The sequence below is a fragment of the Leiobunum rupestre genome, chromosome 1 (genome assembly GCF_980474605.1).
Source record: "Leiobunum rupestre chromosome 1, qqLeiRupe1.1.hap1, whole genome shotgun sequence".
Classification (NCBI taxonomy): domain Eukaryota; kingdom Metazoa; phylum Arthropoda; class Arachnida; order Opiliones; family Sclerosomatidae; genus Leiobunum; species Leiobunum rupestre.
Genome location: NC_143384.1, coordinates 73,531,663 through 73,603,751, shown reverse-complemented (window position 1 = coordinate 73,603,751; position 72,089 = coordinate 73,531,663). Strand labels below are relative to the sequence as shown.

Sequence of the window (72,089 nt, the reverse complement as noted above, 5' to 3'; positions counted from 1 at the left end):
AAACAAAAAGACGCGAAACTCGGACAAAATAGGTCTTCATCCTTTACAATGCAGTCCATAGGTGGTTCCTTTTAACTTGATATTAAGTAATCTTTTCCAACCATGCTCAGATGGGATAAAATCATAAATACAATAAATTGATTACGGAAAATATTTGTTAATGGAGAAGATGCCTTCCATGGGGTAACGCCATTAGAGGGCGATATTTAAATTCCCCAAGTCTCGCCAGATGGCGCCAACAGTTCGTAACGTAAAGATCGTAAAACCGTGGAAAATTTATTAAATTTTTTGTGTGTTTATTTTTGTGCCGAATTTTTCTCTATTTGTTAACACAAAATGTCTCCTGAAATAGTGTTAGAAGTAGTTTTTTTTGGGTTATAATTTGTAAATCAGTATTTATTCCGTTCCCACCAAAAGGATTAAAATGACACCATCTAGTACAACTAAAAGTATTAATATCGAACTTCTAATGGCTTCTCTGTGAAGGTTTTTTGCCTAAAAGCAATTTTTAAATGAGTCTATTTCAAAAATCTTTCTTAAGGCCAATCTTTTAGCTTGCATTGTAATTAGCCTTTTCAATTTAGATAGAGCCACGTAGCGGGCAAACCGTGAAGTTAATAAACTGCTGGATATTCGTCTGCTAAGCCGATGATAAAATACAAATCGTCTGATTAGCAGGCGAAAATTGTTTTAACTTCCATTGGCGGTTGTACTCTAATTTCTTCCAAGTAATGTTTTTCTCTATTCGACTGATGTAAAAGTGAAAGTCAGTTTAAGCTAGTGCTCGGCATTCGAATAATTTTTATCCATGAATAAAATAAGCTCGGCGATATTTAAATAATATTTATTTAAATAACCAATAGTTGAATAAAAATTGTAAAATGTTTAAATAATCGAAAGTGAATAAGCCTATTATTTAAATAAAACAAACAATTATTGAAATAAATACAACTTTTATTCAAATAAATACAACTTTTATTCAAATAAATTCTTGGTTGCGTAAAAAACATAATTAAATAAGTTAAAATGATATTCTTTTTACCAACGTTTTTTAAATAAATCGGAAAATTTGTGGATAATGAATAAATAAACGATTCCGAACACTAGGTTAAGCAACTTATCGTAAACGTGAACGGGAAACTTGTACGAGTGTAGATCTAGCTTTATTGTATACAATCTAATCTCCTACAAGTTTTCCCGTACACGTTTTCGAGAGGGCTGCTTAACCAGTCTATTTAAACCTTTTCGTGTCTACATAACGCGTATAATCTTCCCCTTCCATAAAAACTTGGTTAACGGCAATAGTTAGTGTAGGGAGCTGTTGGCTCGCGTGGCACGAAGGGCTTGCCACCACCCTCCTACGCATTGTAACCCGGCCACCTGAATTAAAGGCTTTAAAAGTCGCTTGATGACTTAGGCCTAAGATGCTGCCTTGGGTATTAGCCTAGCTGATTATTATTATTATTTATTATTTACGGGACCAAATCATAAGCCAAAACCCCCATTCTTCAATTTGCATCGCCCACCATTTTCCCCAACCTTTTATTTTTCTAAATTACTCATTATTTAACTTCATCCGCACAAACCGAGCGAGATTATAAATTTCAATAAAGCTATATTGCGCTGACTAAAATTTCGACATAAAAAATTCCTTCTCAATTTAGAGCTTTTACCATTGGCTTAAATACATATGTTAGTAGCCAATAGTGTGACTCCCAAAATTTCTAGGATGAATAAAAAGGTTAAAATCTAACGTAGTCCACCTTTTTACTGGTTCGTGGTGAAACAAACCGTTAGTGAAGAATTTTGAATTGAATAAAAGTACAATGGCATACTTATGAGTTACATATGCTTCTGGTTTTACCCACATTTGCACATAATCATCCTTTTTTTAATAACAAAATCGAGTTTAAAACAACAACCAGCTTTTCAAGTTTACAAATTTTAGCCTCTAACAATTCGCTGAAGACAATTTTATCATTTTTCTTATAAAGCTCGTACTCCGTTAGGCAACATAAAATAAGTTTTTTTTATCAAAACATGATTTCAACATTTCTATAGGTGAAAAATCTTTTTATTGATAAGTGAAATATAGAGATATACTAATTAAAATTTCTATAAAATAAACAAGTTTCCCGGTGGAATATAGCCAAAACCGTTTGTTTGTAAATTTAAAATCGGGATGAAAATTTAAAATTAGCTTTTCAATTTCGATTAAAAAGCTCTGTTTTACGTCACAGTCACCTGGGGAGCATTCGCACAAAAGGCAGTCGGAGCATTTTTGCTAATATAGGATTAGTAATTGACTAAGGGCGCTCAAGGCCGTTTTCCACAGGATATTAGATTATCGTGGGGAAAAACATGGTTCCGTAGAGGTTTTAGATTTATTTGAATGTTTTGGGTTTTTTCAAATGTTTTTGGTTTGCTCAAATTCTAATTTAGGAAATACATTCGAAACGAGGGGTAAGACTCTCTGCGAACTCGGTGTACACTGCCGTACCTTTGACAGTGCTAAATGGAACTCGCGAACTCTTGAAAATATGTACCTCTAACAGTGCTAAATGTACGAACTCGGTGTACAGATTATCTGAGACTGTCTTACCCCTCGATTCGAAATACAGGGTGTCAACTAAAATATGGACCAGGGTGAATATCTCCAAAACAGTTTTAGGTACGAATTGGAAATTTTTAGGTCGCATAGTATGCTACATTATCGAAATTTGCTAGACAATCACATCATGGTAGGAGATTTTAATATTCGGAAAATTGTATGATCTTGAACCATGTCTTCAAGGTCATATTAAAATTATCTCGAGAACCATTAGGTTTAGAGTAAAATTCCAATTAGAAAGTAGTTCAAGTTTTTAATACATAAAATGTGACGAAGAACAACTTTCTAATTGGAATTTTTGCTCTAAGCCTATTGGCTCTCGCGATAATTTGACCTTGTAGACATGGTTCAAGGTCATACAATTTTCCGAATATTAAAATCTCCCACCATGATGAGATAGTCTAGCAAATTTTGATAATGTAGAACGACTTGTTTTGGAGTTATTAGCGCTTTCTTGCAATTTTCCCAAATTACGACCTTTGTGATTTTGGTAATTTGTTTCTCGACTTCCTATTGGTCGAATCCAATCGGGATTACGCTATTGAGACTTAAAACGTGACGGGGAACACTTTTCTAATTGGAATCAACTTTCTAACACTAACGGTTCTCGAGATAGTTTTTGGATGACCTTGAAGACATGGTTCAAGGTCATCGACATTTTCAAAGTAGGTTTGCCCCTACACTTTCTACGCGACCTAAAAATTTCAAATTCGTACCTAAAACTGTTTAGCGTGAGGGGGTTAGGGCCTCAACGTGTCCGTCGATCGTCTCGACATAGTCATTCTCCCTGAGAATAAATAAATACATTCTTGGTTGAATCAAGAATGTATTTATTTATACTCAGGAAGAATGAATATGTCGAGACTATCGACGGACACGTTGAGGCCCTAATCCCGTCACGCTAAGGGGGGGGGGGGGGAAGGAGGCGGTCTTATTTTTTGCGTCCTCGCAGCAGCGTTAATCGCGTCGAAAAACGTAATTTTCAAGAACCAATGAGATTGCAGTATTATTTGATTTTATTAAAGCGGAGGAGCATACCGGGGGCCCCAACGAGTGGAATTGGAGAAACGCTAAAAATAATCTCGACGTATTCATTCTCCCTGTGTATAAATAAATACATTCTTGGTTGAATGTTAATTGATCGCTGTTAAAAATGCCTGGAGTTTTCCACTCGAACGGGATGAAACGGTTATGTAAAATCGGTAGCTTAAGCACACTTCCTTATTCGGTTGGTTTTTTTAAACGAATAGGAACAGTTTTCCAAAAGTCTAATAAATCGGTGTAATATTTGGGGATATTGTCGTATATCAGATCGATATTTATAACATCAAAAATACCCGGTAATTTATCGCACCCTATCGCAGCCGCAGCGCGAAATATTTTAATTTTAATATTTCAGTTTATTAAAAAGTTATTCGAAACTCATCACATTTCAACTTCTTTTTTATTCAACTGAAAATATGAGATTAAATTTGGACGCTAAGCCTCGGCCATAAGACGTTGAACGTGTTCAATTCGAAAGGCTAGGACTTTAATAGCCCAGTTGCAAATATAGACAGTTATTTGTAAATCTCAACTAATCGGACCTAATACACTAAGATGGAGGAGCCGCTTGAAACGACATCTATCGTTCAATCTAAGTACTACAATAGAAGCGTCGCTTGATTGGAATGGTCGAGTTTTCACAAACAATTCTGTCAACCTTTAAATTAAATCATTGGAATGGTAAATATATCCATTATTTAATTCATCGTTGTAGCAACATTTTCGAAGTTTAAAAAAATATTTCATTTTGACAAAAAATTGACATCGGTAAAAGTTTTAAGAAATTTCCCATTAAACTGAACATTTCAATGTTAATGAAATTGTTTCAATCAAAACCAGGAATCCCAAGACAATTTATTAAAACACCAATGTTGCGATAAATAACCGCACGTTATTCTTAAACTCAAATTGGCATAGATTTTAAATTTGGGTTATTTCTAGGAACCCCGCCATTTTAAAGGTCATGAACTTTAAACTATTTATCCAATTAGCATTCGTCGACGACTTTTTCTCATGATTATATATACTAAACGTTTAAAGCCAATGTGACGTGAAGTAGCTTTTTTTTCAATAGATGTCGCTAGCATCGAAATAAAAAAGGCGGTACTTATAGGTACCCCTCGCGTTGATTGGATCGTTTGTAAATTGGTCCATAACATAAATTACAACAATTATAAATAAAATTTTTACATGGGATATATAATTTAGGTTAAAACCCACTAAATAGAGTATAATTTGTCTAACTATAATACTCTACAATGGCTCTCTGACCACGTTATCATTTGGCTATTTTCAATTTTAGCTTCCTTTGCCATTAATAGATGGCACCACGCTCTCCAGTAAAGTCTCGTTTTTCGAAGAATCGCATAGATTCATGGCCATCTCTAATAACAGGGGCCTTTTCATAATACAGGTGGCAATGATAGAGCCGACACTTGCTTTAAGTCAATTAACTGTTAGCTAAGATTTAGGGCGATAAGCGTCAAAGAAAATTATTTAAAACAAATACCTCTACTCAGTGCCGTTTTAAGACCTTCGTAGGCCCTAGTTCTAAGAATATTTTTTATACTCATAAACTTTCGTAGGTAGAGCCTAGCGCCGCCGATCCAACGCCGCGTGTCCCCGATATTTTTCCTGCGCCGAACCGCCGCCGCCGAGTCATTAAATTCACCATGGGCCAAATAATGATAAATCCAGGACATGACTCTGGTACCTTCACGCGTACTAAATCGGCCGTCCACTAAAAGACACAGGCGGCCATTTTAGTAGGGGGGAAAAGGAGGAAAAAAAAAATTGGGGGCAAAATCAAGCAAGTTTCCGGTTTCCCGAACGCCATCTAGTGATGACTGAGTCGGAATTCGAAAATAAGTGGCGGTTGTAATTCGAAAATCCTGCCATATTTGGCCCCTCATTTTTTGATAAATTTTAACGATTCTAGGAAAGTATATGTTTAATATTAAATATTATATTATATTATATTATATTTGTATATTATACTAATTATGAACTTAGTACGTATAAAAATAAGTACTTACTTTAATAACCACACTATATATGATAACTGTGAATAAATATTCCAGGATATTTACTACGACGACCACGTGTATTATTTTTGAAAACTGTCCCTAAAACATTTGCCCCCAAAATGACGTAGTTCCGCGATCGCGCGTTTTTCCCAATAGGGGGCAATAGTGATCGGGTGTTAGCGCTGTTGGACGGGTTTTTCGCTTAGAGTCATGTCCTGGATTTATCATTATTTGGCCCATGTTTTCACTAAGGCAAAAACGCCACGACGGTGAACGTCGACGCGAAAAATTACCGTTAGGCTTAATACAATATTTTTACGTTGACGTTCACCGCTGTGGCGTTTTTCCCCTAGCCGCCGATAAATTTTGATCCCACCGCCGCGTGTTTTTCTACTTAACTTTATTTTTTTCGTTTCAAAAAATATTAAAGCCGCTGAAGATTTTTGAAATATCGGCGCGCCGCCGCCGGGTCATTTTCGTCAAACGCCGCCGCCGACCCAAATCAAATTGGCAATATGCTCTATTCGTAGGCACCTTCTAACCTTCGTAGACCCCTTCAAACCCTCGTAGACCCCTTCAAACCATCGTAGACCCCTTCAAACCATCCTAGACTCCTTCAAACCTTCGTAGACCCCTTCAAACCTTCGTAGACCTCTTCAAACCTTCGTAGACCCCTTCAAACCTTCGTAGACCCCTTCAAACCTTCGTAGACTCCTTCGAACCTTCGTAGACCCCTTCAAACCTTCGTAGACTTCTTCGAACCTTCGTAGACTCCTTCGAACCTTCGTAGACTCCTTCGAACCTTCGTAGACTCCTTCGAACCTTCGTAGACTCCTTCGAACCTTCGTAGACCCCTTCAAACCTTCGTAGACTCCTTCGAACCTTCGTAGACTCCTTCGAACCTTCGTAGACCCCTTCAAACCTTCGTAGATTCCTTCGAACCTTCGTAGACTCCTTCGAACCTTCGTAGACCCCTTCGAACCTTCGTAGACCCCTTCAAACCTTCGTAGACCTCTTTAAATGATTCTGGACGGAATGTGAGCTTATAAATGTATAACTGAGGATTTAATTGTAGTCAAGAGATTCGTGACAACTTTAACACAATAAAAGGCTTAACACTGATAAAAACGATACGCTGATTTTGAACATAACTCAACGCTTAATTCGAACATTGACGAGAAAAGCACAATGTTTATGATTTAATATTAATTTTATAATGATATAATATTAGTTTAATAATGATTTAATATTAGTTTAATAATGATTTAATATTAGTTTAATAATGATTTAATATTAGTTTAATAATGATTTAATATTAGTTTAATAATGATTTAATATTAGTTTAATAATGATTTAATATTAGTTTAATAATGATTTAATATTAGTTTAATAATGATTTAATATTAGTTTAATAATGATTTAATATTAGTTTAATAATGATTTAATATTAGTTTAATAATGATTTAATATGAATGTAATATGAATGTAATACGAATGTAATATTAATATAATATTAATTAAATATAGTGTTGTAAATTTTCCGCATTTTATTTTTCCGGAAAATTAACAACACTTTATTTAATCGGAAAAATAAAGATTTTAAACATAAATTACTTTTTAAGGGTTTTTAATGTTTTTAACTTTTTATCGATTTGTCTATTATCAGTAAACATACTCCAAAACATTAATAGTGTGACATTGTTAATTAGTTTAAACTAGTCTAGAGGTTTAGTTTTACTTTTAGATTCGAAAAAATGAGAAGAAAATGCCGCTTTATTTAAATTTGCAAACGATATATTAGACTAATCATGGAATTAAAACCTTTTTTGTTTTTTTCGGAAAAATACCGAAAATTTTCTGGAAAAAAGCCTCGGTCATTTTCTAATTAAATATCAACTTAAAATCCATTTCATTCTTAATATTAATTTAATATTAATTAAATATCAACTTAAAATCAATTTCATTCTTAGTTTTAACTGAACATTAGTTTTATTCTTAGTTTTAACTGAACATTAGTTTTATTCTTAGTTTTATTTGAACATTAATTTAATTTGAAAATTATTATCCAGATAACGATATAGGGCTACATATTCCTAGAACAGACAGCGACGAAGCCATCTATATATTCTCCCTCTATACTCTGGTAGTCAGTTTGTAGATGTCCAAGGGTGGTTCTAGATTTGACAATTGTGTCAACCGAAACGGAATTTATGAAATTTGCCTCTTTATCAGAATATAATATCTGCGCCATCTATGGTGCGCTGGACTAAAAGCAAAAACCAAAGTGTAATATCTAAAGTGGATCATTCTCTCTAAGTAAACAAATCTTAGTCTGTGTTTCATGACGTCAGAACTTGTATAGAGAGCAAACTCGAGAGATAAAAATTTTGAAAATATTTCGGCGGAGGCGCCACCGAGTGGTCAAGACGGCAACTAAAGGGGTGTTTATTGAACAAAACTCTACCCTTGGCTCTGAAACTGACCTTGAACCAGGGTTGTCGATTTTTTTTATTTTTCATTAATTTTTAGGTTTTTGTCACTTTTTAAAAGCAATATTGATATAATTATTATTTTTGTATAAATTATATTCAATAGTAGACAGTTTTATCATGTCAAAAATATTTATTCGAAGAAATAAGTATGTTTGTAAAGTAAAACTAAACAGTGTAAGAAATAAGGCACTATCACAGGCCAATCGCCAGTTTAAAAATTAGCTGGGACAGTTTAAAAATTAATTGCCTGGGGTGTTAGTGGCCCTGGTGACCACTTAATTAATTCAAAGTTTTTCCCTTTAAGATTTATAGTTTTGAAATACCCATAATAACTAACCCACTAAGCACATATTGTCAAGACTCAAGAGTAGATAATTTGACCATAAATGATGAAAGCCTGATTTTGAAGGTTAAAAATGGTAAGTGGCCAGTTTTTTTAATTAAACTACCTAGGCTTTACTGGCCACAGGTCCAGTTTAAAACAATTCCTTATTTCTCAGCCTGGGAGAGTCCATTATTTTCAAAGAACCAAAAATGAGGTGAGGAAGGGATCGTGATAGTGATAGGTAATAGTGTAATATTATGACAAAATTGGTCTAAAATATAATAATTCAATAGTAAATCTCTCATTTATGGAAATTTAATACCTTTTAAACAATCTTTTATAGAGTAGTGTCAGTGCTACATCACGCAACGTCACCCATGCTTTTTCCTATAGAGAAAAAAACGCGCCTAAAATGGCGGCCATGGCCAAAGCTACGAGGTGATACTACTCTATAGAAACAGATTTAAATCAACGATTTTTAAAAAAAAATCATTTGATTAAAATCGCGATTTAAATCGCTGATTTAAATCAACTTGATTTAAATCAAACAACCCTGCCTTGAACCAATATGGTATAGGTTTGGGGGGGGGGGGGAATTGAGGAGCCAAACCCCAAAATTTCTCTCTCTCTCGGCCCTCGGGACACGTTTCAGACGTGAAACGTACCATAAGAGATGTATGAAACGTTAGATTCGGCAGTATCAATTCCGAGTGAAGTTGAGTTGATACACAGTATAGGGCGGTTGTAAAGGGCTGCCAGACCGACCGGGACAAAGACTCTAGTCATAGGTAGCATAGCGTTTTGTCTACTTAGAGAGAATGATCCACTTATGGTAATATGTAACTACAAAGCAGTGGTCATTAGCCTAATATCCGCTCACGCTCACGCATTTTTGAGCGGTAAAATAAGCGCTCCTCTCTTTTCGTTCTTTTTTGAGCGGTAAAATAGGCGCTCCTCTCTTTTCGTTCTTTTTGAGCGGTAAAATAGGCGCTCCTATCTTTTCGTTCTTTTTGAGCGGTAAAATAGGCACTCCTATCTTTTTCGCTCATTTTGAGTGGTAAAATAGGCGCTCCTATCTTTTCGTTCTTTTTGAGCGGTAAAATAGGCACTCCTATCTTTTTCGCTCTTTTTGAGCGGTAAAATAGGCGCTCCTCTCTTTTCGTTCTTTTTTGAGCGGTAAAATAGGCGCTCCTATCTTTTTCGCTCTTTTTGAGCGGTAAAATAGGCGCTCCTATCTTTTTCGCTCTTTTTGAGCGGTAAAATAGGCGCTCCTCTCTTTTCGTTCTTTTTTGAGCGGTAAAATAGGCGCTCCTATCTTTTTCGCTCTTTTTGAGCGGTAAAATAAGCGCTCCTCTCTTTTCGCTCTTTTTAGAGCGGTAAAATAAGCGCTCCTCTCTTTTCGCTCTTTTTAGAGCGGTAAAATAAGCGCTCCTCTCTTTTCGCTCTTTTTAGAGCGGTAAAATAAGCGCTCCTCTCTTTTCGCTCTTTTTAGAGCGGTAAAATAAGCGCTCCTCTCTTTTCGCTCTTTTTAGAGCGGTAAAATAAGCGCTCCTCTCTTTTCGCTCTTTTTAGAGCGGTAAAATAAGCGCTCCTCTCTTTTCGCTCTTTTTAGAGCGGTAAAATAAGCGCTCCTATCTTTTTCGCTCTTTTTGAGTGGTAAAATAAGCGCTCCTCTCTTTTCGTTCTTTTTTGAGCGGTAAAATAGGCGCTCCTCTCTTTTCGTTCTTTTTTGAGCGGTAAAATAGGCGCTCCTATCTTTTTCGCTCTTTTTGAGCGGTAAAATAGGCGCTCCTCTCTTTTCTTTTTTGAGCGGTAAAATAGGCGCTCCTATCTTTTCGTTCTTTTTTGAGCGGTAAAATAGGCGCTCCTCTCTTTTCTTTTTTGAGTGGTAAAATAGGCGCTCCTCTCTTTTCTTTTTTGAGTGGTAAAATAGGCGCTCCTCTCTTTTCGTTCTTTTTTGAGCGGTAAAATAGGCGCTCCTATCTTTTTCGCTCTTTTTGAGCGGTAAAATAGGCGCTCCTATCTTTTTCGCTCTTTTTGAGCGGTAAAATAGGCGCTCCTCTCTTTTCATTTTTGAGCGGTAAAATAGGCGCTCCTATCTTTTCATTTTTGAGCGGTAAAATAGGCGCTCCTATCTTTTCATTTTTGAGCGGTAAAATAGGCGCTCCTATCTTTTCGTTCTTTTTTGAGCGGTAAAATAGGCGCTCCTCTCTTTTCTTTTTTGAGCGGTAAAATAGGCGCTCCTATCTTTTCGTTCTTTTTTGAGCGGTAAAATAGGCGCTCCTATCTTTTTCGCTCTTTTTGAGCGGTAAAATAGGCGCTCCTATCTTTTCGTTCTTTTTTGAGCGGTAAAATAGGCGCTCCTACCTTTTTCGCTCTTTTTGAGCGGTAAAATAGGCGCTCCTATCTTTTCGTTCTTTTTTGAGCGGTAAAATAGGCGCTCCTATCTTTTTCGCTCTTTTTGAACGGTAAAATAGGCGCTCCTATCTTTTTCGCTCTTTTTGAGCGGTAAAATAGGCGCTCCTCTCTTTTCGTTCTTTTTTGAGCGGTAAAATAAGTACTCCTATCTTTTTCGCTCTTTTTTGAGCGGTAAAATAGGCGCTACTATCTTTTTCGCTGTTTTTGAGCGGTAAAATAGTTTTTGGAATGGAAATAATTCAAAGTTGCATTTCGACGATGAAACAGGTTTTAGAATGGAAATAATTCAAACTTGCATCTCGACGATGAAACAGGTTTTAGAATGGAAATAATTCAAAGTTGCATTTCGACGATGAAACAGGTTTTAAAATGGAAATAATTCAAACTTGCATCTCGACGATGAAACAGGTTTTAGAATGGAAATAATTCAAACTTGCATCTCGACGATGAAACAGGTTTTAGAATGGAAATAATTCAAACTTGCATCTCGACGATGAAACAGGTTTTAGAATGGAAATAATTCAAACTTGCATTTCGACGATGAAACAGGTTTTAAAATGGAAATAATTCAAACTTGCATCTCGACGATGAAACAGGTTTTAGAATGGAAATAATTCAAACTTGCATCTCGACGATGAAACAGGTTTTAGAATGGAAATAATTCAAACTTGCATCTCGACGATGAAACAGGTTTTAGAATGGAAATAATTCAAACTTGCATCTCGACGATGAAACAGGTTTTAGAATGGAAATAATTCAAACTTGCATCTCGACGATGAAACAGGTTTTAGAATGGAAATAATTCAAACTTGCATCTCGACGATGAAACAGGTTTTAGAATGGAAATAATTCAAAGTTGCATTTCGACGATGAAACAGGTTTTAAAATGGAAATAATTCAAACTTGCATCTCGACGATGAAACAGGTTTTAGAATGGAAATAATTCAAACTTGCATCTCGACGATGAAACAGGTTTTAGAATGGAAATAATTCAAACTTGCATCTCGACGATGAAACAGGTTTTAGAATGGAAATAATTCAAACTTGCATTTCGACGATGAAACAGGTTTTAAAATGGAAATAATTCAAACTTGCATCTCGACGATGAAACAGGTTTTAGAATGGAAATAATTCAAACTTGCATCTCGACGATGAAACAGGTTTTAGAAGGGAAATAATTCAAACTTGCATCTCGACGATGGAACAGGTTTTAGAATGGAAATAATTCAAACTTGCATCTCGACGATGAAACAGGTTTTAGAATGGAAATAATTCAAACTTGCATCTCGACGATGAAACAGGTTTTAGAATGGAAATAATTCAAAGTTGCATTTCGACGATGAAACAGGTTTTAAAATGGAAATAATTCAAACTTGCATCTCGACGATGAAACAGGTTTTAGAATGGAAATAATTCAAACTTGCATCTCGACGATGAAACAGGTTTTAGAATGGAAATAATTCAAACTTGCATTTCGACGATGAAACAGGTTTTAAAATGGAAATAATTCAAACTTGCATCTCGACGATGAAACAGGTTTTAGAATGGAAATAATTCAAACTTGCATCTCGACGATGAAACAGGTTTTAGAATGGAAATAATTCAAACTTGCATTTCGACGATGAAACAGGTTTTAAAATGGAAATAATTCAAACTTGCATCTCGACGATGAAACAGGTTTTAGAATGGAAATAATTCAAATTTGCATCTCGACGATGAAACAGGTTTTAGAATGGAAATAATTCAAACTTGCATCTCGACGATGAAACAGGTTTTAGAATGGAAATAATTCAAACTTGCATCTCGACGATGAAACAGGTTTTAGAATGGAAATAATTCAAACTTGCATCTCGACGATGAAACAGGTTTTAAAATGGAAATAATTCAAAGTTGCATTTCAACCATTAATGGGCTGATTTCGGGAGAGTTCATCCGGCCACTCTCGAAATAGGGTTAAAACATATTTCCTGCTTCCCTCTATTGACAGCGCCGGGCAGCTCATAACTCTAACTTGGCGGTTTTCACCGGGGACAATTTTGACAGCAATTAGAATAGCGGATTTAATACTTGGAGGTCGGCGAACGAGTGGACCAGATGAGCGAATTCTAACTCTTTAAACGGGCTTTAAAATGAAAATAATTAAAAGTTGAATCCCCGCTATAGACCGATTTGACAAGGGAGAAGTTCATTTCACAGAGTATAACCAGGGTTGGACATAAGGCACAAGTAGAGCATAGCGCCGAACCAATTTTCAACGGCGGCGGCGGGAACGATAATTAGTTCGGCGGTGGCGTCGCGCGCCGCTTTTCAGAAAATAATCGGCGGCGTTGAAAAAAATCGGCGGCGGCGGCACCTAAGGAGAAAAACTGACCCCCCCTCAGAAATAGCGCCAGCCTTTTAATAGACCGCTAGAACTTCAACTGTTAAACACATTTTAAAAAATACATGTTTAATAGAATATATTTTATTAAAATAGGAACCACTTGTTTCCAAAACGAGAAAGAGGTAACTTTGGTTACATACTATCATACATGTATGTAACTTATTTAATCATAAGTGTGTCAGAAATTTTTCACAATGAGACCTTGTTGCAAGGATATGACGTAAATAACGTCACTTCCCAGTCGATGACTGTTTCATCGTCATCAAAAGTAGTTCTGGTGGGGAGGGAAGGAAGTTAAAACCTGTTTTACGCGACGTTAGTGCTGTATTTTCTTTGGTGGCTCTGCAACAAGGTCTCATTTAAATTTTTAATACAGAGATGTTAAACAGAGGCACACTTATGAGTAACTGTGTTACATATGATACTATTAAACTAAAACATTTACGCTAGTAATAACAATACTGTACTTATTTACTACCTTTTCACTAGAATTATTATCTATAAACTCTTTTTAGAAACGTTTACTGGGCGCCGCCATTATCGTACAGACAACCAACGAGCCAGCCCTCTACCGCAGAAATTTCATCCCTCCAAAACCGGTTTTTTCGTCACCCTCCCCCTAGACTGTAAGGTCATGGCGGTCGATTGGGAAGGCGCGTTTAAGTCTATTATCACAAATTATTTTATCTTTGTATCAAAGGAATTTTAAATATATAATAGACTAGTTATTGCTGAATGCAGCTGATACGTTTCAGTACTTATTACAAAATACGAGGCGGGGCAACTCCAAAGCCGTTTTCGTTTATCTCTCTCCGATCCCAGCTGCCTGCTGCAGGAAATCTTGGTACAAGGTTCGTCGAGAAAAATACACCATTGGGCGCGCGGTGCAGTGGTGCCAGATCTTTTGGAAATTATTAATTATTTCCAATTTTATAACGCGAGTACGGTGCACCCAACAGCCTAGAAATCGTAGCACTACTAAAAGAAAAATCTATGTAGTTCTAATTTAGATCTCAAAACGCAATTATTATACTTTAATAATGAAAATTAATTCGGCGGCGAAATAAAAATGTTTCGGCGGTGGCGTTTCGGCGTTATCTAAATATTCGGCGTTAGCGGCGTTCAATCGGCGGCGCTATCCTCTAGGCACAAGTCACGGCTAACGGAGAGGGTCCAGGCAAACTGGTCGCCTCGGCGGATTGGGTAGCCTGCTGTGGGGCCAGGCCCGTAGCCAGAGGGGGGCTGCAATTCAACTCCGACGCCCCCTTTTGGGACAATTCGCCCCTCCTAAAATATGGTTTGCCCGCTCTATATCGATGTCCTGCCTACGGCCCTGTGTGGGGCGGCGGTCCTCCATATGCGGGCACGGCGGTCCTCCATATGCGGGCACGGCGGTCCTCCATATGTGGGCACGGCGGTCCTGTTTCCCGGCCTTTTGGGGCCCACCGGGATATCCGGTGCCAGCTGTGCCGGGTTACTTGGACTGCTGTGTGCTCGTCGTTCCCCTTTAGGAGCTCTCTCCAAAGGGTTTGGCTCCTTACCTACGTAGGTAGGGTGTCGGCTGGTGTTGCTATGGCATCCATTCTAAATCCCACTGCTGTGTGCGAAGTTAGGATTGGTCCACCCATTGCTGCACCTTCTGCTGGGTTGAGTGGCTCGCGTCAAAGGTGCGACCATCAGTAGTAGGGTACTACTACCCATGCTGGATTTGTCACCTGTCCGTGCTAGGGGGACGCTGGCGTAGGGCACTATGATGATAGGCCTCCGGTGGTATGGTCTCTGTTACTAGGTACACCGGGCTATAAATTCTGACACACTACTAAAATTAATCGAAATCTGGGCCTCACAAGTCAATTTGACTAGTGAAAAATTACCTAAATATTCATAAATAATTTCGAATATGACGTATCATAAATTCACCATTCATCAATACCATTTTATTTAAAAAAAATCACATCATATAAATTAAGTGATAATAAACCCCTATTTTAATTCTGACGGATAAAGCAACCCCCATTTTTACCCCCACTAGTTAGTGACTACCAAGAATGTATTGAAGTTACTAAGAATATTTCAGCATAGCATTAACCCCTGGTACCATCCTCACAGATTTTGTGGAGAAAGTTCGTATGAATTTAAGGCGCATTAAAAATCATACCATAGAGCAAACTTGAATGGGAAAGCGGACGAATTTAAGCTACAAAGGCTAAGACGATGGGAATCAGAATCCTGTCATCCAATATTCTTCGTAACTTCAATACATTCTTGTGACTACTAAAATAAATTAAGGTAGGAGGCTCACTGGTCACGCTGGCTACTAAATTAAACATCCTTATGTCCAACCCTGAATATAACCCCATTAGACGCCGATTTTTAAATACTCGAATTCTTAACAGATGGCGCCAGCAGATTGAAACAAAAAATCTTGATTTTTTTCTGCTGAATTAAACTTTTGTTTATATTTTTACGTAAAACAGCGTTTAAAAATATTAACGTTTTTTTAATAAATCGTTCAGTATATGTTCCCAGTAATTAACGCCATCTTGTGTAAATAAAAGCAGTAGAATCGAATCTCTATAAATTTTAGCTTCGTTCTAAATGTCGAGGGGGAAATAACTTGCTGAAAATGTGTACACCAGTTTACACATTTCAAGAGATTACTAAAAAAATTACAGATTACCAAAAGTTACGCGGGATTACTTATTTCGAGTAATCCAAATAATATTATTAGAGATTATTATGAGATTACGCGAGTTTACTGGAGATTACTAGAGATTACGCGAGTTTACTGGAGATTACTAGAGATTACGCGAGTTTACTGGAGATTACTAGAGATTACGCGAGTTTACTGGAGATTACTAGAGATTACGCGAGTTTACTGGAGATTACTAGAGATTACGCGAGTTTACTGGAGATTACTAGAGATTACGCGAGTTTACTGGAGATTACTAGAGATTACGCGAGTTTACTGGAGATTACTAGAGATTACGCGAGTTTACTGGAGATTACTAGAGATTACGCGAGTTTACTGGAGATTACTAGAGATTACGCGAGTTTACTGGAGATTACTAGAGATTACGCGAGTTTACTGGAGATTACTAGAGATTACGCGAGTTTACTGGAGATTACTAGAGATTACGCGAGTTTACTGGAGATTACGCGAGTTTACTGGAGATTACTAGAGATTACGCGAGTTTACTGGAGATTACTAGAGATTACGCGAGTTTACTGGAGATTACTAGTTATTACGCGAGTTCACTGGAGATTACTGATATTACGCGAGATTACACTAAATGGTGGAACGATGAAAATGGTCTTAATTTTTAAAGAAATAGGTTTGATTCTATAATTATAGCATTGCAGAATGTGGTTGAAAACGGATAACCCGAGGAAGCCGTCGAGTGTCGCGTGTATGTTTCCCAATTAAATTGCTTCAGCAACTTGACTTAAATTGTGGTTATAGATGAAATGTTAGGTGATCCCAATTTATCTTAAGTCGTATTAGCGGAAACCGTTGCTATTTGTCTGAACGGTTTGACTTAATTTCGAGTGAAGCTGAAAGTTAGAAGAATCCTGCCAACTAGGAGCAACACACAAACACCCCACACAAGGAGAACGCAACACGTCAAAAGTCGTGGATTTTCTTGTGTACATTTTTCATTGGCTAGACGCTTTAGCGCCTGCTGCCGTCGGAAGGGGAAAATTTGTAAATTGTCTTCCCCTCCGCCCGTAAAACGTTCAGCGTAAAGGCTCGTGACGCTCGTCCAATGAAATTCGTACACAACCCTTCGTTAGCGTGTTTAAAGGCTAGCTGCGTTCTCCTTGTGTTTGTTGCTCCTAGCTGCCATGTTCATAATAATTTAAAAATAATTATATTATTTAAATAATTGATTTATTAATGAAATAAAATATTTTGACTAGTTAAATATCAACGAAAATTACTTTATGGGGGCCTTTGTCTATTTTCGCGCTATTTCAAGCGGAACTCTTTTAATTGTTTAGTGATTAAAATAATTTTGACAATTTTAAATTTAAAAGTAATTAAGTTATTACGTTTTACTTCGGACCCCCGGAGCTAAACAAGTTGGGCCAGCGCCCAAACTACCCATTAGTTAGGACCTTATATCTCGTTAACTATTAATATTATAATTATCAAAATTATTTTAAGCACTAGAGGAATGTTCAGCCTAATAAGAAAAATATAATTCAATTATGTAATTGTTAACACAGAAACGTTCAGCTTGAACGAAAAAGAGGCTTTTACCGTATTCTTCCCCCTTAAGCACGCAGTGTCTGCTGGCGAAAAATTCTGTCGGGCTTCTGAAGCTGACGTCAAAGGTCACCAAGGTCAGGCTGATGTATGACGTCAAAGTATCATCCTTTTCTGCTTTTGGTTTGTATTTCAAATAGACGTCATTGCCTAATTAACGCGCTAAAGCACTTATCAGATTTCGTATAAAATATTCATTACATTATTCATTATTGGTGGGTCCAAGTATCAGATATTGTATGCATTATAATTTGCATATGTAGTAACAATTTTTACGTACAACAAACAGGCAAACATTAAAAAAGAGTAAAATTTATACATTAATTAATAGTAAATTTCGGAGCATAAAAAATAATTGGCAATTGAAACTATTAATTATAGTAAATTTCGGATCATAATAAAAAGATGGGCAATTGAAACTATTAATAACAGTAGATATTTACACATTCTTGCTAATAATGATGGTCTTAAAAGAAAATTAAAATACTTCCTTGATAATAGCTTGTAAAAAGTGTAAGGATGACTCGGCTACGAGCGCTTTATAAGTAGAAATATAGAAATGTTTGATTTTTATTTAGAATTTAAGTTGATGTCATTGACTAACGAAAGCACCGTATCACCTTTCAGGTTTCGTGTAACATAGACATCACCGTACTCATTATTGATCCGTACCAGTATCAGAAATGGTATGTATTTGCGCAAATTTAAAAAAAAATTACATTTAAAAGGACTTAAAAGAGTAAATTTTTGTAAGTCGCATTTATAATTTTTTTGATTAATTTTCGAATGATAATAAAAATATTTGGAATAAGTAAAACTACACTAGTAGTTTAAAGTGAATATAACCTCAACGTATTCTTTATGTAAAAGCCTAACAATTTAAGAAATAATTCACTAACGAGCGCCATTAATATTTAAAGCTGGATCGGCCAATATTGGAGATTCTATTTCCTTTAAAAGTTGTTTCTGTTATTTTAAAAGTATACTTAGTTTTCTACAAATAAAAAGATAATTAAATTGGCTTAATTTTAAAGGAAATTTAATAATTTTAAGGAAGATAAAACACGCGAAAAGGTAGAAAAGTATCCCCTTAACAAATTTAAAGAAATTAAAAAACTTGGATATTTTATTTATTTTTAATTCGTTTGGGTATTTGTTACGTAATTGACGGCTTTTAAAATTAATTTTGCGCGTGAAAATACCTCTACATGTTATGGTCAAAAAAGCACGCAAAGAAGGCTGTGTGCCCAAGACATGTACCGGTAGTGTCGCGCGCTCAAACGTCATTTCAAAATCCGTCAATTGGCGAGGGCAGTTTTCATGTTTTCAATTGTTAGGCTTAGTAAGTTTAATTGGAGTGAAATAAAACTAATCCGTTCAGTTCTATATTTTAATAACGGTTTTCTTTTTACAATTTCAAAACGCGCCAAAATATAAAAAAAAGCAGCGCGCGCTGTCTCGTGCGGCGTATTAAATCAAAAGCTGTGAAGTCTCCTAATGTGGTGCAGCGCCCCCTTTTGTCTAAAAACATTTCAAGAACCTCATTACAAAGAATATATACAGGGTCTTTTTTTTTGCTCGGAAAAGTGTTTTTTTTCAAAAACTATTTATAGTACCGATTTCAAATTTGGAAGGTCAATTCTCTATACCGGGGGACATCAGTTTGAGAAATTTGAGCGTTTTCGGTAATGTTTTTCAACAATTTTGAAAAATTATTTTTCGACCACTAGGTGCGAGATAAAAAATTTCTATTATAAAGTTGTAGGCCGTCATCGAAAACCCTTAAAAATTGTTCACTCGACGAAAAACAACTTATTTATCAGTGAAAATTCGAGCTTGAAAAATTTACAAGTTGGTCAAGCCAAATTACGATTGTTTGAAACGATAATTGAAAAGGGAACAAGTCTAATACAAACGTAGTAGAGTTTTCACACTTGAAAAAATGTACACGTTTGGTTTTTAAATGCAGATATTTTATTCACATAAATTTTTACAAAACATTTTCAATAATATCACCATTGGCTGCAACACAGGTTTGTGCGCGGACAATTAAGTTCTCTAACGCTTTCTCTACCATTTCTGGTGTGACGTCTCGGCAAGCACTGATTATTCGTCTAATGAGTTCCTCCCTAGTTTCAATGGGCGTGGCGTATACCTTTGCTTTAACGAATCCCCAGAGAAAATAATCCAGCGGTGTTAGGTCAGGTGACCTTGCTGGCCAATGCACTGGACCATTTCTCCCTATCCACCTTTCAGGAAACTCGTTGTTGAGGTGCTCAGTTACTTGCCGGGAAAAATGCGGAGGGGCGCCATCTTGCTGAAACCACAACTGACGTCTTTCAGCCAATGGAAGGTCGTCGATTGCGTCACTCAGTTCGTTCTGTAGAAAATGTAAATACCTTTGGCCGTTGAGGTTCGTCGGCAGGAAAAAGGGACCAATCAAACGGTTTCCAACAAAGTCCAACCCAAACATTGACCCGTTCAAATTGAACCTGATGATGATATTCAAAACCCCAATGTGGGTTGATGTCAGACCAAAGATGGCTGTTTTGATGATTAAAGGGCCCATCTCTAGAAAATGACGCTTCGTCGGAGAACAAAACATGGCGCAAAAATTGTCTATCTTCTTGGACAGCATTTAGTAACCAGTTGCTAAATTCATAACGTCTTTGATGGTCTCCGTCAATTAGTCCTTGGTGGAGCGTAGCTCTGTATGGGTAATAGCGATTCTTACGAAGAATTTTCCACACACGATTTGCAGAACAACCCAAATCAGCAGCGGCGTTAGCGCAACTGTGACGAGGATATGCCACAAAGTACGCGAGTACATTGTTCTCGAAGTCTAAATCCGGTTGACCCAATCCGCGAAACCTAGGTTGCAAGTGACCAAATTGATTGAAATCGTGAATTGCTCGTCTTACTGTATTTACAGATGGTGCTCCATTTGGATGTCTTTCTGCGAAGATTTCAGTCACTCTTCTAAGGTTTTGCGCTGCTTCTCCATAGTAAATGGCAACTATCTCGGTACGCTCAGCTACTGAATAACGAGGCATTGTTCGAAATATTATCAAACACTGATAATAATCTCCCAAAGTTTTCCTTTAAATACCCAATGCATGTTTAGGATTGACCTATAGCCTCGTGTTTTTTAAATCCGGTCGTTTTTTTAACCAAAGTTTCAACTGGATTAGGTAATTCGGTTTCAATTATCGTTTCAAACAATCGTAATTTGGCTTCACCAACTTGTAAATTTTTCAAGCTCGAATTTTCACTGATAAATATTTTGTTTTTCGTCGAGTGAACAATTTTTAAGGGTTTTCGATGACGGCCTACAACTTTATAATAGAAATTTTTTATCTCGCACCTAGTGGTCGAAAAATAATTTTTCAAAATTGGTGAAAAACATTACCGAAAACGCTCAAATTTCTCAAACTGATGTCCCCCGGTATAGAGAATTGACCTTCCAAATTTGAAATCGGTACTATAAATAGTTTTTGAAAAAAAACACTTTTCCGAGCAAAAAAAAGACCCTGTATATATACATATGAGGATATTAAAATGATGATTTTGTTTGAAATTTTCAGTTTCTGCTAATCAAACGCAAATCATCTGCTTAGTTTTATTTATTATTTATGAACTTACAGCATATCATCTGCTTAGTGGACTAAAATCCGACTATCAGTGACGGCTTTGATGCAAAGGCAGTCTCGGAAAATGCCTAGGGCTTAGCGCTTATAGGGGCCTTGCCAAGCCGATCAACATGTCAAGTTGAAATTAATATTTATAGATGGCTTAGTTTCCAGTATGATTTATCGAAAATTAATCCAGACATGATCAAAATTGAACCGATTAAATGGAGATAAAATACCAATTAAATTAATTTTTGCCAAAAAATTGTATTAACACTTGCGCGTAACTTCATCAAATCTTATTGGATTACAATATTTTGGATAAAATATTTAACAAATCGCACTGGATCCAAATATTTTGATTCCAAATTTGCTAAATCTCTGTGGATTAAAACTATTTTGGATCAAAGTTTGATCCACAAATATTTTATCCTTTCCAGATTAGTTTGGGTTCAATATCAATCCCATGTCCAAAATTTTATGAAGTCATTGTAGTAAAGGAATATATATTAGGAACTACAACCTTATGGCCTGGCTTTTTTAGAACTTTCCATATTTACCTAGGACCTCGCTACCCATAAAGCCGCTATACTTTCGCCTCGCAGCAAGAGGAGCCGGGTTCGGTCCCAACTTGTGGCACTGGGTGAAAACTCGGAGCAACTCCTTCCGCGTTGAGTTTGCAAGTTCTCTCCCCACTGGTTTAAGGGGTTTCCCCCGAGATCTTCGGTTTCCCCTTCTATAAAAACTTGTTGAGGTTAACGGTAATAGTGAGTGTAGGGAGCTGTTGACTCGCGTGGCGTGAAGGGCTTGCCACTAACCTCCTACGTATTGTAACCCGGACAACCTGAATTAATAGCTTTAAAAGTCGCTAGATGACTTGGGCCTAAGGTGGTGCCTTGGGTATTAGCCTAGCTGATTATAATATTATATATTATATATTATGAACTTCACGTTTGTAATTTGAAAGGCCCTAACTGAACCGATATAAACAATTTAAAAATAGTTTCTAATGAAAAATATCAATTAAATCAATTTCACATCGTCCGTACGAATTTATTTTATCACTAATTAAATATGTAAAAAAAACAAAGGTTATTCAAATTACAGAAAACGTAAAAAAAATGTAAAATAAATTTTCGAAGGATGACAAAAGCTAAGGGTAAAAGATGGAAAAAGAAAGAAACTAGGACTTGGTCTACTCAAATTTCTTCTCCGAAAAAGCAGTCGATTCAGCCGTTTTCGAATAAAGTGGAAAAATAAACTTTTTCCATTTTTGGTTTCGAGATGTACGAAAGCGTTCTTCCCGAGGGGAAAAACCCAAAAAAAATCACAGTCATTCATTAAAAAGAATGTCGAAACCGCCTTGGAAATTCCCAGGGTTGGCAAGTTTTAAACAAAATGTTTAAAACAAGGGTTTAAAACACGTTTAAAACAAATATTTTAAACAAACACCAATTTGTTTTAAACGTTTTAAACTATCTGTTTAAAACATGTTTTTTATGAGGTAAAGTTTCATTGTTTTTTTGTAATATTTTGGTTATTCAATATGAGGGAAAAGGTAGAAAAAACCATTCCAAGGCTCTAAGAAAGGTAAATTGTATTGATAACGGCTAGTTGGATTTTAAGATTATCTGAAAAGAGCGACTGAAAGGGCTCGATATGATTTCATAAATTTCCTACCAGTGCAAAAATCCTACGAACGCATTGAATTTTGTCTTTTTGTTTAAATAGAATGTATATAGCGGCCAATATATACATCTACTTGGGACCCTACCTATGCACGAGATAAGAAACACGGTCGGTCTGGACAGATCGGGTTAATACCAACTAGGCAGCACTCCTAGATAAAAATTAAGGGATTCGGTCGATTTTTTTGAAATTTTATGAAGTGATGGAAGTTTTAAGATTATAGAGGTATCTAAGTTCTTATTTTTTATAAAATTGTTTATTTGTGATAATTTATGACTGCAGACGTGCACATTTCAGTAAACCAAAACTAAAAACCATGTGTGGATAACTAGCTATTTCCCTTTCTTAGTACTTTGCGACCGAAAATTCCAGGATGATAGCTATATTGAAAACTCTACTACAGGTTAGGTAGTATTTGCGTGGGGCATCGAAAACCCTTAGGCCGTCATGGCCCGTCAATGGTTGGTCGAAATTCTTGTCTAGTTTAAATAAGCGTGTACTCTTTAGATCTTCGCCCTGTGAGTTTATTTATAATACCATAAGTGGCATAATTACCCTAAGTGTGCCAATAGGAGCCTTTCCCACAGAAAATCTTCAATTAGAGCTGGTTCTAAAAAGACCAAAGAAACGTAGGACTCGCAAATTTCGTCACTGGAAAACATGACGTCATTTACGTCACTTTCGTTAAACAAGGTATCATTGAAAAAATCATCTTATTGATACACTTAGGGTAATTAGGCCACTTATGATAATACGTTTAATGATACGTAATATTTCTTTAAATGAGTTTACTCGTGAGTCTGATTCATAAGTATAATGAATAGTTTAAAACGTGTTTTAAACATAGTTTTTTATTGTTTATTATGTGTTTTTTATTGTTTGATTTAAAAACAGTTAAAAACAATGAATCTTGTTTAAAACAATAAAAAACATTGTTTTTGTTCTTTTTGAAAAAAACAAGGATTTTGCCAACCCTGGAAATTCCGGAGTTTTTCCCAGATAAATTTATAGGCGACGAATTGAAATACCATAGTTTTCACGAGGCGTGAAAACGGGCTTAAATCTCACACCCGGTTTGCAAGCTACATATGCTTACTTCAGAAGCGATCATGTTTCTTAGGGAGAAGTATCCCGAATATGAAAGATGGCCCAAATTTATAATTTCAAAGAGCGACATTTTGAAGGTCCAGATGGCCATTTTGAAGTATGAAATAGCCATTTTCAAGTTTTAAATATCCATTTTCAAGGTTGAAATATCGATTTTCAAGGTTGAAATATCGATTTTCAAGGTTAATATATCCATTTCAAGGTTGAAATATCAATTTTCAAGGTTGAAATAGCCATGGCCAGGGTCTAGGTAGACACGTTCAAGGTCGAAATTGCCATTTTCAAGGTCAAGATAGCCATTTTTAAAGTCAAAATCGCCATTTTCAAGTTTGAGATAGCCATTTTCAATATAAATATAGCTATTTTCAAGGTTTATATACCTATATATTGAGGGTTGAGATATCGTTTTTAAAAGTTGAAATCGCCATTTTCAAGGTCATGATAGCTATTTTCAAGGGTGGAGGAGTGGTTAGCACTTTCGCCTCGCAGCAAGAGGAGCCGGGTTCGACCCCAATTTGTGGCACTGGGTGAAAACTCGGATCAACTCCTTCGGCGTTGAGTTTGCAAGTTCTCTCCCCACTGGTTTAAGGGGTTTCCTCTTCCATAAAAACTTGTTGAGGTTAACGGTAATATATTGAGTGTAGGGAGCTGTCCCTATCTAGTGGTGTGATGGGGTCACTGGAGCCTGTGGGGGGCTCCATACCCGGCTCTCAAGGTCATGTGATCGGGGCGCTGGGTCACTGGAACCTCATGGGTGTTCCACACTCGTCATTCTGTGACCTACTAAGGAGGGTAGTTTGCGGTGGAAGAGGAAGCCACTCTAGTCCTCAGCTGCGCGAGGGTGGGTCTCGGGCAGCCCATGGTGTCGCCTTTTGTTGGGCCGTGATGAGGGCGTTTGTTTGCTATATGTGAGGCGGTCAAAATGGCTGTCTCACTGGCCGAACGTTGTTTCGCAAAGCGCACTTTTGTCCAGGGCTGGTTGTTTAAGGTGGCCGCTGTAGTGCTTAAGGCGGAGCAGCGGGGTACAAATACATATACTTATGTAGGGAGCTGTTGGCTCGCGTGGCACGAAGGGCTTGCCACCACCCTCCTACGCATTGTAACCCGGCCACATGAATTAATGGCTTTAAAAGTCGCTTGATGACTTAGGCCTATAAGGTGGTGCCTTGGGTATTAGCCTAACTGATTATTATAATTATTATTATGATTCCATTTTCAAGTTTGAGATAGCCATTTTCAAAGTCGAAATCACCCTTTTCAATATCAATATAGCCATTTTCAAGGTTGATATAGCCATTTTCAAAGTCAAGTTCAGTAACATTCAACAAATTCAACGTTGGACGATTTAGAACCCGTTTTCTTACAGAAAGATTTTTTCTATTTCCAGTTTCTAACCCATTGGCAACAAATCAACCGGCTCGTCGACCAGGCTTATTTGAATAAAAATCAAAGGTTTTTGAAATCGTTTAGTAACTCTTGATTGTTTCTAGTCTGATGGATCTTACTGAACGTATCCAAGATCGCCAATAAAAATATAAGAACATTTTTGTCCATTGGTGTTGTAAACTTGACTAAAACCATTTTTGCAAATCATGGGTTTAAGTCAAGAAATATATCAAGATCAATATATTTTACAGGTTTTGGCATATCTTCGAGATTTGAAGGTCGATATCACTCTTTTGAAGGTCAAGTTCACTATTTTTAAGGTCAAGTTCACCATTTTGAAGGTCAAGTTCATCATTTTGAAGGGCGATATCACCATTCGATATCACCATTTTGAAGGTCAAGTTCACCATTTTGAAGGTTGATATCACCATTTTGAAGGTTGATATCAGCATTTTGAAGGTCGATATCACCATTTTGAAGGTTGATATCAGCATTTTGAAGGTCAAATTCACCATTTTCAAGGTCGAAATAGCCGGGTTTATAGTAAGTATTTCTTACCATAATGTTTTAATAAATTTTCGATATAAATAAGAAGGTCAAGATCGTCATTTTAAAGGTCGGAATGGTTATTAACTACATATTCCCCATTTGGACATTGCTGAGTTAATATTATGGGTTTGAACCATGTAACTTGGCAGGCTAATACTGATTTTTAAAAATACCTTTGTAAAATGCATCATACAGTAACTTTCTAACACTATTACTATTTTGTTTATAAATATCCGTTGGTAATGTAATTTTCAGGATGATAAAATACGCGAAAAAGTAGATTAGTCCATAATTAAAAGGGATAATATAGCTAAATCCTAAACAAATTTGAAGAAATTAAAAAACTTACTACTAACTCGTACCCAATAGGTCTTCGAGCAAAAAACGCAAAACTCGGATCAAATAGATCTTCGAGTAATAAACTAAATTAAAATTAAATGTAATTTTCAAATTATTAGGCGGATTAACACTCGAAATAAATCTTTATCCGTGATGCGCTATTTGCTTCCGCAGTTTGACGTTAAATTAGAGCCTGCCAAATATGTGTTTTTTTTTAATAATAATAATCAGCTAGGCTAATACCCTTGGCACCACCTTAGGCCCAAGTCATCTAGCGACTTATTATGCCTTTAAACAGGTGGCCGGGTTACATTGCGTAGGAGGGTGGTAGCAAGCCCTACACGCCACGTGAGCCAACAGCTCCTTACACTCACTATTACCGTTAAAGACCGAGAACAGACCGAATTTCCACCCCTCTTATCCTGTACTTAATATGTGTTTCTATAAAATAAATCAATAAAAAAATTAAATGTATAAAATGTTTTCCCCCGCGTCACGAGCTTAAGCTTTTTAGTGCTTTATTGGCACGCGCGTTTCGCACGTCGACTTCAAATACCAAAATCTTTATCGACTCGAGCGCGCGCTCTCCATCTTCAATAACTTTAGCTAGTGACGTAGAAAAACATTTACGCGTGACCTCACGTATTTTATAGAAACACCTATTTTTTGACGAGTGATAACTGATTGATATCTCTGACAGCTTGAGTGACCGGCTGGGCAATTCCATGTATTGTAGCTTACCCCTTTTTTGATGCTCATTGTATATTTTTTTTTATTTTTTTTTTAAAATAGAGCTAATACCCAAGGCACCACCTTCGACCACATAAGCAATGTTGCTTGTGCGTAATCAAGTAACAGGTGGCCGGGTTACAATGCGTAGGAGGGTGGTGGCAAGCCCTGTAAGCCACGCGAGCCAACAATAACTATTACCGTTAATCTTAACAAGTTTTTATGGAATGGGAAACCGAAGATCTCGGGGGAAAACCCCTTAAACTAGTGGGGAGAGAACTTACAAACTCTACGCAGAAGGAGTGGTTCCGGATTTTCACCCAGTGCCACAAGCTGGGATCGAACCCGGCTCCTCTTGCTGCGAGGTGAAAGTGCTAACCACTCCGCCACCCCACCTATTTAAAAACAGTCAGAGCCGTTTAGTTTTCTCGTGAGTAATATATGAGGTACTTCTGTTATTATTTAGAGAGGTGAAACTTTTTACCGGAAGCGCGTATATAATCCAATTTAATGAAAATTAAATATCATAAATTTTTAACACCGGAATCACAATGGAATTTTATAAAAGCGACTAAAATTGGAACTGTAATGAAATTTTAAAAAATAAAATAAGTTGATTTCGCCTAGTTTCACAAATAATGAAAAAAAGCTAATGATACGATAATTAAAAACTAATTAAGGGATGTAAAAATTAAAAATTCCTTGGCCTATAGTTATTAAACCTTAAACAAATCATCTTAATGTAAAATACGCTAATGCGTTAATCTTTAAATTTATCTCACCCAGAAATCGAATTTCAAACTGTATCTGAGACATTATCCCAAGTAACCGATCTGAACTGATTTGCTGTAATTAATATCACAAGATTCAGTTTGCTGAACAGTTATTTCATTTATACGTTTTAGAGCTCGGCGAAACAGATAAATTAACCGCTAAAGTTTTGATTAACCATAAAAATTACGATTAACTGTTTATCCATGGATATTAAACACGGCTATACACCAATTTAACATGTAAAATGATCGGTTTTTTTTCGGAGAATTTTCGTTTGTGGATAAAAATAAATTAAGTTATTATTTCTTATCCAAACGCCGAGCTCTAATACGTTTATTAGTTATTATCTTGAGAAAATCCAATTAAAATAAACTAATTAAAATATTATTTTCATCGGCGATATACAAAAAAATATAATTGTGAGGCATCTGAAATCAGGTCATCATCTGTCTGTCCTAACAATCGTAATAACGCAACTGTTATCTGAGAATCCGAGCACTAGAATAAACACATTAAATATACGTAGCTTTATGACACGCAGACTGTTTACCTTACACGTCCGCCCTACGCGTTTTAAATCGCGAACTTAACCTTTGTACAAATTAACTGAATAATTTAAAAACCGTTCTGAGAAAGTAAAATAATAATTGATAAAAATTATCTCAAATCGTTGATACGACAAGGCGACTAAAATAGGATAAATGAATAAAAGAAACGCCCCCTGGTAGTCGGTTGAACAATTAGTTATGAAAATAATCCACGTCGGCGACAGTAGAAATGAGGGGGACTTCAAATTTCATTAGATCATCTCCCACGCTTTCGAAGTGGGCCAAGCCCAAACCCGAATTTAAACGGGGGAAGAACCTCGACCACTTTCAACCAATAGACGCTCTCGTACGCCCGTGACGTCACCAATGAACCGTCCAACGGGAGATGCCGGCGATTAAGTTTGGTAGAAAATCCCCAGTTCTTGAAGGGGTGTGGATTAGGACCGCCAAATTGGTCTTTGCGGAGGTGGTCAAACCGGGCCAGCCTTCACCCCTCCAACACACCCACACCACAGCGCGCGCCGTACTTTGCAAAGTTCGCCGGACAAAAAAAGAGATAGCAGCGTACGTACGTATAAGAGGAAGGCACGACGAAGAACGCTGGCTTTTAGAGGGATCGACAGAGGCAAGAGAGATTTCACTCCGCAACTAGTCATCGCAGCGCGAACATCGTCCCAAAGATTCACATCGCTGAGAGGTGTCCCACGTACTGACAGTCGTACAAAACTGAAAGCAGATTAACTACGACCAGCTGACCCGAAAGATCAGGTAAGAGAATATAAATTAAAAATTAAAAATAAACGCGTTAAATTCGGATAAATAGGATATTACGAATACTATTAAAATTAAAGTACTTTTTTTAAAGAAAGGTAAATGGTAACTGATTTCAGTATGGGTTCGTTAATATGTAAGATTTTTCTCACGCGAATGGGAATTGTTGATTTTATAAAATGTCTCTACGCTTGCTCAACTTGTTGAAATGTCGCCCTGGAATAGTTCAGCCAATGCCTAAGAATGAGTTCATAAACTCTTTAGTGGGAGAGAAAACGGATCCACAGCTGAAGCGGGGAGGCAACATTTCAACAAGATGGCCAAGGTTATTTTATAAAAAGAACTATATGCTAATTGAAATCGATCAAACATTTGGCCATCTATTGCCGCGAGATTTTTCGTTTCAATGCAAATGAACATTAATGGCCTTAAGCATCTTTCGTGTACATTCCAATCTAAGGTTCTTTCGTGCAAATTGTTATCGAAGGTATTTTCTTGCAAAAGCAAATTGCTATCGAAGGATGTTTTAGCGCAAATGCAAATTGATATCGAAGGTTTATTTCGTGCAAATTCAAATTTCTATCAAAGGATGTTTTCGGGTAAATGCAAATTGCTATCGAAGGTTATTTTCGTGCAAATGCAAATTTATATCGAAGGTTTTTTAGCGCAAATGAAAATACTCATCAATTTCTTTCGTGCAAATACAAATTGTAATCGTAGTTTATTTTCTTGCATATGCAAATTGATATCGAAAGTTTATTTTGTGCAAATGCAAATTTCTATCAAAGGATGTTTTCGTGCAAATGCAAATTTCAATCGAAGGTTGTTTTCGGGAAAATGCAAATTGCTATCGAACGGGCTTGGATGCAGTATGCTTTGGAAACGAAAATGCTAATGACTTTCGATGTCCAAATTTGTTTTTGCCAAAACCCAAATGCTCATCGATGTTTGTAAACTTCTTTCGTGAAAACGCAAATGCCCATTTTCGATTATGATTCTTTTTTTTAAATACAAATTCCAACCCGTATTCTTAATTAATATTTTTTGTTAACTTTATTTTGATGAAATTAAAAGGAAAAACTTTTGAGAATCTGAGTCATATGGCCCAATATACCAAATCAAACTTGATACAAGAACTTGAACGAAATTATATCATTCAATGAATGTTTTCGAGAGAAAAGGACTAAGAATAGTTAGCATGAAATATCAAATATCAGGAAGTAATTGTTATAAAGCAAGTACAAAAGGGGGAAATTGAACTTTTTATCATAATAAACCACAAGGCTAATACCCACTGTACCACTAAGAATGAATTTATTTGGACAATCCCACACAGCATGCTCAAAAAGCAAGCTCCACCATGAAGCTGGCGAATCGTCATTTTCCTGCAGTATAAATTCTGGTTCCCAAAAGGTGTTCCATGGAACCCTGGGGTTCAGTGGAAGACTCACAGGGGTTCCGAAAATTCGCAGCGAGGCCATTTTTGTTTGTGCCCAGAACTTTTAAGATGGGTAAAAAAAAATAGTTGGGGTTCATCACAAAAAAAATTAGGAACCACTGCCTTAGACCATAGTTAGCTAGCTCCTTTTAAAGCCTTGAATTCAGTGGCTTGGTTACAACGCGTATAAGATTGGTCTGCTTACGAACCCAACTAAAACATCTCGAACCAAAATTAATATGTACAATTGAAAAACCAAATTTAAGTTTATAATGATGATAAAATACGCGAAAAAGTAGATTAGTCCATAATTAAAAGGGATAATATAGCTAAACCCTAAACAAATTCGAAGAAATTAAAAAACTTACTAATAACTCGTACAAATAGGTCTTCGAGCAAACCAAAAGACGCGAATCTCGGATCAAACAGATTTTCGAGTAATAAACTACATAAAAACTAAATAAAATAGCCAGAAATTCCAACGGTAGACCGGTTCGGTTCTATTTGAAACTCATCAGTACCGTGCGGGAAATCTGGCTGGCCACTGTTATATCGAAAAGAGAAACTAAGCCTAAGCATTAAAAATTTCAAAACGCGTTGCGTAGCAACGGAAAGCCGAAAAGGGGGAGTGTGGTGGAGAATAGTATATACGATAAGTTATAAACTTAACTTTAAGTTTATAAGGTCACTGACCTGGAGATTGAATTCCGAAAAAAAGAACCATACCTAAGGTAATGGTAAGTAATTAAATATAAATTAAAATATTGGTTATGATTGGGAAAGGCGCTAATTTCATCCCGGGCTAAAAACGAAACGGCTTTCAACGCAGACACCTCGTTTTTCAAAGCGTCACTTCAACGTAGCGGCGGATCCTTGGGTTTAATCCCGGGGGAGAGCAGGGACTCCGGGATCAATTAAGGGCCGTTCAAGGGCCGTTCCCTCAAAACATACACGGCCCGCGAATGTCTAACGCTAGCGGCGACTGTAACACGCTCTCGATAAATCATGGCCCGAGAATTGGCAGAAATCAGCAAATCGAAGAACTGTTAAACCCTGCACAAAATAATATGTTCAGCCCCAAATTTTCATTACCTCAATTGAACCCTTGAAACCAAGAAAAAATCGCGCCAGTTACGAGTGTGCGCAATATTTGTTGACGTCGAATAACTCAATCGAATAACTGTTCAAATACTGACACGAGAGAGCAATATCAAGTTAAGTCGAGATACGTGATTTTTGAAAGAAGTTTTGCTTAATGGAGAGGTTAGGTCACCGTCTGGAAAACGTGTACAGTATAAATAGTAGGAGTTTAGATTGTACAGATTAAAGCTACGTCTACACTCCTACCAGTTCAACTGTATACGTTTTCAAAGGCTGCCTTAACCTCTCCATTAAGCAAAGCTTCTTTCAAAAATCACGTATCTCGATTTTACTTGATAACCTATCTATTACGTAATGTTGCTGTAACCTAGGAGCAACAAACACAAGGAGAACGCAGCTAGCCTTTAAACACTCTAAGGTAGTGTTGTGTACGAATTTCATTGGACGAGCGTCATGAGCCTTTACGCTGCACGTTTTACGGGCGGGGGGGGGGGGAAGACAATTTCCGAATTTTCCCCTTCCGACGGCAGCAGGCGCTAAAGCGTCTAGCCAATGAAAAACGTACGCAAGAAAATGCACGACTTTTGACGGATTGCGTTCTCCTTGTGTGGGGTGTTGGGATTGTTGCACCTAGCTGTAACCTTCTTTTTAGTATCAGTATTTAGCGTTTTTTATAAAGTAACGTGGCCTTCTTGTTTAAACGTGGCTCTGACGTCACAGTCTCTTACTTTTACAAGTCTACGAGCGCGCGCTACAGTCGCCAGAGGAATATATAGCTTTTTCCAGCGCGCTTGAAAATCGCCCGTGCGAAAATAATATACTAATAAAGCTGGGTCTTGTGACAAGTTGGGCAAGACCAGTTTTTATTTTATAAAATCAACTACACGTAATAGATCTAAAACTAAAGACAGGTTTTTATCAAAATGTGTTTTTTTACTTGCTTGGCTTTTCCACTCAGGTTACAATATATAAATCGGTTAATCGAAGATAGCTTGAAACGTTCACGAAATGTTTTTTTTTAATATAGAATAATCGAATATTCGAATTTTCGAGTAATATAATAATCGAATATTCGAATTATCGAGTAATATAATAATCGAATATTCGAATTATCGAGTAATATAATAATCGAATATTCGAATTATTGAGTAATATAATAATCGAATATTCGAATTATCGAGTAATATAATAATCGAATATTCGAATTATCGAGTAATATAATAATCGAATATTCGAATTATCGAGTAATATAATAATCGAATATTCGAGTACTCGAAACCGTTTTGCCATTTTCTTTAAAAAAATTCAAACAATATGACTTAATAGTAGTAATACAGTTCTCTAAAATTACAGCAAGTTTTAGTTTGTAGCAAAAATTGTCTTTATTTTTTATTTATTTAAAAAATCGTGATTAAATCATCAGCTAGGCTAATACCCAAGGCACCACCTTAGGCCTAAGTCATCATGCGACTTTTGAAGCCATTAGTTCAGGTGGCCGGGTAGGAGGGTGGTGACAAGCCCTGCATTCCACGCCTTTGCTGTATTGATTTGTGGTTTTGACGTTATAATTAACGCATTTTCTTCAAGACAGAAACGCAAAATATATGATTTGTTATAAAAATTTATAATCTGATCATTTGATCGGTAAACTGAGCCAGTCCTTTAACTCCGAAAAAGGCGATAAAATAATTCGAAGTTTTTCCAAGTATTATAAAGAAAAATCAAAAAAACTTTATTTTCGACTATCATTAGACGGTGTTTTATGATCCGTAGAAAAATCGCTTACGATTTCATGAAAATGAATAAAAACAATTCGATCTATCCATTTTCTCTTAATGTTTCAAACTTCGCCCACGATTCAAGATCAATTTGGAAACTGTCGCCATACGCGTCGAGGAAAAAAATTGGAAGCTAGTAAAAATTGGGGAAACAGCGTTTTGCAATGAAATTAATTAACGCACTAGAATAACACGAAAAGACGGGGAAATTAAATCAGACGAACAAAAAATAAAACGTCGACTGCTTGCGGGAAAAATTGAAAATTAATTAGTTGAAACTTGTAAGGTTCCCCCGCAGGATAGCTTCCCCGCCGTTGTTTTTATACTTTTGAAATGTTTCCAATAAATGGACATTTAATTAACGTATAACACCATCCTCAAAACTTTATTTAAAAGCTAATCGTCTCTCCGACTGAGACATCTGGCATGTTTATTAAAAATTATTGGAACTTGGTAATCTCGAACTAAGTTAACCAACGCAGTTCCCGAACCAAAATTTTTGCAAAATATTGAAATTTACATAACGTGTTCTTCAATGCCGTTTTGGTTTTTTTAATAAAATGTTTTTCAGATCAATTTTTTATTAATTCTTTAATTACTTAAAATAAAATCTAATTGACAAACTAACTTAAAATCACGTAATTGGTCAAATTTTAAATCCATATTTTTTATGAGAATGGCGTAAAATGAATGGATTGAGTTTGTTTTATTTTGTGAAATTGTTAAAAGTTTAAAATATGTTTGAAGATAACATTTCTTAATTATTCGATTAAAAATATTTAATATTCACGTTTTAAGTTACACTTTAACCATCATTCTCGTTACTTATATATTATATTTTTATATTATTTTACAGTCAGCACATACCATCTCTTATTTTTTAATTTGATTACTAAGCGGCTGAGTTATAACTCGCCTCTGGTTAGAGCCTATTTATTTGATCCTTACACAAAACAGCGCGATGTAGAAGGAGTACTTACCCCGACTGGTGGTGGAAAATATTACTAAACATTCACGTGGTTTCCCCTTAAGAACGACTCTATTAATGGCCAAGGCTTCCTTCGAAATATTTAAATTTAATATTTACGAACACATCCTTTTTATTCAACAAAACTAAATGAATATAATAATTTCGTCCACCTTTATTAATTCTAAATTAACGTATTTTGTTGCGGAAGAAGTATTGCTTCGTCGGTTAAGGACTTAAGGCGCGAAATCTCGACAACGTTTATTGGAATTCGTGAAGGAAAATGCGATGCATTTTTCCAACTCCAGTCGAAAACTATGCTCACCCACAAAGTTGGACAAAAAAGTTGGCTCTTTTGAATAGGCATTTAGACGTCAACCGTCGAAGGTAACTACAACTCGTCGTTGTTACCAAAATATATGTACTACTTTGGTAGCTAATAAGCCGGTCCAATTAAGGCCTATAGAGTACGAGCGCAGCGCCTCTAGGATGAAAAGTTATGAAACTAGCTTTTAAATAAACCTTGAAACTTATTTCAATTTTCAAGTCATATTAATAATTCACTGATGACAAAATTCGCGAAAAGTATTAATATCGTTCCGAATTACAACCTACTTCCTAGAATCTCATTTTGCTTTCTAATACGCGCGTTGACAACGCAAACTTTACCTAGACGAGTAGCTGTTCGATTATCTACATGGCGCGTTAAAAATATTATTTTTGAATGTTATAAAGCGATAAACGATTTTTCAAGACGATTTTATATTACATTTCAGTTCATATAAACGGGAAACATAGTCAGTGGAATATTTCTTATATCATTTGGTAGGTTAATTAACGTTAAATTATCACCAACTTTACATTAATTTCAATGGAAGTGGGTAAAAACTTTTAACCAAGTTACGCGTGATCTCACCGCGAGAGGCGCTGCGTGTCTTTTTCGTTTGAAACCAACAAAGCGTATTGGGCACCATTTTTGCCAAACTTTGTTGTTGAGCGCAGTTTCGCAAAACACTTTGAATTTTGGTTCATCCGCTCCTCGAAAAGTTCTCGAGATTTCCCCACATAATCGACGAATTAAATTACTGAGAATTCTTAAAAACTACCTCTTCTACTACAAAATACGTTCGTTTTTAATTAATAAATGTTTTAACAAGTTTTAACGGAAATGGAAAACCGAAGAACTCGGGGGAAAACCTTTTAACTCAGCGGGGGAGAGAACTTGCTGTGACACAAGCTGGGATCAAACCCAGCTCCTTTTAGCTGCGAGGCGAAAGTGCAACCACTCCGTCATTTACGCATATTTACTGGATCTGATTATCCAGTTTCTCAGATGACGTCATATTTTTAAGTTAAGTTCATCATTTGAGAAGAGTGAGTATGAAACTTACACATTTAAATTTAGGATTAAAATATATTTCGTAGGAAATTATATTCGCTGTATATAATTAGGTAAATTAATCTAAATATTTAAAACCTACGTTAGGACAATTAATTATCAGTATCATTTGCATAATTTAGAGCGCATTCAATGAATAATTCGTTGTATTTCAAAATAGTAGACGTAAACCTTTAAAATCCAGAAATCGGATACGTCAAATTAAATATTTGAAATTTCCATCACCCAAATCGAATTAATAACCGACGTATCCATCCCCCCCCCCCCCCCCCTCTGGAAACGTACGACGCCGGTGCCGCGTACGGCTGAGTTGAGAACTAACATCGGGAAACAAGGCGCCTGAAATATAAATTAACTGTTCTTGATATAGGAGGTAAACTGTATAACTCCAAACACGGAAATACTAGAGCTATACAGGGTGGAAGTCTCAGCCGTGGTCCAGCCTCGGTACTTCTCCTAGTACACCAGAGTGCTGCGGGTGGAACACTTCAACAGGTACTAGTAGGCCAAAAATAGACCAATGGAATAATTAGAAACGCATCTTTATCCAATCGCCCGAAAAAGCATTTGGAAGATGCGCTTCTAATTCTCCCATTGGTCTATTTTTAGACTACGAAAAGTACCGAGGCTGGACCACGGCTGAGGCTTCCAATTCTCCCATTGGTCTATTTTTGAACTACCAGCGCCTATAGAAGTGTTCCCCCCGCAGCACTCTGGTGTACTAGAAGAAGTACCGAGGCTGGACCACGGCTGAGGCTTCCAATTCTCCCATTGGTCTATTTTTGGCCTACCAGCGCCTGTAGAAGTGTTCCACCCGCAGCACTCTGGTGTACTAGGAGAAGTACCGAGGCTGGACCACGGCTGAGGCTTCCACCCTGTATACGTAAAATCTATTTAGAAGACCTCAAACGATTGTCATGGCTACTGAAAAATAAAAAGGAATTTACTAATTACAATAAACTTCTCTCTTCGACCAGTCAAAGAATTATCGTAAACGCCCACGCTACAAAACGACAATTCTCAAGTAGTATAGTAGTTGAAATTTCAAATACGAAATAATAAGCCTAAGATTAGCTCCACTTTGGTCCAAACAGCGTATTGCACCCTCGTGTACTCTGCTTCACTTGAAAATTAAACAAGCCACTTAAAGGATCAGTGCTTCCACATGCGCGGAATTTTTCCCTTTTCCGGGATTTTTCAACCTTCCAAAACTCTAGAAGAGAATAATTCAATTTAAGAGGGAAAACGGGAAACGTGAGGGAAAACCGACTATCGCGGGAAAAAATGAGGGAAAACTGTTCTTTGAACGGGAAGAAACGTATCTTTTTAGTGTTGTAAGTCGGAAAAGTTTCCGGAAAATGACCGAGGCCTTTTTTCCTGAAAAAATTTCCGTATTTTTCTGAAAAAGATTAAAAAAAGTTTTAATTCCAAGATTAGTCTAATATATTGTTTGAAAATTTAAATAAAGCGGTATTTTCGCCTCATTTTTTCGAATCTAAAAGTAAAACTAAACCTTTAGACTAGTTTAAACTGATTAACAATGCAACACTATTAATGTTTTGTAGTATGTTTACTGATATTAGACATTTTATATCGGTAAAAATTTAAAAACATTAAAAACCTTTAAAAAGTAATTTATGTTTCAATTTTTAATTTTTTCGATTTGCGGAAAATTTTCCGCATTTTAATTTTCCGGAAAATTAACATTATATTTTGTAGCATTTCTGATAACATTGCCTGTTCTAGTCTACTCTAATGGCACATTTAGCCCAGGGATACGTTATGAGCTACAGATGTAAAAAACATTTTTAATACGTTCCTAAAATGCTTGTCATTTTGATAGTAATGAAAGTCATGATCTAAATATCCTTTTGCGACTTTTGAGGATATATTTTTGCAAAAATTATTCAAATGTAAGTAATTTTATAACAAATAAAACTTTATATTTGGAATTATTTTCAGAATTAAACTGAAAATTTATATAAATTAGTATTAAAAGCTCCAAAATATAGTGAGGGATAAAAAATGGGAATTTCCAAGTCAAAAAAGGTAAAAAAGTAATTTTTCATTTAATGTAATTATGGTAAGAGCGAGTAAGAGGGAAATTTTAGGTATCAAACGTGGAAGCCCTGCAAAGCCCCTCCATAATCTCTGCCTTAAACAGACACCTATAGAAAAGGATATCCTTAATCCTTTAATCTAAACAAGCTCAAAAGTTAATATTACAGAGGTTAAGCAGAGCACTCAAGAAGTTTGAACAATTGTACTTTTGAGAATTTGAGTTGAATATTTAAAAACTTCAAGATGACGACAAATATCTGTCAAGCTTAATTACGTGACAGGTCGCAATATATTTAAATAAAAATACTGATAATTAATCATTTTTATCTCAACAAATCGAGACAGAGCTATGACCATTTATAATTTATCTAGCAGCATACATGTTAAAAATCGTAAATACATGTTTGAATTGAAATTCCCCATAGGCCTTGTACAATTAAAATAAATTTGGCGAAATAAATACGACTATACTAAGAGATAAATTCGCGGTAAACCTGGGCACACGAAAAAACAAATAATTGTATTTCGACAATACTCATACCCATACATAACGACTGTTTTAGTATTGTTATGAGATTTTGATTTAATTTTGAATTAAAGGAAAAGTTCAGGTTGGGTAAAACTTGGGTCTATTTGAAAGATCATGTTTAAATAAACTCAAAAATATCAGTCGTAAAATTGTATCTTTTTTTAATGACGAGAAATTAATTTTTAAACGAGTGAAATTTACCAGCCAAGCGAGCTGCCATTTTGTTTCGCGGTGACGTTTTAGGACTTTAATCACGCTCTGTTCCCCGCGCGCGGTTGCTCCGCGTGCGGTCTGCGGAGGGAAAGCGAAAGAAAATGGCAGCTCGCTTGGCGGTAAATTTCGCTTGTTTAATAATTAATTTATGGTCATTAAAAAAAACAATTTTACGACTGATATTTTTGAGTATATTTAAACATGATCTTTCAAATAGACCCAAGTTTTACCCAACCTGGACTTTTCCTTTAAGCTTATAAGAGGGGGGAATTAGCCCCGTTTTCTCCCCCCTGCGCAATCACGAGATTTTGTTTCCATGGTAACTTTTTAAAAACCCAACGAATTGCACTGAATTTGTGGTACGTCAAGTTAATAAGGATTGTTGCAAGAAGAGATTCATTTTTACCAACGTGGCGGTTTTTAAACCCTGAAATCAAAAAGACTGACGTCATCGGTTTTGAAACCAAAATTGAAAGTCAAAACTAGTTAAAAATAATTTAACCACTGTTGTACAATTAAAAGTAATTTATTTAAATACTAAGAGCGGTTTCTCGTCGACAGGTTTAAAATTTAAAATGTCCGATACATTAATATAATTATTTGAAACTCTGGAGAATACGTTTTTGGGTTTAAAATTAACAATTATAATAGTGCCATGAATAAATTTATCTGTACTGAGGGAATTGATAATTTATATCCGTGAGGTGGATTTGGAGATAAACTGGAAATAGCTATTCTCCTATATGGTTAAATAAATATATTATTGGAAGTACTTAAAGATTTTTCTTAAAAAATATAAATTCTTGTTAATTTTACACACTCCTAACCATTCCGAAAATGGAGAATCAAATTTGATTCCCAAATTATATAGTTAATTTTGCAGATTCAAAATTGGATCGAAAAAATGTGTAATATTTGAACCAATTCAATTTTATTCCGATTTGATCAAAAGTATTTGAACCAAAACCGAATTGGATGTTTGTTAATTCCAATTGGATGCAAATTTGGACATTCGATCAAGTCATTTTCGTAAGAGAACAAACTTTTTGTATGCACATAACAATTGATTGGTATCCATTCCAATTTTAGGACAGCTTAAACTACTTAGACAAGTAGTGCAACCTTTTAACCGACAAGTTCCCTAGTTTATCTTGGAGTCGTACGTAATCACCATACTTTAAAACCACAGTTTAGATTTGACCACAAAAAAATAAACTGTAACCAGTAGCAACGGGCTACAAAAGCGGCCAAATTAAACTTAGAAAGTAATAAACTTATTGGGCGTGGTTCAAACTCGCCTCCGCCTCAACCCCAAAAACAAGCAACATAAACCGAAAACTCTTTCCAAAAATTTCCAATTTAAAAACATAGTCGGTGACTTCGTTGTCGAAAGCATTTGAATAAGAGCGAAGTGCATTGTCCCACTTTAAAGGGCGGTACACGAGAACAGAAAGTTCTATGCTAATTCAGGCGAGTGCTAAATAAAACCGTTGATTAACAAGGCCATTTGTAAGACTATCCGAGATACGCTTACTTTGTATTCCTAGCGTTTCCTTAAAGTAGGCTTTCTCCGAACGCTCGTAGTTCATTGAAGTGAGCTTGCTAAAATCTATACAAAAGCAAAAAGTAACTAATTTGGAAAAAGTTCCTAGTAGCTCACTTCAACCTTAACACCAACGTAATGCAGTTAGAACACTTCTACAGCCGTCAGTAGGCCAACAATAGACCAAATATCACAGGTTACTAAAATTGGAGAAAGTTCCTAGTAGCTCACTTCAACCTTATCACCAACGTAATGCAGTTAGAACACTTCTACAGGCGTCAGTAGGCCAAAAATAGACCAAATATCACGCCGGTGTAAATCTTTGAAATTGCGATATTTAAAAAATTGGTACAATAGACAAATTTATAATTCAGGAATATATGATTAGCATGGTAGCCAGTGGTTTTTGCCATGATGGATTACGTTGAAATTACTATATTTAACAAAGAATCAATTTGAAATTAGCATTCAATCTGTTTCTATTAAAACTAACTTTAATAATAATAATAATAATAATAACAATAATAATAATAATAATAATACCCAAGGCACCACCTTAGGCCTAAGTCATCGAGCAACTTTTAAAGCCATTAATTCAGGTGGCCGGGTTATAATTCGTAGGAGGGTGGTGGCCAACCCTTCATGCCACGTGAACCAACAGCTCCCTACACTCACTATTACCGTTACCGTCCACAATTTTTTACCCCTTAAACCAGTGGTGAGAGAATTAATTTACCATTAATTAATTATGAATTAAATTCAATTAGATATTTACGTTTAAACTTTGCAACTTGTTCGTTTACCACTCGCGAGCATGTTGACTACTCCCTTAAGATTGTTCCATACACTTCTGATATAAAGTAAACGAAATATTACATTTGAAAAATTACAAAAGAATAAACCTACATTAAAAAAAAATATTCGTATGCAAAACCGCACCAATCCTTCCATATAAATTCGTTACGAAAATGTACGATAAGTCTACGAATAAATTAAAAGTTGGGGCAACAAGTTAAATAGCAAAATTCTCCAAGGAGGGAGGGAGCAGAATGGGAAAAAATCTTTGCCAGTAACATTAACGCCATCTAGGGATAAGAACTAAAACTAAAAGTTTTTCTATCATTTCTTTTCGCGAACGCCAGAATAGAACAAACAAAAAAGGCTCTAGAAATTATACACGACGCGTCAAAAAGCGAAAGCGCGCTTTTGGAATAGAAATTACCGCCAAAGATCGAGAAGTAGCAACGGTGCAAAGGCTTAACCGTATCCCCACTCGTTCTTTTTATGTATTTATTTTTTATTTCATTTCGTTTTATTCCATTTCGTTTTCTCAAGTTCGAATAGCAGCATTTGGAAATTGTCGAGATAATGTGGTAAGAAAAAAATGCAAAAACCTGTTAATGCAGTTCCTCCAAAGCCTAGCACCAAATTACGTTGAGTAGTTGTTTTTTTTGTATTATACAAAAGTATTACGGAAAAGCTACTTTCGGAACAGATAAGAGAAATTGAGTCCTTTTAACGGAGTGAGAACGATTTGGGGACCCAAGAGAATCAAGATATGACATTTTCCCCTTCCTAATTATTTCGCATTAACCGCGATTAACTTATATTCCGGGTCTGGATTTTCGTTTTTATCTCATAAAATTAGCTATTAATAAAGTACCGTGAAGCGTAGAAACTTTAATTAGGTGTACAATCTTAGAATTGAATCCTTTAAAGAAAATGTTCCATGTTTAAAAGGGTGGAAAGACTATTTGAAGCAGATTAGGTTCGCTTGATTATTTAAATATTAGAAATTATTTTAAAAAGTTGAATTTAAATTCGTAGATGGCGTAATTTAGTTGGAAGAGGACCACTATATTATCCCAAAATGGAGTTAAAATTCCCTCTAAAATGGTGTCATGCATTTTTTTAATGAAAATATTTTTACCAAGATAAATTTACGTGTTTCGTATTATCATATGTAACATAATTTACTCATAAGTATGCCTCTGTATAATATTTCCATTGAAAAAAATTCAATGAGACCTTGTTTCACGCGGAACATACATTGAGCGGACCCAAAAATGCAAAAATGCTTATAATCCTTGCGCTATTGAAAAGGTTACCATGGAAATGAAATCATGTGATCGCGAGCCACGAGCTAAAACGCGCGAGGAATTCTCACTAACTTCCGTTTCCCATCAGTAAACTTGATGACGCGTATTTCGTCACGGAGTTGGAAGTGACTTAATTTACGTCATATTTCGTGAACAAGGTTTCATTCAGGAAAATGCTTTTATGGCATACTTATGAGTGATTATGTTACATATGGTATTATTAACGACATCGTCATCATAAATACATGTTCAGTTCTTGAAAGGTTATAATTTTTTTGAAATTTTGATCTGAACAAGTTTATGAATATAATTTTTATTTGACATGAACTCACCTTGGACTAATTAACGATAGGGACATGGAGCCCAGGGTTAGTATTTAAGGGGGGACCGAAACGTCCCGGTCTGATACTTCATCCTCTACGTGACCATTTCTGGTTGGTCGGTTACCAGCTTCGCCTTGTTAGCCAAAGATGCAACTGCAATCCATACTGGAGCCACACCAAGTCAGCTTCGTTCGTGTTTCCTTTAAATAAATCAAAAATCTTCATTAATTTTAAATTTTCAAAATGGCTAGCGTCGACTCAAAATATTTCGGTTAGGCCTAAACCAATTTGTTTCCTCCTCGACGCAAAAATTATCCGTTAGGCCTAAGCACGGTGGCCAGCCCGTTCGTTGAAGTTTCTATATTAACCCCATTGAGTTGGAAATATTAATCTAGAGGTCCATTCAAAACGTCGGATTTCAGTATTTCGCGAAACAAGTTTTTAAAAAATAAGAATATTGCCGTCTGCTCCCAAATGACGAGAAAACATTATCATTCTACCCGTGGGGCCGTCTATCTCTCAATGGTTCGTTTAAATAAGACGCGTTTTCTGGCAAAAAGATATTTTGTTCAAAAATAATGGATGGCGCCACGGGTCACAGCACATTCGTAATTTTCAAAAACTTGTTTCGCGGGGAGCAGATTGGATCGGATCTCTAGATTAATATTCCCAACTCAATGGTTAACCCTTGAACAAAAATATCTCTCGGCGTCGAGCGCCCCTAGCGGAAAATTATTTTTAGAATAGTTTTTGCATTGAAGCCAATATAAAACTGAGGATGGCACTGAACGCCAATAGTTTATAGTGGGAAAATCCTTCTTCGTGGAATATCGGTGAATGGGTTGGCCGCTATTTCACGAGTGTCAAAGTTGACCGTGTCTAAGTCAATTTTTCCTCTTCAACGCAAAAATTATTCGTTAGGCCTAAGTACGTTTTTCCTCTTTGACGCAAAATACTTCTGTTAGGTCTAAGTAAATTTTTCGTCTTCGACGCAAAAATTATCCGTTAGGCCTAAGTAAATTGTTCCTCTTTGACACAAAATACCTCGGTTAGGTTTAAGTAATTTTTTCCTCTTCGACGCAAAAATTATCCGTAGGGCTAAGTAAGTTTTTCCTCTTTGACGCAAAATACTTCGGTTAGGTCTAAGTCAATTTTTTCCTCTTCGACGCAAAAATTATACGTTAGGCCACGGCCAACTTAGATATACTCGCGTACTCGCACATAGAGGCCAGCTAGCTTTATTTAGCGCCCATGTTAACTAGCGTATAAAAAATTTACGATTTACCTCGCTTATCGCCGCTTGGAGCGCTAGTAAGAGGGAATGCCTCTCCAATGCTATTCTATGGGGAAATATTTTTTAAAGTGGCTTACCTATTAAATAACTTTTTGTAATTTTCGCGTTGTTTTCCGAAGCTGAATTTTAAATATAATTAAAAGTGATTTTCAAAGATTATTTTAAAACCAATTTCATAATTTTAGACCGGTTTGTTCACTCACAATCTTTTTCTAAAATCGGTACAAATTTTAAGGCGGAGAAATTCACCAGAAGAGAGTTAAGCCTAATATCTGTATTTTAGCGCGAATAATGATGCGATATTTGAAACTGTAAAACTGAAAACCAAAGGGACTTATTAAAACAAATTTATACAAGTTTAAATTAACAACTTCAACACTTACAGAAGTGTTTTTTAATTCCAGTTCGGAATAGCCTTGGATTCATAATAATATGTTATTATTAATCCAAGATTTCTGCAAGTTGACGACATTCATGGATTTTTTGACTCCCCTTACAAGGCTTAACTCTCTTCTGGTGAATTTCTCCGCCTTAAAATTTGTACCGATTTTAGAAAAAGATTGTGAGTGAACAAACCGGTCTAATATTATGAAATTGGTTTTAAAATAATCTTTGAAACTCACTTTTAATTATATTTAAAATTCAGCTTCGGAAAACAACGCGAAAATTACAAAAAGTTATTTAATAGGTAAGCCACTTTAAAAAATATTTCCCCATAGAATACCATTGGAGAGGCATTCCCTCTTACTAGTGCTCCAAGCGGCGATAAGCGAGGTAAATCGTAAATTTTTTATACGCTCGTTAACATGGGCGCTAAATAAAGCTAGCTGGCCTCTATGTGCGAGTACGCGAGTATATCTAAGTTGGCCGTGGTTAGGCATAACGCGAGTTTTACCTGTCAACGTTTACCATCGTCGCTTTTTTTGGCCTTTTACAAGGACCATATAAAATGTAGCTTGCTCGTCCAGTCTCTATGTATTAATACTTCTTAGTGAATCTCTGAATGGATTTTATCGACGTGCCTATTATTCCAAAAATACCGGGTGTATGGAAAAAATCCTAGCGCGTGTATGAACTTCCATATTTATGTTGGATCAAGAATTTAAAGTTTCTGCCACCAGATGGCAAACAATTCTTCTTCACCTAACTAATTACCAACTCCGATAAACTTATACTTAATTAAGTTACTTACGATCTTGGAAGTATCCTAAACGGGGACTTTAAAACCGAAACAACAACATAAAGGCCGATAACACGTGGGTTTATCGCGCGCGAGCGAAGTTCAAAGGTCAATAATCCCCCCACTAAGAGTCCTCACTTCACTGACACTGGCCATAGAAACTGGGATCCGCTTAAATTCCAAAACAAACAGAAGTCCCCGCGAATTAGACACGGCCGCGTTCTCTCGCGTGTTACACGAGTTTCAGCAAACCCCCGCCGACGTCTCAATCGGAACTTCGGAAGACTTCAACAGTGCTGCCAAGTTAGGTCGACAAAACTTCAGTGAAACATATAGATGTTCCCGTTCGTAAAGTGGTCACTGATCCTCTCTATTAACATTCGAATAGCTGTAAAGCGGTGGTTGCCGTACCGAATTTAGACGTTCCCCCTCCGTAACGCCCCGCCTTCGAGCCAAGACCGCCATCTCAATCTTTCTTACAGCGAGAGAGCTTATCGGTAATAGCCTATTTGCTGGATGGAATATTTCCATGGTTAATAATGCCATTAAAAGTTGGAATGACCCTATATCACTGGGTGCTATTTAAAATGTAAGCGATTTAAGGCTCGCTGCTCGTGCAAAAATGAAATATTTTATCGTAGAAATCTGAGAACGCGCATCCGTGATTTACTTACAATAGCTAACGTACTGAGTTTAGGCAACGGAGTACGTATTTATACTTAGGAAAAATGACCCTGCGCGCTTCCAATACAACCCACGCTCTATCAGTAAGCTTCTCTATTGCTTCCATAAACCTAGTCTTTTTCCCCAAATATAAATAAATACATACATGGTTTAGACGATCTTTGGAGGCAGTTACCTACCTTTAACTAAATGTGGGGTGGCGGAGTGGTTAGCACTTTCGCCTCGCAGCAAGAGGAGCCGGGTTTGGTTCCAACTTGTGGCACTGGGTGAAAACTCGGAACAGCTCCTTCCGCAAGTTCTCTCCCAACTAGTTTATGGGGTTTTCCCCCAAGCTCTTCATTTTCCCCTTCCATAAATACTTGTTGAGGTTAATGGTAATAGTTAGTGTAGGTAGATGTTGGCTCGCCTGGGCGTGAAGGGCTTGCCACCACCCTCCTACGCATTGTAACCCGGCCACCTGAATTAATGGCTTTAAAAGTCGCTTGATACCTTAGGCCTAAGGTGGTACCTTGGGTATTAGCCTAGCTGATTATTATTAACGGAAAATTTGTAAAATATCTTCTTGATAGAGCTGTGCGAGTAATCATCGATTACTCGGCATTTTTTGAGGTCGAGTACTCGAACTCGACGTCGAATAAGTAATTGGAAAATACTTGTCGATTATCGAGTAGCAACAAATTGCATAGTCGGGTACTCGATTACTCGAATAAGCTGCTCTAACAACTGTAAGTTAAACTTTTGGGGTGGCAATAATAAACGGTACCTACAAGACGTACTAACAAGAAATGCTTTGAGCTTTGAAGGACCCTGGGGATGGATCTTTTCTTTGAAAATAAAAAAGGCCTAAAGTCCCGCTATGGGGCCCAAAAATAAAAAGGGCCCCGAAATCCTGCTATGGGGTCCAAAAATTAAAAGGGCCCCGAAATCCTTCTATGTTCCCCAAAAATCTTTCTATGGGGTTCAAAAGTAAAATACGCCCCGAAATCCTTCTAAGGGGCCCAAAAATAAAAAGGGGCCCAAAATCTTTCTATGAGGCTCAAAAATATAAAGGGCCCCAAAATCTTTCTATGAGGCCCGAAAATAAAAAGGGCCCCGAAATCCTTCTATGGGGCCCAAAAAGAAATTAAAGGGGTTCCATTTCTTTCTTAGCCTAGCCTACCTTACCAAACCATTCTCACGGTGCCACTGTTTTTTTTTAAGATTAATGGATTTAAACATTTATTTACAATAAAAATTAGTAAAATTAACTATTTAATTAAAAGGTAATATGGGTCCGTGCCTAATCAAAAATTATACTTAAATCAAATTAATTTTAATAAACGTAGATTCTAAAGGTTTCTGGCTGAAAATATGGGATTGTGGCCATTTCCAGTGAATCAACAACTCCACCAGATACTGTTCTCCGCTACAGCCAGCGTTTAGTATTCCCTGTAGATTAACGTATGATTTCCATTCTCCGTTCGGTAGAGTGCGCTGGCATCTGTTACGTAAATCAAAAAAATTGCGAACCAGTTACAGCGAATTAATAGTCACGAAGGCGAGTCGTTGAGATGACGACCACTAGCCAAAGGCGCGACACTAATTAGTTCGAAAGAGGCTAACCTTCCGATACGGTAAACGAGAATCTAAACATTTGATCGCATGAGCCGCGCTAAGCTAACATTCGATCGCTGGCGAGTTATTGTTAAACTAACATTGGTTTGCCAAATTAGTTTCGATTCGATATTCCCAGCTGCAGATTGCTCACAGGCGAATTTCACCGTGTGGGCCTCTGGGAAAGAGAGGGGTACAAGGGGGGAAGTCGCTACAAAGGCCCGTGCAGCCTGGGTCCCGAGTTTAAATTCTTATTACAAGTTTCCCCTCTAAAAAACTTGTAGCTATTTCCAATAATAACGCTTCTCTTGGGGCACGGATTTATTGTTCTCCCGGGGCCCGGGCCCGTAAAGCCTGTTTATCCAGGTTTAATACCTTCTCCCAATTTCCCTTTTTTAGTTTCCTATAGTCTGGACCCGGAATGATTATTTTCCCGGGCCCCCGAGTTTAAATCCTTCTTCTAAGTTTCCCTCCGAAAACTTAAAGCTGCATCCAATAATAACGGCTCTCTCTGGCGCAGATTATTGTTTTCCCAGGGCCCGGGCCCTTACGACAAACATATCTACCAATTTTCCCACTGAAATTGTATAGCTATTTCTTAAAATAACGGCTCTCTGGGGCCCAGATTATTGTTTTCCCAGGGCCCGGGCCCTTACGACAAACATATCTACCAATTTTGCCACTGAAAATGTATAGCTATTTCCTAAAATAACGGCTCTCTGGGGCCCAGATTATTGTTTTCCCAGGACCCGGGCCCTTACGACAAACATATGACCAATTTTCCCACTGAAAATGTATAGCTATTTCGTAAAATAACGGCTCTCTGGGGCCCAGATTATTGTTTTCCCAGGGCCCGGGCCCTTACGACAAACATATCTACCAATTTTCCCACTGAAATTGTATAGCTATTTCTTAAAATAACGGCTCTCTCTAAACCCGCTTTAGATGACAACCGAGTAAACGAGATCCGTCAGAATGCGTACTCCAATTAAACCAGAAATAACAAAGACCCCAAAGATCACCTTTCAAAAATAACAAACAGAAGATAAGAATCTTTTTAGCCCTCTCCCCTTCAAGATCACATTTTTTTGTTGTTGCCGAACGCCACTTACGCCTGTGGCTCTCGAGCGGAAGTCGATGGTCATTTACCAGTAACTGATTGCTTCGACAAGATGTTATCTATATAACTGATGTCTTTTAGATCTCGTAGAAGGGGATTTTCGCTTTTAAAATGACTTTTGGATCAAGTTTCGAGTTTCTACCGTTCAAGATAAGCGACTGATACTGTACACCGAAAGATGGCAGAGTGCTTCCGACCACGAATCACATTAGAGTGGTATTTTCGGAATTAAAATGAAATAGAAAGTAGAAAGTAGTAGAAAGATTCCGATAAAAATAGAAGTTTGTTTCAGATTAATGCTAATATGATATTCTACCGCCAGAGGATCCAAGACGTCATTGTATTAATTAGTTCAAGGTTTTAGAATTCATAAGTCCAAGAACTCAGTAATAATTAGTTCAAGATCTCAGTAATAATTAGTCCAAGAACTCAGTAATAATTAGTTCAAGATCTCAGTAATAATTAGTCCAAGAACTCAGTAATAATTAGTTCAAGATCTCAGTAAAAATTAGTCCAAGAACTCAGTAATAATTAGTTCAAGATCTCAGTAAAAATTAGTCCAAGAACTCAGTAATAATTAGTTCAAGATCTCAGTAATAATTAGTCCAAGAACTCAGTAATAATTAGTTCAAGATCTCAGTAATAATTAGTTCAAGATCTCAGTAATAATTAGTTCAAGATCTCAGTAATAATTAGTCCAAAATTTCAGTAATATTTAGTCCAAGGTTTCAGTAATAATTAGTCCAAGATCTCAGTAATAATTAGTCCAAGGTTTCAGTAATAATTAGTCCAAGATCTGAGTAATAATTATTCCAAGATTTCAGTAATAATTAGTCAAAAATCTCAGTAATAATTTGTCAAAGATTTCAGTATTAATAAGTCCAATGTTTCACTATTAATTAGTCCAAAGTTTCAATATTAATTAGGTCAAGGTTTCAGTATTATTTAGTTCAAAGTTTCAATATTAATTAGTACAAGTACCATAGCATAAGTAACATAATAACGATAGGTATGAAAATTAGCAAAAATTATCACCGAACTCGTTTTCGGAAATAACGTTCAACACAGAGCCCTCTAGTGTCTAAATATACCTAAGGCCAAATAAACTACTACCAAGAACGATAATATACTACTCAGTCCGGTTGTGAGTCCAAGTCAGAGTTTAGCGAGAAAAATGAGCATTAAAACTGTAGACAGTGTCGTGCCCTTATGTTTATTATGTTACTTATGAGTTCATTTATGAGCATAAAACGAAAAAAAAAGTAAATGAAAATGCCCCTCGATGACCGTATATAGTAAATATTTTTATCCATTTTAAATAAATGGGTTAAAGTCCACCCAATTAAAATATGGCTAAACCAAGAATTTATTTATACTTAAAGGGATAATGAACTAAATGTGAAATTCATTGACCATAAAATAATTATCAGCTAGGCTAATCACCCAAGACACCACCTTAGGACTAACAAGTCATCAAGCGACTTTTAAAGCCATTAATTCAGGTGGCCGGGTTACAATGCGTAGGAGGGTGGTGGCAAGCCCTTCATGCCACGCGAGCCAACCGCTCCCTACACTCACTATTACCGTTAACCTCTACAAGTTTTTATGGGAAGGGAAACCCCTTAAACCAGTGGGGATAAAACTTGCAAACTCAACGCGGAAGGAGTTGTTCCGAGTTTTCACCCAGTGCCACAAGCTGGGATAGAACGGCAGGAATCCATACCTCTACTTGGAATGATTATCCTGCCGCATCGCGTATGGTAAGATCCCTCTGACGGTTTTGGCCCCGCCTACGAGAGAAAAAATCCCCTCTGCGCGCGCTCCCCTCTCACGTTGTTGTTTGTTAAGTTAACATAGTGACGTCAAAAATGCCGTCAGCCACATCGAAACGAAAATCAGCCGCGATAAGCATTCCAAGTAGAAGTATGGATTCCTGAGAACGGTGATAAGATGAATCACGATCTAGAGGCTGTTTTGATTTGATTAGGGGGGATTAGCTTAATATTAAAGAGTGAGTTGGACTACGAGCAAAACTAGAAATTATCCCAAATCACACACGAAAGTGTCTATGGCAGGATGGACATAAGGCACTAGTCACGGCATTTGACTACTAAAATAAATGCTCTGACAACTAAAATTATTAAAAATCTTTACCTAAATATTCATAAATAATGGCGAATATGGCGTATCACAAATTCATCATTCATCAATCCCATTTTATTTTGAAAAAAATTGATCGTCCAAAGTCACGTAACTCAAGTGATAATGAACTTCTATTTGAATTCTGACGGGTAAAGCAAAATGTTGGCTGTCCTTCTTGTTTTTATACCATTTTTACCCCCACTAGTCAGTGACTACTAAAATAAATTAAGGAAGGAGGCTGACTACTAAAAAAAATATCCTTATGTCCAACCCTGGTCTATGGTTGAACAAACTCGTGTAGGACAATATACGATAAACTTGAAGTTCCTCCGCCACAAGAAGCGCCCAAGATAAACAACGAAGATTGGCTTTCATTTACAAGACGAATCTGCGGCTCCCCAAACCTCAAATTCCGCTCTGCAATCCGCAGCCGTCTTTGAAATTTCTCCGAACAAATATGACCAAAAGTGTTGGGCGTTTCGTGGCGAGCTGTGTTGACACTTCCATTTTCGGAGGATAAAATATATTTAACGCAACATTTTTCTGCCGTCACTTTTCTTGTCATGGAAGCAAAGAATCCGCAGAAACGAGAGTATAACCCCACATCAGAGTTGGTATAAGTCGCAAATATTCTTCCACAAGTATGTCTCTTATTGAGTGACCAAGTAAAATCAAAATTATCTCCTACTAGTCAAGCGCTGTCAAAAACTAGTAAAGGCAAGGTTCTTACAACTTACAAGCGGCAGTATGGGTCTTCGCTAAGGTAAAAACGCCACGACTGTGAACGTTGACCCGAAATTACGTTGACGCTCACAGCTGTGGAGTTTTTGCCCTAGTGAAAACCAGCCTTAAGTGTCATACCTTGAACAATCAAACTACTGAACCCGTATCTAGATGGCGCATGTTATAATTAAGACCTAAACGCAAAATGTAACGTATAAATTTGGTTGAAAACTTAACTGTCGTCATCTACTAGAAAATGATTGGGTCATTTGACGTGGCCCTAAATGGGTTAGAGTGTGCAATAACTGGTGGCTTTACCGGGGAGTCGGGGTCCGGCTCTTGTAATCCGTAAGGGCGGTGGCGCACTGGGAGATGTTAGCTCTGATCAAATGGTCCTATCTCCACCTCCGGTCAGGTTTGGGCTGGATACTGAGCTTCGGCTCAGGCTAACGGAGAGGGTCCGTGCAAATTGGCCGCTTCGGCGGATTGGGTAGCCTGCTGTGGGGTAGGGGGCCTCCGTATGAGGGCACGGCGATCCTGTTTCCCGGCCTCTTGGAGCCCGACCGGGATCTCCGGTGCCAGCTGCGCCGGGTTACTTGGGCTGCTGTGTGCTCGTCGTTCCCCTTTAGGAGCTCTCTCCAAAGGGTTTGGCTCCTTACCTACGTAAGTAGGGTGTCGGCTGGAGTTGCTACAGCATCCATTCTTAATCCCACTGCTGTGTGCGAAGTGGGGATTGGTCCACCCATTGCTGCACCTTCTGCTGGGTTGAGTGGCTCGCGTCAAAGGTGCGACCATCAGTAGTAGGGTACTACTACCCATGCTGGATTTGTCACCTGTCCGGGCTAGGGGGACGTTGGCGTAGGGCACTATGATGATAGGCCTCCGGTGGTATGGTCTCTGTTACTAGGTGCACCGGGCTATAAATTCTGACACTGTGTCATTTGACGTTAAATGAAATCGCTACGTTAGAAACCAAACACCAAATACCAAAGGGTGTTCATTGTAACACCAAGAATAATAATAATTTTCCTCCAGCTGGAGGGGAGGGGAGGAAACAATTAGTCACCGGCGTGTGCTTCAATGGCGTCGGAAAACGTCATTTTTAGGGAACTAATTAGATACCTGGCTGATTTGAGTTGGTTTTAGGGGGTAGGAGCTTACTTTTAGAGTGTGTGGTGGAATTAAATCTTGTTAACAATAAATAATTAAACAGTATTAATTTTTTAAAAAACCATATGTTATTAATATACTTCAAGACATTACGTTTTTAGCAAACATAATTCTGCCATAACCCTATTGCATATATTAAAAAAATATTAAAAAAACTAATCTGAGAAATCTGGCCCTTTAAACACTGTAATTAATTTAACTAAAATTAAATGGACACTGCCAGTGTCCAGGCCTAAAAGTCTTTTAAGACTTGGTCATATCTCAAACATTGTAAACAACTAATATATTTCATCAAATAAAATTTTAATTTGATATATGTCGTTTTCATGAAAGAAATATTAGTTCTGTAGACGTATTAAACATTTATACCTAAAAGTAGAGACTAGCGCCGCCGATATTTGCTCTGGTGCCGATCCGTTTACTTTTCGGCAGTTTGCAATTATTTCGTTAGAGCTAATATACTACTTTTTTTAAATTAAAGAAACTATTTCAAAATATAGAGTAGAGTAGGATCTAGGTCATTAAAATGAAACTTGTACCATCCCAAGCTCGAGGGTCAAAAGTTTACTTTCTATAAAATCGAGGGGTAAGACACTTATGATTTTTGTGTACACCGGGAGTTCGAACTCTGCAGAGTTCTCGAGAGTTTTTGAGTGTTCAAGGGTGAGTTCCAGAGAGTTCATTGGTGAGTTCTGGAGAGTTCTTAGGAGTTCGTAAGAGTTCCAATAGAGTTTACCCACTTCCAGCCGATACTCTGAAAACAATAGCTCAATAATTACCATAGTAACCAACTATAAATATCCCACTACAGCAACCGATGGAGGGAGATCACGTGCCGGAAGTGGGTGGGGTTGTGTAAAGAAGTTTGACTGTCTTTGTCGCGATCCTCTGCGACGAATAGGAAAAGCGCTAGAGAGCGTTAAAGTTTGGCCTAAAAACGCCTAAATGTAAGCTTTCAACGAACATAAGAACCCAGATAGAAAACCGGTTCCCCTAATCGCTTGGTTACAAAACCGTCAATCTTAAAACTCTGAAATTGAATCTAGGGTACGATAAAATTAATAATAATAATAATAATAATCAGCTAGGCTATTACCGAAGGCACCATCTTAGGCCTAAGTCATCCAGCGACTTTTAAAGCCATTAATTCAGATGGCCGGGTTACAATGCGTAGGAGGGTGATGGCATGGACTAATTAATTAGTCCATGGTGATGGCAAGCCCTTCATGCCACGCGAGCCAACAGCTCCCTACACTCACTATTACGGTCCCGTTAACCTCTACAAGTTTTACGAGGTCTATACAGGATGTTTCAAAAGGTGATGCAAAAATTTGAAGGAGTTGTAGGGGGTGAGTTGAGAAGTATGCCTGTTTTTCCCCCATTTTCCTACGATAAGTTAAAAGAGCGCCAGAGAGCTTCAAAGTGTGGCCTACTAGCCCCTGGAAGTAGGCTGCAACGAGCGCAAAACCAAGCAGCAATGACTTTAGATACAGTTTAAGTTTACTTTTTTACGCGCTGGTTACTTCGATTTGTCCTTTTTTACCTATCACACGAGTCCAAACCTTAATGTTCGCGTTTCCCTGCTGCTTGGTTTTGCAGCCTACTTACAGGGGCTATTAGGCCACATTTTGAAGCTCTCTGCCGCTCTTTTAACTTATCGTAGGAAAATGGGGAAAAAACAGGCATACTTCTCAACTCACCCCTACAACTCCTTCAAATTTTTGCATCACCTTTTGAAACATCCTGTCATGGATAGAAGATTTTAGAGGATCGGTAAAAAGCCTGGTTTTTAGCCCCCGTAAACCAATCACACTAAGGGAGTCGGCCAAGGTTATTTGAAAAAAAAACAAGTATCGCTAAGAGTGGACGATACTGTTCGAAAAACGATAAACACGAAGTACATTTTTACGCCAAACGGTATTTTTTTCACGTTTTTATAGATTAAATGTGATATACTAAATATCAGTTGATAGTTTTTATTGAATTAAAAAACCAAAATTAAAAATTACTCAAATATAAAGCGCAAAAATTACGTAACAATATCAACCGCGTTAGATTGTCATTTTGAAATTTTAAGATCACGTGGTACAAACGACCTTGCAAGACTCCCTCGGAGTCTCTCGAGCTGATTGATACGCGGGGAGAAATAAAATGCACTGTGGAAGGCTATCGAAAACCGTCCTGTCCTCTTAATTTACTGTCCATGATCCTGTATAATCTTTTTTAGTACTCTTCTTCCTGATAGAACAGTGAAAGTTTAAATAATATCTTTGTCTGGTTCTCCCGTTACAGATCCAAGAGCCCAAACAAGTCCCTTCGCCGTTTGACCACTTAACCGCCGTGAATTGCCATCACCAAACACCATCAACAACGTTCAAAACCCCCTTAAACGCCAAAGACGACAGCGATGAAAATGAACAGCGGCACTGGTCAACTGAGCGGCGGTGGCTGGAGAACATCGTCCGTCTGCTTGACCACCACGGCTCTGGCCTGTTTCGTCGTCCTGCTCTCCCATCACGCCAAAGCCAACATCAACGGTAAGCGACCCCGCTGACCCCAATCACGAATTTAATGACCCACACGATGGTCTCCGTCACGTAAAGTAAGGGCCACTTAAGCCACGTTCACACTAGAGCCGAAAACCAAGTTTAGGTCAGTTTGAATGCCAGTTTTGACCGCCGACGATAATTCCTGGTTCACACGTGCGAAATCGCTTCACCCCGGTTCGCTTATAGCCAAGGCTTAACGTCGTTTCAAATTATGACCAGAATTTTGAAAATACTAAAATGTATCCCAAAAAAATTAGTTAATCATGTTTACTAGACATACAGTAATATTATTTGACATTATTTAGAATTTTATTCCCATTATTTTTTAAATACGAGCAAATTTACTTGCCCGCCTTGTTGTTTTGAAAGCGATCCTAAGCGAACCGACTTGGACGAGTTGTTTCCCGAACCAAACCAACACGAAGCGATTTCCCACGTTGGTTTCGAAAACTAGTTATCTAAAACGAAGCGATTTTAGGGGTTATTGTGAACCTGGCTAAAAGGTCCCGAGTGTCCCTTTGGCCAAGAGAACGATGCTCTTTTTGATAAGCGGATTGATTTCCTCAGAGCCCCACTAGAGGGAGCTGGCTAGCGGGGTTGGGGTCGAGAAACACAGATCCGTCCATTCGGAGCTACGCTATTTACTCGATAGGCCGGCCATTCCGACAAACGACATCAGAGAGATTTCACCGATGGGAATTCAAATTTTAAATTGAGAGATACAATAGAATGCAATCGAAATTTCTTTCCGTACGACCATAATCATTAGGAACGGGACAAAATACGCAACTCACGCGGGTAAACTTCTACCCTCGTGTCCCATTTTAATTTGTAAATTAGATTCTTAAATTGAAGGTCCGTATTTTTATGACTAACAAGATGTAGTTCAATTTTGGTAAAGAAAAAAGGGGAAACATTGTACTTTATTTGGACCAATTTTGCTAATGGTTAAAGACAAAACTTTAAACAATATTTACGTCATATTTAAGTAATCAGCTAGGCTAATACCCTTGGCACCACGTAAGGCCCAAGTCATCTAGCGACTTTTAATGCCTTTAATTCAGGTGGTCGGGTTACAATTCGTAGGAGGGTGGTGGCAAGCCCTTCGTGCCACGCGAGCCAACAGCTCCCTACACTCACTATTATGGAAAGGGGAAACCGAAGAACTCGGGTGAAAATCCCATTAACCGGTCGGTAGAGAGCTTGCAAACTATAGTTATCTTACATTCTATTCTTTCGAGACGAAATTAGGCTTCCTACTAGGTATTTCCGTTGAGTTATTATAGGAAAGGTCGGCTCTATTAGCTTTAATTGTAGATCTCAATCTCATTCCATATCGAAGGATTTTATTCGTATAAATCGAACTAAGTTAAAAGATAACCGAACAAATTTCATAACCTTGTAAATTTAATGAAACTGCTTATGGTGGAATTTTTCTACTTTTAGATTTACCTTGAATTCCTAAGATTTACCCTTTTTCTAAATCTGAATCGATTATATGATATTTAATAACTCGTTGACTGGAAATAATGATATTTCAGTTTTTATAGAAATGGTTTAAACTAATTTTTATACAGATTCTGCTTTTTAAATAAATACTATCACAATAAATGAGATTCTTATAATAACAATAAAAAAAATTTGAAATTCCATTTCAAGAAAATTATATATGATCAGAAGTATATAACATATCCCTTAGGAGAGTATAGAGTAATGGCAGTGCTACGTCACACGACGTCACCCATGCTTTTTCCTACTCATAAAAAATTCGCGCCCACAATGGCGGCCATGGTCAAAGCTACAGAGTGCTAGTACTCTATATTATAAATTTTTTTTATTATAAATTTTTTTATTATACATTTTTTTATTATACATTTTTGTTTATACTGACTGTCTTTACTTTTAACAAAAAATAAGGCTATTCTGAGTTTTTACAATTGGTAAATGTTACTTATAAACATATTGTAAATGTCTTATATTACCATAAGAAAAGGTCTAGGCCAAATTTTTGTCGATCACATACCCGTTATTAAGAGGTAGGTATTCAAAATATGCACCTCGTAGTGGCTAGGTCCTCAAATATGCATTTCTGAAATAAATTTCGCGAAATGCATGATGAATGCGCGCAAGTCGTGCGCGATCGTTTTTAAACTTAGAACCACGCGGGATAAATCTCCGCCGCGCGCCCTTAGCTTTAATACTTAAAATTAACTCTTTGCAAAATGATTCATCAGAACCTAAAACTGGCTTTTAGAAATAATTAAGAGAACTTATTTCTAAAGATATTTATTTTTCAAATTTGAGATTTCGCTCGGCGTTTTGTGTGGCAATTATCAACCCGAGCGTGGCGGCTCTACCAAGTAAGATACTATTTTAGATGAAGAAATTTTGCAAAAGAAGATGTCGCTACTGCCCTATCGTCGTACGTTCATTTTCTTCTCGCATGGACAATACCGTAAACATGGGGCTTTATAGACCTTTACTTATGGGTACTTTTGATAGGCTTATGATATTACGTCTAACAAATAGATAATAAAAATCTGACACTAAAGTAAATGATTATTTAAAGTAAGCCACCTTCTGGTTTTTGTGAGAATCCGATTTTTTAGCGAAGAATAGTGACCGAGATTAAGTTGGCCGACAACGCGTCGCCCTTAAAACAAAACCACGTATCTTTTCGGTGGCCTTATTGAGAAAAATTGATTTTTTAATTTTGCAGGGACTTGTGAAATCGCGTTTTAGGTTTTTACACGCGAGTTAATTTTATAGTTAAATAATTTCGTTTCGATATACCACTCTTTATGATGATTTTAATTTTAAAATATTTTGCTAAAGGGGAATTTTTAGAGATACGTGGTTTTGCGTCATGAAGTGAGATAGGAGCTGAAAATCGAGGGGTAAGTCACTCTCGGATGACCTGTACACCGAGTTCGCGTACTTAGTACTGTTAAAGGTACGGATTTTAAAGAGTTCACGAACTCTTATTAGCACAGTCAGAGGTACGACAGTGTACACCGAGTTCGCGGAGTGACCAACCCCTCGCTGAAAATAAGCGAGATACGTGCTTTTTGCGCGAAATAAGTTGTGAATATCAAAGATACGTTTAAATGTTTTCTCGATTTAAAGAAATAAATCCAATTGCAACCTATTAATGTTTTTAATGATACATACGTAAATTGGGGTGTGGAATCTAAATATGTCAATTTTGCCAAAACCACGTATCTCAAGTTACGTGGTTTTGTTTTAACGGCGACGAACGCGGAACGAAAGTGACGTTGAATCAATATTTGCGGGAAACTTTACAAAAGGAAAGAAAACGCATATCGAATAGCTAAATCTTTGAGAAAAGGCGGTTTGGGAGCACGGCCTTCGAGGAGATAGACGCATTGAGGGCAGGGTGGGAGTTAAGACTGCCAAAAAGCGGATAAAGAATCCTATTTTACGTGGTCAAAGTCGTTCATGCTTGACCAATAGTGGACCAGACGTGCCGCGCAATTCGAGCGGATCAACTGAGGCTGTTTTTTTTGCTTCTACAAAAGATCTCCTTTTTTCGGAATTGCCCCGTTTCCCAAATGGCCAACTTCTCTTTCAATACAGAAAATACGTTTTTCTTTCGCTGATGGGATAGAAATAAGGTAGAGGCCATTTAAATTAAATTGGTTAGTAATTTAATGATTTGTAATTTGATTAAATTTTATACGCGCTTGGAAAAGACTTACGATTGGTCAGCGTAATAATAATAACAATCAACTAGGCCAATATCCAGGCCCGGACTGGCTAGTAGCCGCGGGGGAGTAGGAACTGGGAGGGGCAGGGGGGGGGGAGGGGGCAATGCCCCTCCCTAGAATTTTGCTGGGAGGGGCAACTAATGTTATTGCCCCCTCCAACATTTTGGTCAGTTGAAATCTTCAAAAGGCTCAAATTTTCATTTTAAAACCATATAAAGCTTATAGAACCTCAACTGTGAGTAAATTTCAGTTTTTCCCGCCAATTTACATAGTGGTAAAAAGTACACACGCATTCGGAGAAGCTACACTCCATTAAAAATTCAAAACCATTCTCCAGACCCCTTTTCGTTTCTCTTTGCCCCCTCCAACTTCTAGAACGTTCCTACGCCCCTGAGTAGCCGAGGGCCCCCGGCTCAAGGGGGGCCCAAATTGCTTATTATAAATTTTTCTAAAGGTCCATTCGACGCATTTGAAGTTACAAATTAATGTGCAACTAGAATCTAGTACACTTTAAACGTTATTTGTTGTGCTATAAATAACCCATTTAGATTTTTATTCCATACCCCCACACCACCAGGTAAGGGGGGCAGGGGGCCCCTCTTCAGTCTCTAGCCGAGGGCCCCAAAGGAGCCAGTCCGGGCCTGCCAATACCCTTGGCACCAGCGTCGGAAAAAACTGGCTTTTTTTTAAATAAAAAAATCCAGTATGGTTAAAATCAGTTACAACCACTAATAAAAGAAATGCTCAAATTACTTATATCTAGCCCTCGTTACTTCGAAAATGCTCAAATTTACCGATTTGGAAATTACGTTTTTGCTCGTGACAGTATCATGAGGTATAGCAGGCTTATTTACCCGCTTTTATACCCTAACATGGCGCCGTATCTTCACGTGCAAAATTAATTTTAAGATGCACCAATTGCTTATATCTAGCCCTCATTACTTCGTAAAACGACGTAGCAGATGACAAAAAGTTAAGGTTAAGTTTTAGTTTCGTTTTGAAATAAAAAATGCTGAATATTATATTCTGCATTTTTTATTTGAAATAAATGATATTTAAAATTTTCTAATATAATTCATTTCTCAATATTTTTTAATTAACAAAAAGTGGTTTAAACCAAGGATTTTTTCGGTGGTTTAAGCCAGTCTGGCAGCCTCTTGCGACTTTTATTGCATTAAATTCAGGTGGTCGGGTTACAATGTGTAGGAGGGTGGTGGCAAGCCCGTCATTTCAACAGCTTCCTACACTCACTATTACAAGTTTTTATGGAAAGGGGAAACCGAAGAAATCGGGTGAAAATCCCTTTAACCAGTGGGGAGAGAACTAGCAAACTCTACGTGGAAGGAGTGGTTCCGAGTTTTTCACCTAGTGCCCCAAACTGCAAACGAACCCGGCTCCTCTTGCTGCGAGGCGAAAGTGCTAACCACTCCGCCACCTTTTTCGTAAGCTACTTTTAAATTAAGTCTTGGTCATCGGAAATGCTTGCCACCCGGCCACCTGAATCAATGGCTTTAAAAGTCGCTTGATGACTTAGGCCTAAGGTGGTGCCTTGGGTATTAGCCTAGCTGATTATTATATTTTCTCCAAATGGAGCATGTTTAAGTTTATTAACGCTTACCAAAATATTTCCATGATGTTTGAATTCTGGTGAGGTAATTTACAGATTTTAAAGTTTACTGGTTTCCGGAAATAGGGCTGAAAAAATCCCAAAATATGATTGACCGGATTTGCTCTCATGAGATAGGAAAGGGGAAGTGCTTTTAACAAACAAAACCTGACCGTGAAGCGCCTTTTGCCCGACTACGACGGAGTTATTTACCTAAAATGAAACGCGATATATTGGTTTTCTGCGAAAGTTTAAGATTGAATTTCAATTTTTAATTTTAAATTGAGTTAAGATCGCTAACCGAGTAATTTCTAAACACAGGCCACTAAATATTAAAAACATTTTCTCCTAATAAGTCGGAGACTCGACTTTGTCTTGTTTTCCGCGGGAAAACAATTTTTCCAATAGTAAAGTTAAAATCCTCCAGAGGCGATACCGAGCACGTATCGCGTGAAACAAGTACATTTAAATTTAATATTCTCCCACTGCGAATGAACTGAAATTTGTAATCCAAAACAAACAAATTTCGCCCATCTTGGTAGTTAATATTTATGGCCGGCTAGAAATCTAGACTAACAAGCTTTCAAATAATTTCCAATATTATTTGTCTTTTAAAAACGAAATCTTATTTATTAATTCGCATCTACGATTTATGAAAATGTATTAATTTATACTTAAGTGGAATTAGTTTGTAGAGAGGGCTGTGATGGCTTAGTTTAATTAATATTAAAACTAATAATAATAATCTGAGCAATAAAATTAATAATATCATTTTTAATATTATTAATAAAATTAATAATATTAATAATAATATTAATATTATTATTAATAATAATAATAATAATTTTGTTTTAACTGATCAATTTTTGAATGTTTTTATTATGTAAAAAAATTCTAGTTTTTAGGTAATATGTTTAGTTTTTTTTGTTGTTGTTGGGTTTTCGTTTTTTTAAGCTAAGTTATTTCAAATGTTTTTTTGTGATTTCCTAATAAACGCATACCTGCTAGTCAGGTAGGCTTAATTAAAAAAAATTATAATAATAATAATATTGATAAATATGTCAAAAATTCCATTAGTTAAAAAATATAAAGTTTTAATTTTATTTATTTTGTTTTCAAACATTATGCCTTAAGTTCTTAATATTTCGTTAAATTTAAATACGTAATATTATTCAAATTAAACTAAAGGCTTTGTCTGTATTTTAAGCCTGTATTGCTCACTGCCCTTCCCTATCACGGCTATTTAGACCAAAATCCTCTAATTAAAATTAAAAGTTGGCCACTAATTACACCCAAAAAAGTAATTAAGCGATATTCAAATGTAAGACGTGAACTTAAGGTTTAAAATTTTTGCTCCCATAAAACCGATCCTCTAAGATCGTAATCAAGTACAATAAGATTATTCAACGCTGTACAAAATTAAATCCAAAACAAATTAAATTAACTAGCCTTAAAATATAATCCACCCCCCTGATCGTTTATTCACTTTTCACCCCGGAAGTAATAATTAACACCTCCACACACTTATCAATTGAAAATCTACACGTCTAAAATGTGAAACTACGGCTCTAAAAATAAAACCCCGCCCTTAAAGCTAAAACCCCCGCCCCTAAAGCTAAAACCTCGTTCGTAGCACTAAAACCCCGCCCTTAATACTAAAACCCCCGCCTTTAAAGCTAAAACCACGCCCATAACACTAAAACCCCGCTCCTTAAGCTAAAAACATGCCCCATAAAGCTAAAACTTCGCCCCTAAAGTAAAACCAGATCTCTAAAAACCTTCAAAAATAACTCTCACGAAATATTTTGATCAAAAACAAAATATTTTAAAATCGCAATTAAAACCCACTTTCAGCGGAATTAAAAATAAAAATAATTAAAATACTAATAATAAAAGAAATTTAAACCCGCGCCTAATGTTTGCAGGTGTAAACAGTAGGCGTATGAACGACGGGGCGAGTGAAGAGACGCTGCGAAAAATCATCCAACTAATCAGTTGGGGCGGAGCCGGCATGGAAGTCCCGCCCCCGACGCACCTCATTGGACAGTCGCGGGGGAAAACCCGAGAAAACGCCCTGAAACGAGCCCGCTACAACTCCATGATTGGCTCCGAATTCTTAGGGAAGCGATCTTCGGAGGAACCCATCGAAAACAGCAACGAAGACCTGGACACCGTCAAACGCATGGGCTCCGAGTTCTTGGGCAAAAGATTCGGCTCCGAGTTTTTGGGAAAGAGGATGGGCTCCGAATTTCTGGGGAAAAAACGCATGGGCTCCGAATTTCTGGGCAAACGCATGGGCTCCGAATTTCTGGGCAAGAGGTCCGCCTATTCTCAAGACGGAGAAGCTAAAATCGACGACGAAGCGATGGGCGTGGTCGTTCTGTCCCCCCAAAAGCGCGAAGCCCCAGCCTTCGGGGAGGAGCAGCCGGCCAAGAGGGTAGGCTCCGAATTTCTGGGTAGAAAAAGAAGATAAATTCAAACGCGATTAAATATATTTAAAACATATATTGTACAAAGTGTTTCGTTGATTACTAAATAATATTTATTTAAAAATAATGTTAATTATAAAATGGCGGTTGACCTTCCTAAATGGTTCCATTTCATTTAAAAATTAATTACGTTTGAACGGGTCTTAAAAAAAGAACATTATTTAAATTATAATGGCAATAAACTAGAGGTATACGCCCTAAAATTAAGATTTGTTCGTTTAAATTTAATCATTGAAATACAATAATAAAAATAAATCACTATGGAAACGGAGAAATAAAGGATTATTAAATGATATTAATAAAAAGGAGGTTTTTAAAATAAACTATTTGTTAATTTATCGGTTCTTTTTAGATTTTAAATAGAAATGTGTAAATGTTAAATATTTGTGACGTGTAAATATTTCTCTAAACGCTCATTGGACAACTGAAGAAGAACTAATTCGTGATTGGATATAAAAGGATAACTGCTAAAACTATCGTTATAAAGTGAGTGCAAAAGCTAACTATAACTACGTTAACATTCCATCTAGGTTTAAATAACTTCAATTGTTCGTTTAAGTCCAATTTTGCGCAATTATGCTTCTAATATAAAATTTTGAAATTTTCAATTAATGGATCAAATTGACGCCTTAATCTACTTGAAATAATTAAACAAAAATAGGTTTTTCCTGTTACTATTTATCATCGGTGTTTACTCCAAATTACCAAGCCCATATTGACTTTAGAGGTGATACCATTTTGCAATTAACGAGCTCAATTATAAATGTTTTTCCCTAGATATAGTCACTCCCATTAGTAAGCCCCAACCATGACTAAGGCGAACATAAGTCCCGCCCATGACTAAGGCGCCCAATAGTAAGCCCCGCCCATGACTAAGGCGTCCATAAGTAAGCCCCGCCCATTTCTAAGGTGCCCATAAGTAAGTCCCGTCCATGACTAAGGCGACCAATAGTAAGCCCCGCCCATGACTAAGGCGTCCATAAGTAAGCCCCGCCCATTTCTAAGGTGCCCATAAGTAAGCCCCGCCAATGACTAAGGCGAACATAAGTAAGTCCCGCCCATGACTAAGGTGCCCTTAAGTAAGCCCCGCCCATGACTAAGGTGCCCAATAGTAAGCCCCACCCATGACTAAGGTGCCCTTAAGTAAGCCCCGCCCATGACTAAGGTGCCCAATAGTAAGCCCCACCCATGACTAAGGTGCCCTTAAGTAAGCCCCGCCCATGACTAAGGCGCCAACTATATCCAATAATTGTAAAAATCATAATTAATAAAACTAATCTTTAATTTTACTTCTTATAATTACAATGATTTCAAGTTCTGAATGGAGAGACCGATGGACAAGCCGAGTCTATGTTGCGACCGGACCAGACCTTTGACCTTCACGAACTGTCGGGACACCCTCTGGTGGTGGACCACGAAACTAACAAGCGTTACTCGGAGTTCTTGGGGGGCCCTGGGAAGAAGAGGTACTCGGAATTCCTCGGGGGTCCTGGGAAACGATACTCCGAATTTTTGGGAGGTCCTGGCAAACGGCAACTCTACGATTTCTACCGGGACAGTGACGGGACAGTCCTGGTCAAGCCGGTCACTTCCTCGCAAGAGTACAGGGCGGCTACCAAGCGACTGTCCGAATACTTAACCAAAGGGAACGCCAACGGTTACAGACTCAGGCTAAAATACAGCCAGCCTGAAGGTTCGGAGTTTTTGGGTGGACCCGGCAGAAAATGATGAGTTGACTAATTTGAAATCTAAACTTTAAAGATTATTATTTCAACCAAAAAAATGTTAACACTATGAAATTTTAATAAAATTAGTTTATTATTATGGGATGAACCGAACTACATCACGGTATGGAAACTACTATCAATTCTCCTAATAAAATCAAAATAAATTTACTCATTTAATTTACCAGAGAACCGATATGGTATAATTCAATTAATTTGTATCAAGAATGTTAATTACCTATTTAATTAAAATTAAGTATTAGATTAATATTGAATAGGGTGGTTTCGAATAAACACGATGCCTCTGATGATACTCGATTGTAACAAATTGGGTTTAGATTGGAAAATAAAAAACCTTACGTAAAAAGAAGTGTTCGTTATTTATACTAAGCTTAAACAGAAGTTCCTAATACAGTATTAATCTAATGAGACATATATTATTTAAAGCAATGAAATGGTCATCACAGCATGGCACCTTCATGCAAATTAAATGACCATCAATGACTAGCAGATTTTTTGATATATAGTTATTGTATAGGTGCAAAATGATCATCAATGACTAGAAGATTGGTTGATATATAGTTAATGAAGGTGCAAATGACCATCAGTGACTAGCAGATTGGTTGATATATAGTTAATGATGGTGCAAATGACCATCAGTGACTAGCAGATTGGTTGATATATAGTTCATGAAGGTGCAAATGACCATCAATGACTAGCAGATTGGTTGATATATAGTTAATGCATGTGCAAATGACCATCAGTGACTAGCAGATTGGTTGATATATAGTTCGTGAAGGTGAAAATGACCATCAATGACTAGCAGATTAGTTGATATATAGTTCATACAGGTGCAAATGATCATCAATGACTAGCAGATTGGTTGATATATAGTTCATACAGGTGCAAATGACCATCAATGACTAGCATGCAGCTTGGTTGAGATATAATTCATGCAGGTGTAAATGACCATCAATGACTAGCAGCTTGGTTGATATATAGTTCATGCAGGTGCAAATGATATATATGAAATGAAACTGGACCTCAATGGTTAGTATATTCGTTCACTAATAAATCAAGGTAATGAAACAAGACATCAATGGCTAATATCTTAGTTCATTTATAAATCACGGTAATGAAACTGGACATCAATGGTTAGTATCTTAGTTCATTTATAAATCATCGTAATGAAACTGGACATCAATGGCTATTATCTTAGTTCATTTATAAATCATGGTAATGAAACTGGACATCAATGGCTAGTATCTTAATTCATTTATAAATTAAGTTAGTGAAACTGGACATCAATGGCTAGTATCTTAGTTCATTTATAAATCCTGGTAATGAAACTGGACATCAATGGCTAGTATCTTAGTTCATTTATAAATCCTGGTAATGAAACTGGACATCAATGACTAGTATCTTAGTTCATTTATAAATCATGGTAATTAAACTGGACATCAATGGCTAGTATCTAAGTTCATTTATAAATCATGGTAATGTAACTGGACTTCAATGACTAGTATCTAAGTTAATTTATAAATCATGATAATGAAACTGGACATCAAAGGCTAGTATCTTAGCTCATTTATAAATCATGATAATGAAACTGGACATCAATGGCTAGTATCTTAGTTCATTTATAAATCATGATAATGAAACTGGACATCAATGGCTAGTATCTTAGTTCATTTATAAATCATGATAATGAAACTGGGCATCAATGGCTAGTATCTTAGTTCATTTAAAAATCATGGTAATGAAACTGGACATCAACGGCTAGTATCTTAGTTCATTTAAAAATCATGGTAATGAATCTGGACATCAACGGCTAGCATCTTAGTTCATTTATAAATTAAGTTAGTGAAACTGGACATCAATGGCTAGTATCTTAGTTCATTTATAAATCCTGGTAATGAAACAGGACATCTGCGGCTAGTATCTTAGTTAATTTATAAATCATGATAATGAAACTGGACATCAATGGCTAGTATCTTAGTTCATTTATAAATCATGGTAATGAAACTGGACATCAATGGCTAGTATCTTAGTTCATTTATAAATTAAGTTAGTGAAACTGGACATCAATGGCTAATATCTTAGTTCATTTATAACTCCTGGTAATGAATCTGGACATCTGCGGCTAGTATCTTAGTTAATTTATAAATCATGATAATGAAACTAGACATCAATGGCTAGTATCTTAGTTCATTTATAAATCATGATAATGAAACTGGACATCAATGGCTAGTATCTTAGTTCATTTATAAATCCTGGTAATGAAACTGGACATCAACGGCTATTATCTTAGTTCATTTATAAATTAAGTTAGTGAAACTGGACATCAATGGCTAGTATCTTAGTTCATTTATAAATCATGGTAATGAAACTGGACATCAATGGCTAGTATCTTAGTTCATTTATAAATCATGGTAATGAATCTGGACATCAACGGCTAGTATCTTAGTTCATTTATAAATCATGATAATGAAACTGGACATCAATGGCTAGTATCTTAGTTCATTTATATATCATGGTAATGAATCTGGACATCAACGGCTAGTATCTTAGTTCATTTATAAATTAAGTTAGTGAAACTGGACATCAATGGCTAGTATCTTAGTTCATTTATAAATCCTGGTAATGAAACTGGACATCAACGGCTATTATCTTAGTTCATTTATAAATTAAGTTAGTGAAACTGGACATCAATGGCTAGTATCTTAGTTCATTTATAAATCATGGTAATGAAACTGGACATCAATGGCTAGTATCTTAGTTCATTTATAAATCATGGTAATGAATATGGACATCAACGGCTAGTATCTTAGTTCATTTATAAATCATGATAATGAAACTGGGCATCAATGGCTAGTATCTTAGTTCATTTATAAATCATGTTAGTGAAACTGGACATCAATGGCTAGTATCTTAGTTCATTTATAAATCATGGTAATGACACTGGACATCAACGGCTAGTATCTTACTTCATTTATAAATTATGTTAGTGAAACTGGACATCAACGGCTAGTATCTTAGTTCATTTATAAATCATGATAATGAAACTGGGCATCAATGGCTAGTATCTTAGTTCATTTATAAATCATGTTAGTGAAACTGGACATCAATGGCTAGTATCTTAGTTCATTTATAAATCATTGTAATGACACTGGACATCAACGGCTAGTATCTTACTTCATTTATAAATTATGTTAGTGAAACTGGACATCAATGGCTAGTATCTTAGTTAATCTATAAATCATGATAATGAAACTAGACATCAATGGCTAGTATCTTAGTTCATTTATAAATCATGATAATGAAACTGGACATCAATGGCTAGTATCTTAGTTCATTTATAAATCCTGGTAATGAAACTGGACATCAACGGCTATTATCTTAGTCCATTTATAAATTAAGTTAGTGAAACTGGACATCAATGGCTAGTATCTTAGTTCATTTATAAATCATGGTAATGAAACTGGACATCAATGGCTAGTATCTTAGTTCATTTATAAATCATGGTAATGAATCTGGACATCAACGGCTAGTATCTTAGTTCATTTATAAATTAAGTTAGTGAAACTGGACATCAATGGCTAGTATCTTAGTTCATTTATATATCATGGTAATGAATCTGGACATCAACGGCTAGTATCTTAGTTCATTTATAAATTAAGTTAGTGAAACTGGACATCAATGGCTAGTATCTTAGTTCATTTATAAATCCTGGTAATGAAACTGGACATCAACGGCTATTATCTTAGTTCATTTATAAATTAAGTTAGTGAAACTGGACATCAATGGCTAGTATCTTAGTTCATTTATAAATCATGGTAATGAAACTGGACATCAATGGCTAGTATCTTAGTTCATTTATAAATCATGGTAATGAATCTGGACATCAACGGCTAGTATCTTAGTTCATTTATAAATTAAGTTAGTGAAACTGGACATCAATGGCTAGTATCTTAGTTCATTTATAAATCCTGGTAATGAAACTACACATCAACGGCTATTATCTTAGTTCATTTATAAATTAAGTTAGTGAAACTGGACATCAATGGCTAGTATCTTAGTTCATTTATAAATCATGGTAATGAAACTGGACATCTGCGGCTAGTATCTTAGTTCATTTATAAATCATGATAATGAAACTGGACATCAATGGCTAGTATCTTAGTTCATTTATAAATCATGGTAATGAATATGGACATCAACGGCTAGTATCTTAGTTCATTTATAAATCATGATAATGAAACTGGGCATCAATGGCTAGTATCTTAGTTCATTTATAAATCATGTTAGTGAAACTGGACATCAATGGCTAGTATCTTAGTTCATTTATAAATCATGGTAATGACACTGGACATCAACGGCTAGTATCTTACTTCATTTATAAATTATGTTAGTGAAACTGGACATCAACGGCTAGTATCTTAGTTCATTTATAAATCATGATAATGAAACTGGGCATCAATGGCTAGTATCTTAGTTCATTTATAAATCATGTTAGTGAAACTGGACATCAATGGCTAGTATCTTAGTTCATTTATAAATCATGGTAATGACACTGGACATCAACGGCTAGTATCTTACTTCATTTATAAATTATGTTAGTGAAACTGGACATCAATGGCTAGTATCTTAGTTAATCTATAAATCATGATAATAAAACTGGACATCAACGGCTAGTATCTTAGTTCATTTATAAATCATGTTAGTGAAACTGGACATCAATGGCTAGTATCTTAGTTCATTTATAAATTATGTTAGTGAAACTGGACATCAATGGCTAGTATCTTAGTTAATCTATAAATCATGATAATAAAACTGGACATCAACGGCTAGTATCTTACTTCATTTATAAATTATGTTAGTGAAACTGGACATCAATGGCTAGTATCTTAGTTAATCTATAAATCATGATAATAAACTGGACATCAACGGCTAGTATCTTAGTTCATTTATAAATTAAGTTAGTTAAACTGGACATCAATGGCTAGTATCTTAGTTCATTTATAAATCCTGGTAATGAAACTGGACATCAACGGCTATTATCTTAGTTCATTTATAAATTAAGTTAGTGAAACTGGACATCAATGGCTAGTATCTTAGTTCATTTATAAATTATGTTAGTGAAACTGGACATCAATGGCTAGTATCTTAGTTAATCTATAAATCATGATAATAAAACTGGACATCAACGGCTAGTATCTTACTTCATTTATAAATTATGTTAGTGAAACTGGACATCAATGGCTAGTATCTTAGTTAATCTATAAATCATGATAATAAACTGGACATCAACGGCTAGTATCTTAGTTCATTTATAAATTAAGTTAGTTAAACTGGACATCAATGGCTAGTATCTTAGTTCATTTATAAATCCTGGTAATGAAACTGGACATCAACGGCTATTATCTTAGTTCATTTATAAATTAAGTTAGTGAAACTGGACATCAATGGCTAGTATCTTAGTTCATTTAAAAAATCATGTTAGTGAAACTGGACATCAACGGCTAGCGGACTGGGTCTAATTTTTTGGGCTGCCAGAAGACAATGGCCCCAGCTTTAACAACTATAAGGCTATCATGTTTGAGGGGCCCACTCTATGGCCAGTCCGCCACTGACGGCTACTATCTTAGTTCATTTATAAATCATGTTAGTGAAACTGGACACCAATAGGTATTACACAACTGGGGAGTTTCTTCTACAACTTTTTAACCTTAGCGATTCAGGCCACGCACAAGCATTATGTGGCGTCGGGATAAATTTAAAAATGTACAAATATGTAACAATATGACAATCAATAAATTATTATTTAAAAAAAACGCGAAAGAAACATTACTTGATAAAATGTTGCTCTGACGTCACAAGAAACAGCTTTATTAGTATACTAGCTGGGTAGCCCGTCCTTCGTCCGGGCCCCAGCTAGAACTCAAATCCCGTGAAGACTGTTTCGACCGGGCCCCAGCTAGAACTCAAATACCGTGAAGACTGTTTCGACCGGGCCCCAGCTAGAACTCAAATCCCGTGAAGACTGTTTCGACCGGGCCCCAGCTAGAACTCAAATCCCGTGAAGACTGTTTTGACCGGGCCCCAGCTAGAACTTAAATCCCGTGAAGACTGTTTCGACCGGGCCCCAGCTAGAACTCAAATCCCGTGAAGACTGTTTCGACCGGGCCCCAGCTAGAACTCAAATCCCGTGAAGACTGTTTCGACCGGGCCCCAGCTAGAACTTAAATCCCGTGAAGACTGTTTCGACCGGGCCCCAGCTAGAACTCAAATCCCGTGAAGACTGTTTCGACCGGGCCCCAGCTAGAACTCAAATCCCGTGAAGACTGTTTCGACCGGGCCCCAGCTAGAACTCAAATCCCGTGAAGACTGTTTCGACCGGGCCCCAGCTAGAACTTAAATCCCGTGAAGACTGTTTCGACCGGGCCCCAGCTAGAACTCAAATCCCGTGAAGACTGTTTCGACCGGGCCCCAGCTAGAACTCAAATCCCGTGAAGACTGTTTCGACCGGGCCCCAGCTAGAACTCAAATCCCGTGAAGACTGTTTCGACCGGGCCCCAGCTAGAACTCAAATCCCGTGAAGACTGTTTCGACCGGGCCCCAGCTAGAACTCAAATCCCGTGAAGACTGTTTCGACCGGGCCCCAGCTAGAACTCAAATCCCGTGAAGACTGTTTCGACCGGGCCCCAGCTAGAACTTAAATCCCGTGAAGACTGTTTCGACCGGACCCCAGCTAGAACTCAAATCCCGTGAAGACTGTTTCGACCGGGCCCCAGCTAGAACTTAAATCCCGTGAAGACTGTTTCGACCGGGCCCCAGCTAGAACTCAAATCCCGTGAAGACTGTTTCGACCGGGCCCCAGCTAGAACTTAAATCCCGTGAAGACTGTTTCGACCGGGCCCCAGCTAGAACTCAAATCCCGTGAAGACTGTTTCGACCGGGCCCCAGCTAGAACTTAAATCCCGTGAAGACTGTTTCGACCGGGCCCCAGCTAGAACTCAAATCCCGTGAAGACTGTTTCGACCGGGCCCCAGCTAGAACTCAAATCCCGTGAAGACTGTTTCAACCGGGCCCCAGCTAGAACTCAAATCCCGTGAAGACTGTTTCGACCGGGCCCCAGCTAGAACTCAAATCCCGTGAAGACTGTTTCGACCGGGCCCCAGCTAGAACTCAAATCCCGTGAAGACTGTTTCGACCGGGCCCCAGCTAGAACTCAAATCCCGTGAAGACTGTTTCGACCGGGCCCCAGCTAGAACTCAAATCCCGTGAAGACTGTTTCGACCGGGCCCCAGCTAGAACTCAAATCCCGTGAAGACTGTTTCGACCGGGCCCCAGCTAGAACTCAAATCCCGTGAAGACTGTTTCGACCGGGCCCCAGCTAGAACTCAAATCCCGTGAAGACTGTTTCGACCGGGCCCCAGCTAGAACTCAAATCCCGTGAAGACTGTTTCGACCGGGCCCCAGCTAGAACTCAAATCCCGTGAAGACTGTTTCGACCGGGCCCCAGCTAGAACTTAAATCCCGTGA

The 72,089-nt window shown here is 37.0% G+C and overlaps 1 protein-coding gene across 3 annotated transcripts; it reads left to right on the top strand.

Moving 5' to 3' along the window:
* The first annotated feature begins 28,896 nt into the window (after window positions 1–28,896).
* On the top strand, window positions 28,897–64,837 carry LOC149966352 (uncharacterized). 3 transcript variants are annotated; one of them, XM_090153254.1, is made up of 4 exons: window positions 28,897–29,017; window positions 29,054–29,088; window positions 54,741–54,985; window positions 62,257–63,285. In XM_090153254.1, the coding sequence occupies exons 3-4, from the start codon at window positions 54,856–54,858 to the stop codon at window positions 62,802–62,804; spliced, it is 678 nt and encodes a 225-aa protein (XP_090009380.1). In that variant the 5' UTR covers window positions 28,897–29,017; window positions 29,054–29,088; window positions 54,741–54,855; the 3' UTR covers window positions 62,805–63,285. The 3 variants fall into 3 exon arrangements, with proteins under 3 accessions (XP_090009380.1, XP_090009372.1, XP_090009388.1); XM_090153246.1 differs by having other exon boundaries at window positions 28,899–29,088; XM_090153262.1 differs by lacking the exon at window positions 62,257–63,285 and adding an exon at window positions 64,136–64,837 and having other exon boundaries at window positions 28,903–29,088.
* Window positions 64,838–72,089: the final 7,252 nt, after the last annotated feature.

Coding starts and splice junctions, on each gene's coding strand:
- LOC149966352 (XM_090153254.1), top strand. CDS start 54,856: ATGAAAATGAACAGCGGCACTGGTCAACTGAGCGGCGGTGGCTGGAGA. Junction 54,986..62,256: donor CGCCAAAGCCAACATCAACG/GTAAGCGACCCC, acceptor TAATGTTTGCAG/GTGTAAACAGTAGGCGTATG.